General features: G+C 37.9%; 5 protein-coding genes across 5 annotated transcripts; 3 read left to right on the top strand and 2 right to left on the bottom strand.

Moving 5' to 3' along the window:
* Positions 1-366: 366 nt before the first annotated feature.
* Positions 367-2,845, bottom strand: LOC106424403. Its single transcript, XM_048748994.1, has 9 exons — positions 2,410-2,845; positions 2,060-2,325; positions 1,825-1,919; positions 1,629-1,753; positions 1,410-1,491; positions 1,203-1,314; positions 960-1,123; positions 771-891; positions 367-651 (listed from the first exon to the last, which is right to left on the bottom strand). Exons 1-9 carry the CDS (start codon positions 2,843-2,845, stop codon positions 367-369), a joined length of 1,686 nt encoding a protein of 561 aa, XP_048604951.1.
* Positions 2,846-40,035: 37,190 nt separating this feature from the next.
* Positions 40,036-40,665, top strand: LOC125582342 (histone chaperone RTT106-like). Its single transcript, XM_048748995.1, has 2 exons — positions 40,036-40,393; positions 40,541-40,665. Exons 1-2 carry the CDS (start codon positions 40,036-40,038, stop codon positions 40,663-40,665), a joined length of 483 nt encoding a protein of 160 aa, XP_048604952.1.
* A 1,206-nt stretch (positions 40,666-41,871) lies between these two features.
* LOC106378304 lies at positions 41,872-43,256 on the top strand. Its single transcript, XM_048748997.1, has 3 exons — positions 41,872-42,188; positions 42,240-42,987; positions 43,164-43,256. The coding sequence occupies exons 1-3, from the start codon at positions 41,872-41,874 to the stop codon at positions 43,254-43,256; spliced, it is 1,158 nt and encodes a 385-aa protein (XP_048604954.1).
* Positions 43,257-47,429: 4,173 nt separating this feature from the next.
* LOC106378305 (dentin sialophosphoprotein-like) lies at positions 47,430-48,287 on the bottom strand. Its single transcript, XM_013818456.2, has one exon. The coding sequence runs from the start codon at positions 48,285-48,287 to the stop codon at positions 47,430-47,432; it is 858 nt and encodes a 285-aa protein (XP_013673910.2).
* Positions 48,288-49,367: 1,080 nt separating this feature from the next.
* On the top strand, positions 49,368-50,580 carry LOC125582071. The gene is made up of 2 exons (XM_048748555.1): positions 49,368-49,950; positions 50,016-50,580. Exons 1-2 carry the CDS (start codon positions 49,768-49,770, stop codon positions 50,232-50,234), a joined length of 402 nt encoding a protein of 133 aa, XP_048604512.1. The 5' UTR covers positions 49,368-49,767; the 3' UTR covers positions 50,235-50,580.
* The last annotated feature ends 16,769 nt before the right edge of the window (positions 50,581-67,349 follow it).

A 67,349-nucleotide genomic window follows, 5' to 3' on the forward strand; every position in this document is an offset into this window, starting at 1 on the left:
GTTTAATTTTTTTTTAAAATATGTAAAAAGTACTTCAATTTCTTTAGAAGCTTATGCTCCTAATCCTATTACTAATCCTGATTCAACATCTGAAGCCACTGATGTGCTTAATGTAATAAGAAGACAATTTAGCACCTAAAAACTAAGCTAATACCTGCTAACTATTAAAAAGTTCATAATAGGATAAGTAAATTGGCTTAAGGGATCCTAAAAACCATAAATTGAAAATTGTATCCAAGGAACTTAAACATAAAAGACAAAAGTCTGAAAGTTGAAATGAAAAAACGCAGTCATTCAGAAAGCATAAAACAGAACTCGAACGGCAGCAAAAACAATTACTGCGTAGGAGGAGAGCTTGAAGCTATATCAGCCACTCTTGCACCGCTTGGCCTCACCTGACTCAAGAATCTCAGCTGCTTTTCTAGCCCTATCACCTGCAGAGTTTCCCAAACCACTGGAAGCACCAGATTCCTCGGATGTTGCTGGAAAAGTAGTTGCTAGTGGGAGAATCTTGGTGACAGTTATGGTCTGAGTCTTGCCTGACAAATTGTGATCCGAGACTTTGACGATGAATTTGCGAGTCTGACCTATCGTGTCAAGTAAAGCTTGCGGGATCGGCACACAATGTTCAGCTCCAGCTCCTTCATTAGACTAATAACCAAGCAATATGTACGTTAGATCAACTACTACTTCCTCTCGGAATACATGAATAGGTGATGGTTAGCAGTAACACAAACATGCATACGATGTATAATCAGGTAGGAAATTACCTCATAATAAGTAGCAACCAATTCTGCATCATGTTTTCCACTCAATTCTTTGCCAGCATCGCCAAGAATGACAAAAGCTGCTTGCTCACTCTTATCATAAACTGATATCTTTGTGAGGTACCTACCAGAAATCAAGATTAGCTACCAGCGCTGATAAAACATATATCAAACTATGATCAGAACACTTACTGAGGAACGCCTGTGACCTCACTCTTCCCACACTTCTTATTGTTGCAAATCAGAGAGGTAGGACCTTTAAAAGCCTTGCTGTTACATCCACCGCAAGAAATGTAATACCAAGGAGAACCACTGACAACATCATCTATAGTTGCAGTGCATTCAAACCAAGCGACCTTCATCGTGGAAATTAAAATAAACCTCGTTAGTTCCCAAACATATGCAAACGAATGTAAAAAAATAAAAATATTGTACCTTTGAAGTTTCTTGCTTGATGTAGGTGAATAGCTCCTCAAGAGTCACTGCCTCAGGCTTAGTGACAACCTCAGCAGCAACCCTATTAGCAATTTCTGCGTTAGAACTCAACCTGATACAAATAAGCCATAAGTATGTTAGATAGTAAGCTGCACGGAAAGTGACATCAACAGATGAATGATAATAACTGCATACACAAATCCATACCATTCGAGATAGTCCTTGCTAGGCTGCACGTCGGAATCCATGAACACTCGAGATGAAGACATAGAAGTGATAGCAAGAGTTCCTGTTAATAACATATGAGTGAATGTGATTAACCATAATATACTACGTGACTGCTCACCTAAAAGTTTACTTAAGTAGTTTTATAGAATTTCTCTAAGTTCTGAATAGGAACATGATGTTATAAAGTGAAATGCTAACCTCCAAGATGCTTAGGGTTCACTGTGGTGACCAGAAGAACGCTTGGAGTCCCTCCATACGATTTGAATTTCTGGCAGAAGTCGGATGCAGCCTGGTCCCATAGATAGAGCTTCATCACTGGTCCGCTACATAAGACGAAATCATGTGTGTTAATAATAATATAAAACGAAAGAGGCTAAGAACTGGAGAAACATACTCCAGTGACTGAACATGAACACACAGATGCCGCTTCTCTGTTATATCAGCTTCGTCAAGAACAATGTGGTCAGTGATAGTTTGCCCATTCACCAGCTTCATATGGCCAACAAAGTCTGAGATAACAAAATAATAAACCGTATACATCAAACTTATACTATAGTTATATAACAAACCCGTATATAATTATACTCTCATAACTTAACAAACGTATCTATAAGTTCAACATGTCTTACCATAAAGATCACCCTTAGAGTCACAGTTGGCCCTAAACTCTCGTAGCTGTGGAACCTGAACCGATCTACTGGAAAGAGAACCGGAGGATTCTCAAGAACCGACAAAGAAGAATTCCAAGAGAATGAGACGGTGGCGCTATGATCAGCAACCCGATACTGAAATTTGCTTCTGGAACCGAAAAAGTTGGTCAACTTATAGACGGAACCAGATGAGAGATCAAATGTTCCTACACGACCAGCCGGGACAAACCCTGAATAACAGTTCCCTGTCGATAAATCCAAATCATCAATTATTTTAAACACTATATCAGTCGTGCTAAAGCAAAGAAAGAAATTTTAAAACCATAAACAAACCTCTTCGTCGATAAGGAGCATCTCTTGACCAATAAGAATTTTGGTATTTGGATTTCGAGCCTCCCAGAGGTGAATCAGTCGGAACCTCATCTCGGCTTCGTGTGGGCCCAGTGAAACATCCCTGAACAACATCACTTGGTCGCCATGAGCGGATGAGAGACCCGTGGAAGCTACACGGTTCATCGGGTTGGCGGTTACAACAGACGCATGCGCGCTAGGTTTCATCGCCATCGCAGAGGAAGCAATAGACTTTCCGTTTGGCTTAGCAGACACAGAGGAGACGACGATCTTCTCGCTTGACGCGGGTTCGGTGGAGGACGGAGAGTTATGGATCGCGGACTTTCCGATTGGCTCAGCGGACGCAGAGAAGACGACGGTCTTCTCGCTGGACGGGCGTTCGGTGGAGGACAAAGAGTCACGGGTAGGCTCCATCGGGATGAGTATTTGAGAGAATTTTGATAACGTTAATGGATGCATGAGATCGGAGAAGAGATTTATAAATAGCCAAACAGAGAAGAAGACGAAAAGAATCCATTAAATGAGTTAAAGCAAGGCTTGGTTAGAGAAGTTAATGGTGAAGAGGTTTGATTAGAAAAGCTAGTGGCCAAGCTACTCGTGGAAACGGTTTTGGAGAGGTGAGAAACGGCAAAGATGGAAGACGAAAGGAAGGCGACGACGCTGCTAGGGCTACGACATATAAGGCGTAACTCATCACGGGCTAAAGAGAGCCCATACGAAAATAAGAAACAGATAAGCCGGGCCGAATTAAAAAAAAAAGTAAGCCGGGCCGAAAAAAAAAAGAAAAGAGAACCCAATAGCCCCTGTAACCTCGTGCATGACATGGCAGGTTGGTGGAATATGAGTGGTGGAATTTACCATTCCACGTGGACACCTCCATAGCCCCTGTTATCTTGCTTTTAGTATAGTTTGATAATCACTTTTCTTATAATTAAATGTATATAAATAAATGTTATGCTAATCAATATATCTATGGGGAATTGCCAAAAATACTACATTCATAATACCACTTTTCATGTTTACACTAGCTATTTTTACAATCATTTTTAAAAAGAGAAAAAAGTCATTTGTAATCATAGGGTTAACTAATATAGAATTAGGGTTAAGAGTTTAAAGATGGTGTAAAGTTTTTGGAATGTGAAATTTAGAATTTTAATAAATAAATACTTTAAAAATATATAAAAAATAAAAATAGTTTCAAAAAGAATATATGATTTTCAAAAAGATAATTTGAAAAAAAATTAAAAGAAAAATTATAATTCTAAAACATTTTATTTATTTTTAATTTTATTTTTAATTTTTTATTTATTTAAATAATTATTTATTATATATATATAATAAGGTATAAGAGTCTTTTTCTCTTAATGAAAAATGTATTTTTGAAAATATCTCTTTATTAGTGGTAAACACGAATAATGATATCAACAAAGCGGCAGTAGTAAACATGAAAATTCTTCATGTTTTATAAACCAATCCAAAAACATAAAACACAAAACATGGTTATTTGGATAAAGTTTGGTTATGAAACGTCAAAGTCATAGTTACTGTGTAAAAGTCTTGGTAAGTCAAGCCATGAAAAATAAATGTTATGCTAACAAATTAAAGTGTAGTTATTATTCGATAAGGATTGGAATATCTAGCTGTGGAAGGAATTGTCTAACCGATTTTAAACATGCATACAATACCGGTTTGTAATCATTTACTATATGACTTTTTTAGTTTTCGTATGATGTCCGGTTTTGTATTGTTTCAGTTGACCAACTAAACCGGTTTAATTTAAGGGGAATTGGGTTGCATATCCATAAGAAATACATAAATTAAGTGTCTACCCATTACCCATCTTAGGCTACAATATACTACATAATATAAAGGAAAGAGACGAAAATAGCCTTCATGCGCGTGAAAAGTGGTGCTTTGCTCATTTCAGTTTAAGAGACAGCCAAAATAGCTAGTTTTATTAAGGGCCACAAACACACAAATGGAACTTTGTAAACGGAGTCGGTGATACACGTAGATTTGCGATGAAGGTGAAAGAAGAACTTAAGGTGAATTAATTGATGGGATAAAAGGAAAGGAAACTTCGGCGGGGTAAGACAGTGTGCGAATGTAAACAATCCGACATCGTTGGTAAAGTAAGAAATTGAATCTAATCTTTAAGAAGATAAAGAATCAGACGATGGATTGAGTTGGAGAAGATGAACAGTATTTTGTATAATATGTTATATTCTATTTTATAGTTACAGTATAGTATGTTACAAATTCTAATTCTCTTCTTCGCCAAATTGTATCTACTTCGCCAAATTGTATCTACTTCGCCTTATGATTATTATTTTCACTACTCCATCAGCTCCCCCGTCTTTTCTTTCAGAACCGTTGCAACTCATCACCATCCCAAAATCAGATGTTGGATTGCACTGGAGAAGAACAATTAATGCTCTATGTTAGTATGTTTTATTCTATGGTGTTGTAACAAATAAAATAAAATGCAGATTCATGAAAAAATTAAAAGTTGTATGCCACTGAAATGAACCGGCTGCGAACAATACATTTCAGTGAAGAATATACACAAATTCTAGCAAAATTTATTGTAACTATTATAGTATACTATTATTTATTGTCAAAGTATAGTATAATACAATATTTCTTCTTCTCTTTTGTTTCTTATTTTTCATCATCATCTTTACTCTTTTCTTCTCTCAGCTACTTCTTTTTCGTGTCACTATCAGTTACTACAAAAGATCAAAGAAGATTAACAATATATGTTTGTGTGTTCTCTTCTAGTATGTAAACCAATGTATTATTTTGTTACTGTCTCACCTGAAGAATCACCACCATCACCACCACCACGAGCACTCATTTCAGCACTGCCACCATATTTTCCTCCGCTAGTATTGCAACCCGTCGTCTCCCCACTTACTCCCACCATAATTTTCTCCTCCTCTACTTCTTATGGTGGCTTCTCCTCTTGCATTAACCTTTCCAACGTCTCTCCCACCTCCTCTGCAAATTTTTATTTTTCTAGTAAGCTTCATGTGTTATGTTTTGTTGGTGTATCATTTTTATGAACCAATTGGTTTATATTTATTGATCAAGACTGAGAAATTACGAGCAACAACATATCAATACTATATTTTTATAATCGACAAAGACCAAGAAGGTAGTAAATATTGTGAACAGAGTGCACCATTTGGATAAAGAATGTAGTATAGTATAGTGTATGATATTAAGTTTTAAATTAGAAAAGATGGACAACGATAGTGCCACATGCTCCTCTGTAAATCATATGTCCTCCTACTATATATGATTTTTATCTTTTACCTTTGGAAAAAATAACAGTTCAAATTGAAATGTAGTATTTTCTTTTGTAATATTCGTTTGAGAACAATGAATATAAATGAATCTTTAGAATCTTTTTCTCCTCCTTCTCCCCTCCTCCTCCTCCTCCTCATCCTCCCCTTCCCCTTCCCATCCCCCTCACCCCTCCCCGCCCCGCCTCCTCCTCATCCTCTGTCTCCTCCTCTTCCTCCTCCCCTTCTTTGTGAACAAACTGGTACATACATAACTTTCTATTTGGTCAACAGAAATAGAATACTTGAAATAAGTCAGCTATTAGGTTTGTTCACGAACATGGTTTTACATTTTCAGGGTTATCTTGTGATGCAATGGTTGTGTCTTCAAACTAAACTTCACACGTAACTTGAATCAGTGAGCCACCCTGGTAGAAGAGTCCCTCGTAATAGTTTAGTGTGTATATGTCTCGTCTATAATTGTCTCAACAATTTTGTGGAATTTAAGTTCATTATTTTTTATCATGTGTTTCTTTTTTCATAGTACTATACATCTTCACAACTGTTATACCCCATATGTAATACTTTTTGAGGAAAAACATTTGCAATGTAGGAAGAGATAAGTATAGTTGTCTTTTCAGACTATATTACATTTTTATAGTATAGTATAGTATGTGCATTGGAGTCATCCGCACGCACACGCGCTTAGGGGGCTATTACGGGCAATTTTGGGTGAACTTGTCACAGCAATGGACTTATACTGCATAATGGGTATATTATTCATTTTAGTGCTCCTTATGAATATTCAGCAAATTGTCCCTTAATTTAATAATGTCGTATGATGCTTCACTTTAGATTTATGTTAGGTTGAACGTTAACTAATTATTTTAGATTATGATTAGTTAGAGGATAATAAGAGCAGTTCCAGGGTTAGTCAAATGACTAAAATGCATTTAATGAAATTTTTTAATTTTAGTTTAAAAAGAGTGGAATTTGTTGTAATATACCACATGAAATTAAGGTTAAATTCTAAGTGTACTTCTCTTTTAATAGAGAAGATAACAACGTATGATGCTTCACTTTAAATTTCTGTTAGGTTGAATGTTAATTAATTATTTTAGATTATGATTATTTAGAGGATAAGAAGAGTAGTTGTAGGGGTTAGTCAAATGACCAAAATGCTTTTAATGAAGATTTTAATTTTTAATTTAAAAGGAATAACAATTGTTGTAATATACCATATGAAAGTAAGGTTAAATTCCAATTTGCTTCTTTCTAATAGAGAATATATTAGTGACAAACGTTAAAATAATGGTTAACTAGATTTTGACTCGCATTTTTAAAACGCGGATAATTTTTCCTTTTCTCATATAAATGTGTCAAATATTTTTAAGTTCATGTTTATATATATATATATCATTGAAATTCCATGTTACATAAGTACAATAAGTTAAATCGTAATTCTATTCATAACAATGACGACTAGAATACTTATCATAATATTTTTTTACATTTTAAACTTACAAATATTTATCGTAGTTTACATTACAAAAGATGACATATTAAATAACATGATTAAAAGAAATGAGAAGTACAAAAGAAAATGAAGAATGATCAAATCATATGTGGCTTTAAATGAAAAATCATTATGATAGTTGAAATAGATCCTAATCAGTTTATGATTAAGGTAGACAAACATAGTAAATTAAATAAGAGCAGAAATGAACAAGGTAGTTGTTCAGTTGATTGATTGATTAGTTGAGGTTGTAAACAATTATGAGAAAATAGCTAGATTTAGAGTTTCAGGTAATCATGATTTTAGTGATGTATATGTTAAGGTTTTCAATCACAGAACTCGAATTCTAATGAGAAAATATTTCAGTTTCCGCACGCGAATAAATCCTTTCGACTAAGTCCAATATCTCAGTTGTCGCTTGTTGATATGGATCGAAAGTCGATCGATGCTATGAGATTAGCATCGATCGATATTTTCTTAGGCAAAATTTAGCGAGCTGATCGATAGGTTCACTAGTATTAACTAAATCATACATCGATCGATACTATGAGATTATTTATTTTATATGATATAATTAAATTTCAATGATACTGACATAGATATATAGTATATTTTAATATAAATATTTATTATTGAGACTTTCTACTCATATGATTTTATTAATATTTGTATATGTGCTGTAACAAAAAAATTAAACCATTAATCACAAATTTTTAATGTAAGATTTTCAATGCACTCAATAATTTTTTAATTCAAATTTCAAAATTAACATATTTATGAATTTTTATATGGTATATAGTTTAATTTAAACTATATAAATATTTTTATACATATGAATATCTCTTAAATGAAATTTCATATCCATACAATTTTATGATCATTTATATCTTGTTATAACAAAAATAGTTAAACCACTGATCACAAAATTTTCAAAGTGAGAATTTTAACATTTTTAGTAAATTATGGTCGTTTTAAGAAATATAAAATTATAAATATAAGAAATTTTTTTTTTACTATATGATTAATGTTATCGTTTAATTTATTCCAATAATATAAAATTAAACAAAAAAGAGGGCGGATACAAGAATTCTTATCAAATATTTATTATTCATAGTAATTACTTGTCATATATATGTTAATCATATTATGTAATTCTGTAATTTTTATTTAAGAAAAGAATGAATAGTATTTTTTGTACACTACTAATCAATTTGATAGTTAATTTAATAAAATAAATATAATATATATTTAGATGGACCAACCTATTTTTCTAAGAATTTTAAGAATCATCCTAGTGATAACACATGACTACCAAAAAATGTTGTAATGCTTCTCAATATAATATATAAAAATGTTTTGTTTATTACTTTGCAATAAAATGGAACATATGAGTACATTTAATTTTTAATTTTTATTATCTAAAGCCCATTAAACGTTTTTTATACCAAAGAAATAATGTGTCAAAACATTTTTCTTTAAGAGTGTGATTGATAAACAAAGTAGAGTAAATGAGAGTACAATAAATAGAGTAAACATGAGTAAATATTTTATTAGTTAAGTGGTTTGTTTTTCTCTGAGCTAAAAACTTACTTCCCTATAAAAGAGGTGAAAAACATTACGCTGAAAATGGATATACACCATAAATTTCTTTTACATTACGCTGAAAAGAAATCTTTCAAAAATGTCACCAAAATGGTGAATCACCGTAATGTGTTGATTTTAAATATGTTATCCGTCGTTCTGGTTCTACCACCATTTGTCATTATCTTGAAATTGTTAAAATCATACCAATGATTTTGGAAATCCAGTATATAGGTATCGTTAGATTGTGGTGCACTGTATTTTATTTTATTGTGATTGGTATGGCAACACTATTAATCACTGATGTATTTAGTGTTACATCGGTGTATTCACGAAAGAGACTAAAATATTAGATCCTTTCATTTTTTTCACTTATATACCTAAATAAACACATCACGGTGGTGATGATCTATTGGGGGAGGACCTAATGGATATGAAGGATAAGGGGCAATCTTCTGCAATGGCTGAATCTTCTCGAACTAAGGTGAATACCAAGGAGTTGAAACGATCGAAGAGTGGTACGAGATTGAGTGCTCCTTTGGGCATTCAGACAAAGAAAACAGAGTTCCTTCGTCGGGGCTCTCCACGTATGAGATCAACTAAGTCTAGACACACTCCGGCAGGCGAGAAAGAAAGAGAAAGGCGCTTAAGACGAGACTCAAAGCGTATACGAGTGGGTACAATAAGTGATGGTTTGATGGATTCCAAAAATCCATCCAAAAAACATCTATGAAGACACTTAGTTGGAACTGTCGAGGGATTAGGAACGACCTCACAGTTTGACGCTTTACAGAGATGTGTCAGAAGCATCGCCCAGGAGTTGTGTTTCTTTTTGAGACGAAGAATAGGAGGCTGCTGTAGCAAAACATTCAGGACGACTTAGGATTTGATCATTTGTTTACCGTTAAACCACTTGGTCTCAGCGGAGGTTTAGCTCTTTTTACTATGGACGAATTTCAAGTTAATGTTTTATTTTCGAATAATAGAATGATTGACATTGAGGCAGTCATTGATGGAATAAAAGTCTTTATGACGTTTGTTTATGGGGATCCTGTACTAGAACGTGGAGATCAGGTTTGAGAACGTCTTACGAGTTTCTCAACAACACGAAATGGACCATGGTTCATGATAGGTGATTTTAATGAAATAACTGATCATAGCGAGAAAGAGGGAGGCAGAAGGAGATCTGATAGTTCTTTCTTGCCTTTCAAGCAGATGCTAAGTGATTGCGACATGTTGAAATTTCCATTTACTGGAAATATGCTTTCTTGGGTTGGGAAAAGGTCAGGTGGAACAACTGTTAGATGCCGTTTAGATAGAGCGGTGGGGAATGAGGATTGGAGAAGTTTCCACATACAGCTAGTAAGTATCTCAGGCTTTGGGGTTCGGATCATCGTCCGATCCTGGCAGATATTCTCGCAAAACCAGTGAGGAAGAAAAAAAAATTCAAATTTGATAAACGCTGGTTGGATAATGAGGAGCTCAGGCAAGCCATTCTCGATGGATGTAAATCAGAGGACCTGCCTCCTGAAGCGAATATAATGGAACATATTGCCAGTTGTCGAAAAGCTTTGAGTCAATGGAGAAGACAAAACAATGTGAATTCAGAAAAGCTAGTGGAAGAGCTTAAGGAAAAGGTAGAGGAGTTATATTCGAATGATGATGCTACTTCCGAGAAAATAGTAGATGTTCTAAAAGAACTATCTAATGCTCTTAAGGCAAAAGAGATGTTTTGGATACAGAAAAGTAGGGTTCTCTGGTTAAGGGAAGGTGACAGAAATTCAAAATATTTCCATGCGTTAGTGAAACAAAGAAGGGCAAGAAATAGGATCACACAGCTTCTAGATGAAAATGGAAATGTGGTGGAGGATGAAGATGGACTAGTAGCCATTGCTACTAGCTATTTTAGACAAATTATTGAGTCTTCAAATCCGGAGGATATAGTTGATGCATTAGAAAATGTCTCGACAACGATTACTGGGGCAATAAATGAGGATCTCACAGCCCCAGTAACTGAATGGGAGGTTAAATTAGCGTTGTTCGCCATGAACCCAGAGAAAGCCCCAGGACCCGATGGGATGACAGCCCTATTCTATCAGAAGTTTTAGGATATTGTCAAAGAGGATTTAACTCGTATGGTTAATCAGTTTCTATTTGAAGGAACAATGGCTCAGGGGCTAAATGATACCAATATCTGCCTAATCCCTAAAACGACTAAGCCAAACGAGATGACAAAGTTTAGACCTATCAGCCTATGCAACGTGAGCTATAAAATAATATCTAAGGTCTTATGCCAAAGATTAAAGAAGGTTCTTCCACAACAGATATCTGAAACCCAGTCAGCCTTTGTTGCTGGTAGGCAGATTACAGATAATATCATGATAGCTCAGGAGATGTTCCACGCACTGAGAACTAAGCCAGGTGGAAGAGTTAAGAGAATAGCCATTAAAACAGATATGAGTAAAGCATATGATAGAATGGAATGGTCATTCATTGAGGCGGTCATGCGGAAGATGGGTTTCTCAGAGATTTGGATTGACTGGATTATGAGATGCATCACCTCGGTTAAGTAAAAAGTTCTAATGAATGGAGAACCAAGGGGAAATATTGTCCCAGGAAGAGGTTTACGTCAAGGAGATCCTTTGTCTCCTTTCATATTTATTCTATGCACGGAAGCGCTTGTTAGCCTTCTCAATCATGCAGAGAACCAAGGAAAGATAACGGGGATGCGTGTTGCACGCGCTAGCCCCTCGGTATCACACATTCTCTTTGCTGATGATAGTCTTTTCTTCTGTAAGGCGGAGCCCCGTGAATGTGAAGGAGTTATAAAAGTAGTCAGAAAGTATGGGAAAGCATCAGGTCAATGTATCAACTTTGATAAATCTTCATTACTCTTTGGTAAGAGGATTGCAGCGAATGATAGACAGCAAATTAAGGATACACTTGGAATCCAGAATGAAGGGGGAATGGGCACATACTTAAGAATACCAGAGGATATAAGCGGGTCTAAGTGTAAGCTTTTCGCTTTCTTAAAAGAAAAGCTACTACATAGAGTGAATGGTTGGACAGGTAGATGGCTATCGAAAGGAGGAAAGGAAGTCTTGATTAAATATATTCTGCTAGCTTTGCCTACATATGTCATGTCCAGCTTTTTGCTTCCTCTGGATACTTGTGAGAACCTTGCAAGTGCCATCGCACAATTCTGGTGGAGCTCAAATCCACCAAAACGAGGGATTCACTGGGCTAAATGGGAAAAGATGTGTGCTCCCAGAGAGAAGGGTGGAATTGGTTTCCGTATGATCCATGAATTTAACTTAGCCCTCCTAGCGAAGCAGCTCTGGCGTCTAGTTCAATATCCAGATTCATTAGTGGCGAGAGTTCTTCGAAGAAAATATTACCGACTCAGTTCGCCCTTGCGAATTGGAGCGGTGGATAACCCATCTTATGTGTGGACGAGTATTTCAGCGGCAAGGAAGCTATTACTTTTGGGTATCAGGAGGAAAGTGCATTAAGGATATGAAATTAATGTCTGGCAGGATCCATGGATTCCTTCAACGACAGCTAGGCCGGCCCGTCCCAGGGCCCCAGTAGTGAACCCGAAGATATTTGTAAGTAGCCTTATTAATTTTGAATCAAAGGAGTGGGACGCTCGACTACTGGCACAGTATGTTGACCAAGAGGACATACCGATGATTATGAGTTTGGCCATAAGCTCTACTCATCGATGGGATTCCTTCTGCTGGAGCTACACCAAAAATGGCCAATACACTGTTAAGTCTAGATACTGGGTTGCTACAAATATAATGCCAGCGGAGGAGGAAAAAGAAGTTCTACAGCCTAGCATAACTGAACTCCAAGCCTTTGCTTGGAAACTGAATGCACCACAAAAAAATTTGTTATCTTCTATGGCAATTAATTTCAGGGCAGGTAGAGGTAACAAGGAATTTAATATGTCACAATATGCGATGTGATAATTACTCCCCAAGATGTGGAGAGCCAGATGAAAATGTTACTCAAGCGATGGGAATTATCATCAACGCCGTCAAGTTCTCAAATATTCCATATATCAAGTATGTATGCCAATATGGATTATTTATTTTGGAGCAAGAATTATATTAGGAATCCGGAAGATGATAGAGACTCTTACCCCTAGATAATCTGGTATATTTGGAAGGCAAGGAATGATAAGCTATTCTGAGGTATTGATAGGGACCCATTGGAACTAGTCAGATATGCAGACAGTGAGTGCCAGACTTGGTACAACGCTAAGGATTCTATACTTATTCCTCTACAGGTATCAATTGCTGAAGAAACACAAGCCTTAAGCTTGGATAATATTTGTATGGTGGATGGCTCATGGACCTCCACAGACCAATTCAGCGGCATTTGATGGGTTTGGAAGGATAACACGGGAAAGATCCAACTTATGGGGACACGGAACTTAAGAAGGCGTGAGACAGCATTACACTCGGAACTGGAAGCGCTGAAATGGGCAATGGAGAGCATGCTTCAGCATTCAACCTGTCAAAGATTTGGAACAGATTGCAAGGTCCTGATTGCAATGATAAAGGAACCCCAGGCATGGCCAAATTTCTCAACGGAGCTGGAGGTCATTCAAATTATCCAGATCTGCTACCCGGATTTCAAGATCAGCTACGTGCCAAGAACGCAAAATGAAATTGCTGATAGATTGTATAATGACGAAAGGAGATTAGGTTTACTTCTTTCGATTTGTTTACTATTGACTCTTCATAAGTGATTTCATCTTCGACCTCTATAAAATTATGCTTTCGTTCTCGTCTTTAATTCATTGATATGAGTTAAGTTTCTTTTTTTAACTTCTACTATGAATTCGGTGAATTACATAAGTGTCAATTTAAAAAATAGACATCTGTAAAAATTAGTTTCACTCCAGATACATATCTAAGAATCAAAATTTTGAAAAAAAAATCACCGGCAAACTATTTCAATAGATTAGTATTCAAATCTAATATATCAAGCAATTATAGAATATAAATGCAAACTCGAAATATAAATGCATGTCTAGTATATATTCACCAACTCGGTCTAAAAATCATCTAATTCAAGAACAACAAAACAAATTACTTATTTACCAGTTCAGGTAACATCTAAATCCGATCGGATAATATTCAAACCAGAATGGATATCCGAAGATAGCCAAACATAAGTATACTTAACCCTATATTTCTAGTTTATTTCTCTCATTTTATTCAAAATATTTATATTAATGATGCTTATTGCTCAAAATTAGATAATATACATATAATTATGGACAAAATCATTTGCTACTCACTTAAAATACATATCAAGCTCTTGTTTCTTGCATTAACAAAAGTTGCATCTAAAATTTCAAAACAACAACTAAATTAGTGTCTTTCTAACCTATTAATTTAGTCTAAAAATTAGAAAACCAGTTAAGTTAAAATATATTTTAAATACAAAAACTTAAAAAATGAATAATTTATTTATTTTTTCTTCAAAATTTAAATATATGAACCCAACCCAAAATATCCAAACCTGACTCGAAATGTAGAAATACCCGAATGAGTTCTATACGTTTATACTGAAATACCCGATACGAACCCGAACGTGTATCTGAACGCCCACCTCTACGATATATGATCATTTGTATTTTGCTTGAACAAAAAAAAAAGTTAAAATCATTGATCACAAAATTTTCAATGTGGGACTTTTACTATTTTTAGTAATTTATAGTCGTTTTAAAAAATTCAAAATATAACATATAGGAAAAATCTGATTTTTTATATGCTTAATGTGAATTTTAATATATTTTAATAGTATAAAATTAAATAAAAAAGAGAGAGGTAAGAAAAATTGTTATCAAATATGTATTATTCATAACCATTAATTGTCATATATATGTTAACCATATTAGGTAATTATGTAACTTTTATTTAAGGAAAGAAAAATATTTTTTTGTACACTACTAACTAATTTGATAGTTAGTTTAATAAAAAAAACATAGTATATGTTTATATGGACCAACTTATTTTTCTAACAATTCTAAAAATCATTCTCGTGATGACACGTGGCTACGAAAATATGTTGTAATGCTCCAGGATTAATATATAGGGGATAATAATTACATATATAATCAGAGTACAAGGTGGAATATGGTAAGCTAATATACAGCACTAAAGAGAGAGCCGTTAGTGCATAATGAGAGGGTAGCTTATATATACTTTCTATATCTCTTACACACCCCCACAAGACGGACGGCCGGTAGAGAGTCCGATCTTGAGCATGAATGATTCAAATTCAGGGTGTGGTAAAGGCTTAGTAAGGAAGTCGGCGAGCTGGTCATGAGTGGAAACATGGGAGACTCGGAGGAGACCAGCTTGTATGTATTGTCTGACGAAGTGATAATCAAGTGCCAAGTGCTTCATTCTGGAGTGGAATACCGGATTTGCCGCTAAGTAAGTTGCACCAATATTATCACAATAGATGGTAGGTGTGGTAGGCAATTTGATTCCAAGTTCAGTGAGTAGTGATGTTACCCAACAAACTCCGGCAGTGGTTGAGGCGAGAGATCTATATTCGGCTTCGGTCGAGGAGCGTGAAACTCCACTCTGTTTCTTGGAGGACCAAGCTATCATATTGCTGCCAAGGTAGACTATGTACGCTCCAGGTGATGTATAATCATCCTTGTTGCCAGCCCAATCCGCGTCTGTGAATGCATGAAGGGAAGGAGTGTTGTTGGCGTGAAATGCAAGTCCTTTGGTCATAGTACCAGCAAGATATCTGAGAATTCTTTTGACTGCGTTCCAGTGTTCGTCGGTTGGTTTGTGCATGTAATGAGACAGCTTATTCACTGGAAAGGAAATGTCAGGCCTGGTGAGCGATAGATATTGGAGACTACCAACAACTGCCCGATACTCTGTGGGATCAGCAAGAGGTGTTCTGGACAGCAGAGTGAGTGGTGTCGTGGAGCACATTGGTTTTGCGATGGATCTGCAATTCTCCATTTGTGTCCGATGAAGAAGATCTGCAATGTAGCGAGTTTCAGTTAGTAACATGCCTTTAGAGGATCTCGTTACTTCAATACCAAAAAAGAATGAGAGATCTTCTAAGTCTTTTAGTTAGAAACGTTTTGAAAGCGATGTGATAAACTGAGACATATGAGATGGACTGTTCCCTGTGACTATAAGATCATCTACATAAACAAGCATATAAATAAAGACTCCCTGTTTTCGGTATATGAATAATGAGGCATCAGCCAAGGAGTTGAAGAATCCTTCTTGAAGAAGAAAATGCTTGAGCTCATTATACCAAGCTCGGGGAGCTTGTTTGAGCCCGTAGATGGCTTTTCGAAGTCTGCAAGCGGCATTGGGATTGTCTTTGTTGACGAACCCCGGTTGCTGCACCATATAAACTTCATCTTTCAGTGTGCCTTGTAGAAATGCATTGTTTACATCAAGTTGTCGGATGGGCCAGTTGGAGGAGACTGCAGTGCTTAAGACAGTCTGAATGGTGGCGGGTTTGACAATTGGGCTAAAAGTGTCATGATATTCTATTCCCGGTTTTTGAGTGAAGCCTTTCGCAACTAGTCGAGCTTTGTATCTCGCAATCGTGCCATCTGGGTTCCTCTTTATGGTGAATATCCATTTGCAACCTACAACATTAAAACGAGAATCATCAGTCAGGTTCTCAAGATCGCAAGTATGATTACCAATCTGAGCAGTATATTCAGCTTCCATGGCTTTGCACCAGTGAGGGCTCTTTAGAGCTTAAGCAACAGATGTAGGTGGTATTTCTGTTGTTTGAACAACTTTCGTGTGGAGATTCAACTTCTGTACTGGTTTGCGTTGGCGAGTGCTATGTCTGATCGGAACAGGAGGACGATCTTGTTGAGGCTGGTGCGGCGGTGAAGGTGAAGAAGTCTCTGCAATTTCAGGTGTTAATGAAGTTGTAACGTGTGGACTGATGTTGCATGTGTCAGGTATCACTGACGATTGTTCAGTAGAGACCGGTGTCGTACGTACGACTTGGTCTTGCGGTGAAGGAACTGAACCTGCAGGGTTAGTATTAATAGACACAAGCTTGACAGGAGTGTAATATGTAGCGTCCATATCTGCAGTATTATCAGACTCAATGTGCACAGGTAATGAAAAAGGGAAAACATGCTCATGGAAAACTACATGTCTAGAAGTATAAATTCGAGATGTAGATCGATCTAAGAAAAAATATGCACACTGCATAATAGAGTAGCCAAGAAATACACAAGGGATTGATTTTGCATCCAATTTATGAGAAGCATAAGGTCGAATCCAAGGAAAACATAAACATCCAAACACTCTTAGTTTTTCAAAATTTGGACTATGTCCATGAAGAGTTTGAAATGGATTTTTAAAGTCTAAAACCGAGGTTGGCATTCTATTAATCAAATAGACAGCCGTTGCAAACGTATATGTCCAAAAGGACTATGGCATCGACGCATGAGACAGTAGAGCAAGTCCTGTTTCACCAATATGTCGATGGTGACGTTCTGTGATGCCATTATGTTCAGGAGTATGCGGTGGACTTGTCATATGAGAAATACCATGTTGTGCTAAAAAATCTCGCAGACCAATATATTCACCCCCATTGTCTGTGTATAAGGTTCTTAGCTTGGTTTGAAATCGATTTTCAACCAAAGCTTTAAACCGAGTTAGCACATCAAAAACTTTCGATTTTTGTTTTAAAGGATACAGCCAAGTGTATCTTGTGTAGTGATCTACAAAAATAACGTAATATTTGAAACCATCGACTGAAATAATAGGAGATGTCCAGACATCTGAAAACACTACATCTAGAGTTTGAGAAGATCGAAGAGTAAAGTTTTGAAATGGTAACTTATGCATTTTATTAATCGAGCAACCATTGTGTGGCTGAGCCATTAAAGCGTTTGAAACAAGAGGTAACTGAAACTGAGAAACTACTTTTTGAAGAATTGAAAAAGCTGGATGTCCCAAACGGGAATGCCAATCCGACAAGAATGTCTTCACGGCAGATGCAAATGCAAGAGACGGTTTCAATGTTGAAGAATGTGGCCACTGGTACGTGCCATCTCTAGGTTTCCCTTCGAGGTGAAGCGTCCCTGTTTCCAGGTCTCTCACCTGAAAATACATTGGCGTAAAGGTAACGGCAACTCCATTAGAAGTACATAATTGAAAAACCGAGATAAGATTTTTTCAAGAGCAGGAACACATAAGACTTTGTTTAAGAAAAATGGTCTAGTATAAGAGGGAAGAGAAAGGGAACCAGAGTGAGAGATGTTGAGGCCTGAACCATCTCCGAGGAGAACACCGTCACCACCACTGTACGGGTTGTGCATCGAGAGGTTGGCTAAGTCTGAGGTCATATGATGAGACGCCCCTGAGTCGAGTAACCATGTGGAGGAGTCAGACATCATTGCTGGATTAGCAGTAGGTGGCCACTGTTGAAATGGTGAAACATTGTTCCAAGGGCCGGGATTCCTCTGTTGTGTATGCGCATGTTGGTTTTGTGTAGCACCAAGAACAAGACGGAACGCAGGACAGTACCTATTACTGTGACCTTGTGTGTTACAAGCTTGACATCGGCCTAGATAAGGCTTTGAGAAGCGTTGTTGATTGTTGTTGTGATGTTGGCGAGCTTGGTTGTTGTGATTGTTTTTGTTGCGCCTCCATTGCTGATTGTTGTTTTGAGTTTGGCGAGTGTCTGTGGCGTGAGCAACAATCGGTGTGGCTGGAGCCGATTCAGTGGACATGATGATGGCTTCACGATTGAGCAAGCGCTCATGGAGTTCAGCGTAGGAGATGGTGGTATCTCTGCCATGGATAGCATCAACCTCCGGTTTGTAGTCTTCACCAAGACCTGCATGTATCCTTTCAATGAGATCCTCATGATCCATTGGTTTGCCCAAGAGAGCAAAGTTAGCAGATTTTGACTTGATGAGACGGAGGTACTCGCTGATCGTGTTGGTGCCCTTGACACAGCGTTCGATCTGAAGTTTGAGTTGCCTTATATGTCCACGAGAGGCATTGCCAAACGTTGTCGCAAGAGTAGTCCAGACTTCTTTGGTTGTGTTAGCACTGGAAACAACCGACTGCACCGCCAACTAGATGGAGCCAATCATGGAGCTGTAGAGGAGGCGATCTTGTCGGCGCCATGGAGCGTACGCTGGATTCGGAGAGGCGGCACCGTTGAGCATGATTGTGGGCATAGGAGCAGTGTTTGTGTCGTCAGTGAAGTGTTATAGTTCATGCCCTTCTAGCAATGCTCGGACCTGGCGACTCCACATAACATAATTGAGATTGGTGAGCTTGGTAACACTGGACATGTTAACTGAGAGGAGAGTGCTTTGTGGATCTTGTGTGTTGAACACAAAGGTTCTTTCAGCAGTAGATTCAGACATAGTTTTGAGACAGAGAAGAAGAGAAACAGAGAGATAGATTGACGAGAAATAGAGAAGAAAAAAGACGACGGCAGAAAAAAAGGAGCTTATAGCTCTGATACCATATTAGGTTTTGTAATTGCTTGAGTATTATTAACACATAATAGTTACATATATAATCAGAGTACAAGGTGGAATATGGTAAGCTAAAATATAACACTAAAAAGAGAGACGTTAGTGCATAATGAGAGGGTAGCTAATATATACTTTCTATATCTCTTACACCCTTCAAATCATCAATATATTATCAAAGAATATTTTCAGTCTATTTTCTCATGTTTCAAAACCCCGAACATGAATTCCTCAAAAATTGCAGACGAATTTCTGACGAAAATTGTTTTTGACTAATTTGGCCAATGAAAAAACATGCAGAAAATATATCGTATTGGTCAGAAATTTCCGACAAATTTTGACGAATATGGCATAAAATAGACCAATTTGACCATAATTAAACCTTATTTTTGACGAACAGGGTAAATTCATCGGAAAATAAAAACTTTACCAGGAAAATAAACGGTCTTATTTTTTTGTGAACAGCCAAATATTAAACTTTCTAATGAATTCACTACGAATTTATTTTGTTGGAATTTTTTTACAAAAAATGAGAGTTTCTTTTAGAGTGAATTAGTTGTGAGAGAGAGAGAGAGAGAGAGAGAGAGAGAGAGAGGGAGGGAGAGGAGAGAGAGAGGAGAGAGAGAGAGAGAGAGAGAGAGAGAGAGAGAGAGAGAGAGAGAGAGAGAGAGAGAGAGAGAGAGAGAGAGAGAGAGAGAGAGAGAGAGAGAGAGAGAGAGAGAGAGAGAGAGAGAGAGAGAGAGAGAGAGAGAGAGAGAGAGAGAGAGAGAGAGAGAGAGAGAGAGAGAGAGAGAGAGTATTTTGCACTCTCTACCAATACATTTCTTCATAACCGCTAGTATAAAATTATTTGTAAGAAATGTTTTAACCGTAGTTATTTGATTTCCATATAATAATAATCTAGTGATTTGACAATTTTATAGTATTTGACTAACATATGTGTTTTTTACGCAATGGATTTAGTTAAATAATTTTTTCTTTCTTTATTTTAAAATTAAAGCTTGGGTCAGGTCACATGTCTAATCACTACGGCAACCGAAATTCGCATTGTCGATTCCCGTTAATTTAGGAAGGCTAAGAAAACCTAACTTTTCCAGAGGTCCCGGATATCTGCTAAACCACAAGCCAAACAATCAAACACAATAGTAAACAAACAAAATAGAAATACGAAATACGATTTATGAATGAGTAAAGAGCAAGAGGAGATCTTATTTCGACTTTGTGTTTGAATGATTACAAACGGCAAGAGTCTCGGCCACAAGAGTTGCTGGCGAGTTCTCTAGTTCAAGTAACCTAAGACTACTAAAGCTAATCGAATCGAAGCTCAATGAGAAAAAGGAAATATTGCCTAATGCTCTAATTGCTAAGTTTGCTCTGGGTAGAAATTTTGCGTCCCCCTGCATCTTCAAGCTCGACGTCCTTACATACTCCTCCTAGTGGCGGTTTTCTCTTTCCCTTTCTGCCCTCGGTCGAGTTTATCGCTTCGCGGAAATATTCTATTTTCCTTCGATCTTCGTGTTTATCTTTGGAAACTTCACATTTATCCTCCGAACTTGACATTTATCTTCTTGATATCACTCAAATTACACTAAAGAGTGAATTACTCTCTCAAATAAGAGGTTCAGATGTAGTACTTAGGCATCGAATCCACAGAGACTCTAGGATTACACAGTAGATTTTTAGTCTTCGAATTAAAGCTAGATTTAGAGATTTTTAAAGCAGTAAATGAATTGGCGAGCAAAGTTATTGCTCGATTGATTTGTTTTGAGGTTGTTAACAGTTGGGAGAATGGTTAGATTCAGGTATAATCTCAGGTATGATAAGTAAATAACTTAATTTGGGTTTTTAGGAGTTTATTGATATTAAGTGTTCTCGAACTCAAACTTAGATATCATCAATCAGATTATCTAATCTGGATCTCGGATTTCAACTATTGTATGCTAATCGCAAGAAAGTGTCGACCGATGATTCATAAAGAATATCGGTCGATACACCTTTCAAAGTATCGATCGACAGAACTATCGTTGCGTCGATCGACGCTTCTTCCAGAAAGCTTTACGAACAGGTTCGATTTGTGTTCTCTAATCTTCTAGACCAACTCTCGTCTGTATCTGATTAATTAGATCATACTAGTTTATTTTCAGGTATTGAGTCAATCAATGGCTTGATCCCAATTAATCCTAGGATCTAAGTTTAAAGAGTGATCAATCCTAAACTTAGCTTTAAGAACAACTAGATGAAGAACTATGTTTTTAAACACCCTAGGAACAGTTTAAGTTAGTATTACATGTATCAACCTATTGAGAAACCTAAACCTAACAGCAAGGACTACTCAGACATATTCATGAAACACATAGTTCTGATGGTCTGAATACTACTTAATTAAAGTGAAAAACAAGAGTAAGCAATAAAGTAAATGAAAGCAAGGGAGTACAAGATCTTCTCTGTTTTGTAGTTCAGAACTATCTCTCATATCCTAAGCTCTCTCTCCAATGGTGGTTTGTTGCTTCTCTCCAAAACTAGGTCACTAAAAGTTCTCTAGGCAAGTATGCCTCTAAAATAATATAAAACCCTAATAATATAGCCTAACAGGCGGCCAGAGACTTAGAATGTAATTATTGCCGATGAGAAGAGCTTTCCATCAATCGATATTTCTTGGTAACCGTCAGTCGATATTCTGAATAAATAATCTACCATCTTTTATTTCCAGCAAAGCTCAAAAGATCTCCAAATAGCTCCAAATACGTCATTTTCCTCTAGTAAGTACCTAAACCTATAATTGCTCTAAAAAGACTCTATATAGTAGTAAATATAACTTAAAACACTTATATACCATGGGTAATAATGGGTAGAATCCATGGTCTATCACTTCTCCTGCAGAATAAAAGATAAACCGTCATAACGTTGGGCTTGATTTCGTAAAAAATTGTGAGTGAGCTTTTAGCCGCGTTCTGGACCCTTTCGGGCCGTTTTCCGACTTTAGCATTTTTACGATTTATAGAAAGAGCGCTCCTGAAACGACGTCGATTCAGAAGAAAGTTTGAATTTATCGTATAGTGGAGGCAGTTCAAGGTGTTTAGTTAACTGTTTCCGTTTTGTACAATCAATTCGAAATTCATAGGAGAAAACGAGTTCTTGCAGTTTTTAAATCGTAAATTTCCAATGGTGAATCCGATCGAGATGAAACAAGAGCAAGTTTGATATGATCTCGAAGGAGGGAGCTACAAGGACAGGACGAGGATAGATTAGTTGATCCAACTCGCCTGGCGAGTTGGACTGCTTGTTCGGTCCAACTCGCCGAAGGGGCGAGTTGGCTGATAGAGCCTTATCGTTGTTTTGGATCCGTTTGTCTGAGGCCTAGAGTAACCTTTCTCGAGGACTTATTGTATGAATCCTTTTCAGAATTGATACAAAAATCCAACTCGCCAGGCGAGTTGGCTGATAGAGCCTTATCGTTGTTTTGGATCCGTTTGTCTGAGGCCTAGAGTAACCTTTCTCGAGGACTTATTGTATGAATCCTTTTCAGAATTGATACAAAACTCGATTTAGGTTTTCCCGCTTTTCTTCTCTTTTAAATTTTCTCTCTTTTTCAAAGAGGACATTTCACGAGAAATTTCTGACGTTGATTCCGTCGTAACCGATTTTGACCCCAACAGTCATGATGTTCTTGTGAGCAGTGTAGGCATGTCGGGTAAGTTAGGCGGAATCCAATGTCTGAAAATCCGAAGGTGAATAGTGAGTTATCTTGATCAAATTCTTTACTTTCTCATTTCCATAAACTTTTTTTCAAGATAGAAAGATCATTTTCTCTCTTCTCTCTCCTTGGTAAGAATTTTTTTTTTTTCGATCATGTCTTCAAGGAGAAAAGCTTCCACCAAGTCTCGTCACGATCATTCCGTTCCTGACAGCTCTAGCTCGCAACATAATGATGTTGCGCCAAAGGTGGAGTTTGCGGCACACTCGGTTGATCCTGAGGAAGTCGATGCGTACTGGGCGGCCATAGGAGAGGTAAAGCCCCCTAGGCCTGGGACGTGGGCTCCTCCTCCGTTTCGTGCTAACCATGTGGATGGTTGTCCGAGCAAGAGCTGTCCCAATGGGCTCGCTGCCATTCGAAGTTTCTGCAGAGTTCCAGGGTTAGTAGAGTTTCGTCTCCCAGAAGCTGGGGAAGTTGTGGGTCTCCGCCTGAAGGCTATTTCACATGCTATGAGGCGTACATGATGCAGTGGCACCTATGGTTTCCCATCCCAGAAGTCATCGTGCAGCTTTTCGACCGATTCAAGTTGTCGATCGGCTAGATCAACCCGTGCGGTTTGCAGCACATCGTCGGGATTTTGGTGTTGAGTTACGAACTGGGTATGAACCTTGACGTCAACCATCTTGAAGCCATGCTGAAGTGATGGTCCTTTGGGTAGCGCACCGGGAAAAATAGACATGCATGGCTTGATCATGAGAAGCAGTAAAGATATATGTTATGTTTGAGTCATATCTTCCAAACCACAAGGATTCTACGAATGAAATCACTTGGAGAACGTTCTCAGCTCAATTACGGAGCTCCTCGAAGAAGAATCAAACAGAGTTCATATGTGACAGTTATGCCATTTACAAATCAGGAGATCTTCAGTTCTCGCGAATTCAGCCCACCCGAGAAGCTGGAAATGGCTAACCTTCTTTCTGATGAACCAACGACCAATTCAATCATGCCAAAGATGATTATTCATGTTCTAAATGTCCAAGAAAGTCTTGGGCTTGATGGTTTTCAAAAACAGACTTGTTTGGGCCAAATGGAGAAACCGATAAAATATTGGCTAAGGGAAAAGATGGATTTCGACCAGGCCTCAAATGGACATGTCTTGGCCCATATCAGGAGCATATTCTTAACTTTTTAAAGTCATGGTCGTGGCTATATCAAGAGGCAGTCCAAGTTTCAATCAAAGACTTTATTTAGTCAAGTCTTTGTTTCTATTTTCAATGTCTTGTTTTTAGCACATTATTCTTTGGATTTCTACAACTTGTAATCCTATAAATAAGGCCTAAGAGCCACGGAATAAATCATTGAATTTCCCTTTTTATTTGAGTTTATCTCCTTTGTTTTTTGTAGAACAATTCTTGTTTCTTGGTGTGGTTAGCTCCAAGTAAACTTCTCTATTTCGTTGGACTTGTGCGTCATATCAAGCAACAACTGAAGTTTGGTAGTATCAAGAGATTTTCCGCCCCTCTTGTGTCACCGTTCAATCCATCAGTTCTCCCTTTTGGCGAATTTATATCCCTTAAGTACGATTGAGTGATCCTTATCTATTTTAGGGCGTATCAAGTGGTATCAGAGCCACTCAACCGGTACTATCTATCCATCTTTCTCATCTTCCATTTCTAAACACTTCTTTTCTTCTTTCTATCTCAAATCTTGGTCACTACCTTACCTATCGTCATTCTTATATAAAAAAAAACAGAAAAGAAAAGAAAAGAAAAAAAATCGAAAAAAAAAGAAAAAAAAAATCGAAAAGTTTTGATTTATTTGGCTAGGTGGTGGAAGAGAAATCTTGCTGGCTGAGGAGAAATCCAGCCGTGGAGTGGTTAATACGGATTTCAAAATCAATTATCTTATCTTTCTATCTTGTGTTCTTCCCTTGTTTATTAGGAGAAGCCATTGGGTTACATGATTTGTTCTCTTAGAACTTTGAGAGGAGACTTTTGTGTGACCAATAAACTTCCGAGAGAAACACTTGTGTGGGAGAGATTACCACTTAAGAGTGTGAGAACTATTTTTATCTGTTAACCTTTTGTGTTGAGAACTTTCAGGTTAAGATGTTTGAAGCTGATCAAAGAAGGCTTTTCAGTCAGTTTGAAGTCCGGGAGTTTTGTGAAAACCTTGTGGAGGGTGTGGTGAAAGCCCTTAAGGACGTCAGTAAGATCCAAAAGAAGAGCACAACCACACGTGCCCCTGTAGCTAAGCCATCCTTATTCATCAATGAAAAACCCAAAGGTAAATCTGAAAACAACCTTGAAGATCTAAAAGACTTTTCAGATTTTTTACCCATTTTTGATGAATATGGTGAAGAGCTGATGGAGATTTTGATCATTTGTGAGGATAATTGTGATCTTCCTTTTCCAGAACCTGATTTTATGTTTGATAAAGAACATACTATTGCAGAACTAACTTTTTTGCAACCGGAGCATCCGAGTAGTCTTGTTTTATTTTCACAGGATTTTGAGGAAAAGCCATTCGACTACCCACATCAAGGACTGCTTCTTGGCACCAGGAGAACCATGGACGTTGATCTATATCCCATCTTTGATGAGGAAGATGATAACTTGGATGAACTTACTCCGATCGTTGATGAGGAAGCACCAAACATAACGTCCATCAACATGGAGAATCATATTTGCTTTGATCCCGACACAACTTTTACGCCTTTGTCTACAGACATTCAAGAGCACTGTGAGAAACTTGATTTGATTAATTCTCTGCCTAAAATGTTTGTTAAGATCAATTCTCAAGATGTGAAAAGTTTTGGTTTTGACAAAGTAAAAGAATTTTGTGTTTCAAGCTCAATTTTTGAAAACATGATTAACTCTTTTAAATTGTTTAAACCTGATAAACTCTCTGATAAAAAATGTTTTCAATACGGCAATGACATCCCTTCTGGTCTTTTTTTGAGTTTTCATCAGTTTGTGAAACATTACAAAGGTCTTGATCATCTTAAAAAGTCGTTTGAGCTTGATTTGCAACAACTAGTTTTATGCTCTAGAAAATCGTTTGATTCATTTGTCTTCAAAGAAAATAGCTTTAGTCTGAGTTCTTATGGACATGAACTGATCACTGGAATTTTGTTTGCATCCTCATATGCTTTGGATGATTTTATGGTTACCACATTGCTGGAACATAATTCACATAAAGCTGAAACCGATTTTTGTGGTGATTCTGTTTTAAACCTGTCCATTCTTATTCTGAATCTGATCTTGAACTAAAACTTTCATGTTCTGAATCTGATCAAGTTAGGCACGTTTTGGAAATGTTCTATGGTAGTTCATGCCTTTAAAACATTCTGATTTACAACGCCTTCTTTGATAAACATGCTGAGCCTTGGATAAGAAATTCTCAGTTTGAACTTAATCTTTTGTGTTCAAAATCTGAGAAACTTGTGCATGTTTTGAGATTGTTCTTTAGGAACTATACAATCACGTACCTTGAAACCCTTCTGGTCATTAATTTTTATTTTGATGTGAATTTTGAAAGGCTGAAAAATGTGCTACTTGTCCTTCGGAAAGAGATTTTGATTTCTGATTTGAACAAGTACATGTCTTGCACATATGATCCTAGTATTTTAATGTTTGATTTAAGTGTCCAGGGTAAACAGGTTCAGCCTCAGAAAAGTGAAAGCATTGACCGTGCTCATCAGCCTGAGATTTGGAGATGCATGTACTCAAGGAAAATGTCATCAAAACTCCAAGGAAGTTTCTTTCCAAAATTTTCATGCACTAAATTTTACATGTTCTTTAGATTCATTTTGCATGATTCATTTCCTTTTGATACAGGTAAAATGGATTTGGGGTCAAATCTTTTTCAAGAGGGAGGGAATGATGTGCCCTTGGGTAGCGCACCGGGAAAAACAGACATGCATGGCTTGATCATGGGAAGCAGTAAAGATATATGTTCATTATTTGAGTCATATCTTCGAAACCAGGAGGCTTCTACGCATGAAATCACTTGGAGAACGTTCTCAAATTACAGAGCTCCTCGAAGAAGAATCAGTTCAAACAGAGTTCATATGTGACAGTTATGCCATTTACAAATCAAGAGATCTTCAGTTCTCGCGAATTCAGACCACCCGAGAAGCTAGAAATGGCTAACCTTCTTTCTGATGAACCAACGACCAATTCAATCATGCCAAAGGTGATTATTCATGTTCTAAATGTCTAAGAAAGTCTTGGGCTTGATGGTTTTCAAAAAGATTCAAAAACAGACTTGTTTGGGCCAAATGGAGAAACCGATAAAATATTGGCTAAGGGAAAAGATGGATTTCGACCAGGCTTCAAAGGGACATGTCTTGGCCCATATCAGGAGCATATTTATCACTTTTCAAAGTCATGGTCTTCGCTATATCAAGAGGCAGTCCAAGTTTCAGTCAAGGACTTTATTTAGTCAAGTCTTTGTTTTTATTTTCAATGTCTTGTTTTTAGCACATTCTTCTTTGGATTTCTACAACTTGTAATCCTATAAATAAGGCATAAGAACCATGAAATAAATCAATGAATTTCCCCTTTTATTTGAGTTTATCTCCTTTGTTCTTTGTAAAACATTTCTTGTTTCTTGGTGTGGTTAGCTCCAAGTAAACTTCTCTATTTCGTTGGACTTGTGCGTCATATCAAGCAACGTATAAAACCCCTTCTTTTGTTGGATTTGTGCGTCATATCAAGCAACAACTGAAGTTGGTAGTATCAAGAGACTTTCTGCCCCTCTTGTTTCACCGTTCAATCCATCAGTTCTCCTTTTTGGCGAGTTCATATCCCCTAAGTCCGATTGAGTGATCCCTCCCTTTTATTGAAGTCTTTATTGAAAAAGTTTCAAAAAATATTGAGTACAAGGAAAATATTTTAGAATGCGGGAATATACGAGTATTCGTATATGCACCCACTCCCCCCCCCCCCCTTTTGGAGAGGGGGCATAGCTGAACTCGTCCTTCTACGAGCTGCCAACATACTCCTTTCGAGGATCAAGTCATCTCGTAATTCTGTTGTTTGTGCAACAGGCAATTTGATTGATCCGAGAGTTATTGACGTCGTGCCCGAGAAGTCAGTTAGTGGCTTGGGAGATGGTACGACTTCTCCTAACTCGACGTTCATCCACTTGAGAATATCGTGGAAAATGACGTTGACCATGTTGCCCGTATCGATGAGAACCTTGGCGACCTCGAGATCTCTTATCATGAGATCGATCACGAGTGGATCGCAGTGGGACTGGTCAATCCCGCCAGCCTCTTCTTCATCGAAAGTGATCGCTCCTTTCGGGATGTCACTGGGCAAGGACCAGGTCAGCGAATTCGCGTTCGTCTCGGACTTGCGCTGATAAGCTTTGATGGCTGAGATGGTATCACTGCAGTATTACGATCCTGTAATGATCGCGTTCACTCTGCGGTGACTATTGTCGTTGCCCTTCTCGTCCTGCCTTCTTCCGTGCTTTTCTCCCGATTGGTTCCCTTAGGAAGAGTTCTCCGTTTGAGGAGCCTTATCATTTTTCGGGGGGTGGTCTGAATCGCGGACGAGGTCTTTTACGCTGGACACTTCGGCAAGATCTCCCGCAAGCAGCTTTGCAGCCAACCTTGCGCCGCAAACTTTGCAGTTAACGGTTGAGTGGCCGCGGGCCTGGTGAAAGTCGCAGAAGACATTCTCATCGTAATTTGGATTTCGGGTCCATGTGTTACCCGTCGTCAGGCCTTGCTCCGATCTGGAGTTGATGGCATAGTTTATGCTCCCTGTGTCTCTTCTTCCCCGCGATGGACGTTTTTGTCGTTTCTAGGGTTTTTCTTTTTCGACTTCTGATCCGACCCAGGATCCATTGACGACGTCTTCGTCTGCTTTTGCATCAAGACCTGCGTCTCCTACTCGATGATTATGTAGTCCGTGGCTTTGTGGAACGCATCCTGGATCGTACGCGGCTTCTCCAACGTTATCCACTTCCTGAACGTCGACTTGTACCAGATCGTCTTTTTGAGCGCGTCTATGGCCACTTTGTCGCTTATTCCGTTAACTCTAGCCATAATAGTCTTGAAACGTTTTATGAAGTCGCGGAGAGACGTGTCCTCTCCCTAGGATAGGCTCCAGAGGTCTACGTCGGAGGTTTCTCGATCTATGAACATAGAGTACTGCTTGAGAAACTCTGAAGCGAGTTGGCGGAAACTCCGATGGAATTTTGCCTCAGGCGGGAGAACCACTCGAGTGCTGCTCCTCGGAGGTTCTCGGCGAAGAGGCGGCATTCGCCGGCATCTCTTTCGCTTTTTCTAATCTTGGTTCTCCCCATTGCGATCTGGAAAGCCTGCAAGTTTGCCGTAGGATTGATTGTACCATCGTAAGGTGTAACTTTCACCTTTCCAAGATCTGAAACCCTAGTTTCGGTGATGCGAGTAGTGAAGGGCGTTTATCGAGCCTCCTCGAGCAGTAGATCGATCTCAGGTGCGGTGTTAGTAGCGTGATGGATCTGAGATCGCGAATCTCGGAGTTCTCGCTAGCAGATTTCCGACCTTGTCGGCGTTTGCAGCGAGTGTTCCGAGTTTGCTCCTCGGCCAGTTCTTCATGTTTGTCCCAGAAGACGGCTTCTTCTTCTTCGGTCATAGGGTTGTCGAACTGGGAATCGTCCGGAGCCGAACGGCTCCTTGTGCGACGTGGATGCACGTCTGCGTCTTCGTCCGTAGGCTCGAACTGACTGCTGGAATCCACATCGACGCGTTCGATTTCTCCTTCTTCTTTATCTTCCTCGATAGGGGGAAGATCTCCTGGTTTTTTCGTGTTGGCGCGGGAGTGATTTCGTTGGGATTTTGTCCAGACGGTTTCCCATGTGCGTTGCCGAACCGGTCCAAAGGAGTCGCGAAATCGAGTCTTCTTCCGCGGATTCAGGTTGTTCCACACGGAAGAACGGCCATGGTTCTTGTTGTTAGTGTTTCGACCTGTTTAGAAAGAGAACTCATGACCTTGTCCTGTTCTGCTGACTTCTTTTCGAAAGTCGAGAACATCTTCTTTACCTCCTCGAACACTGCGGTGTTTGCGTTAGCGTTAACTGCGGTAACGTTCATTGCTGGAGTATTTTCAATGTTGTCGGTGGTGGCGTTGCCGTCCCGAGTTTGTTGGCTGTGGAGGTTGTCGGTTGACATGTTTGATCGAGCGTTGGTGGCTGAGAGTTAGATTAATCTGTACCTCCCCTCCTCCTTCTAGCGCTAAACTGTGGGAACCGAAATTCGCCCTTTCGATTTCCGTTGATTTAGGAAGGCTAAAAAAACCTAACTTTCCCAGAGGTCCTAAATATCTGCTAAACCACACGCCAAGCAATCAAACACGATAGTAAACAGACGAAATACAAATACGAAATACGAAATATGAATGAGTAAAGAGCAAGAGGAGATCTTATTTCGACTTTGTGTTTGAACGATTACAGACGGCAAGAGTCTCGGCCACAAGAACTGTTGGCGTGTTCTCTTGTTCAAGTAACCTAAGACTGCTAAACCTAATCGAATCGAAGCTCGATGACAAAAAGGAAATATTGCCTAATGATCTAATTGCTAAGTTTGCTCAGGGTAGGTGTGTCCCTCTGCAAATTCAATCTCAACATCCTTATATACTCCTCTTAGAGGCGGTTTGCTTTGTCCCTTTCTGCCCTCGGTCGAGTTTATCGTTTCGTGGAAATATTCCATTTTCCTTCGATCTTCGTGTTAATCTTTCGAAACATCACATTTATCCTCCGAACTTGACATTTATCTTCTCATGCTGAATAAAAGATACACCGTCATAACGATTGGACTTGATTTCGTATAAAATCGTGAATGGCTTTTAGCCGCGTTCAGGACCCTTTCGGACCGTTTTCCGACTTAAGCGTTTTTACGATTTATCGAAAGAGCGTTTTTGAAACGACGTCGATTCCGAAGAAAGTTTGAATTTCTCGTATAGTGGAGGCAGTTCACGGTGCTTAGTTAATTGTTTCCTTTTTATACGATCAATTCGAATTTCATACGAGAAAACGAGTTCTTGCAGTTTTTAAATCGGAAAGTTCCAATAGTGACTCCGATCGAGATGAAACAAGAGCAAGTTCGATCCGATCTCGAAGGAGGGAGCTACGAGGACGGGAGGAGGATAGATTGGTTGATCCAACTCGCCGAACGGGCAAGTTGGACTGTTTGTTCGGTCCAACTCTCCCGTTCGGCGAGTTGGACGACTTGTTCGCTCCAACTCGCCCGTTTGGCGAGTTGGAAGGGTCTGAAGGCCTTCCACTACAGGAAATGTAGATATTAATAGCATCAGATTATAACGTTTATGACAGTTCTGCTATTGTAGACAACACTGGCTTTTTTAATAGCGTTTACAAATTTAAAATGCTATGTTTGGTATCGCGGGAAAATAAAAAAATTTAGCCGCATTAATTTACTAAGTATATGCGCCTTACCATTACAGATACAAAATTAAACGCTATGGTAAATGTTAAATATCTCAAATTTTAATCAAAAATATTTTAATTAACCTTTAACCAGGCTTGATACACAAACAGAAAAAAAAAATCAATTCTCTCTTCTGTCACATTACGAGAAATCGAACGACCAGCTTCTCTGTCTTTTAACGAATCCTCCACCTCCTTTCGATGTCACGCTCGCCGTCCCACCACCACACCACGTTTCGATCCTCTCTCTCTTTGTTGTTGGGTTTCGAATCTTATCTCATCTCGATCTGTCGAATATCATTCTCAGCCAAATCTCCTTTATCCACACAGGAGTTTCCAGCTTATATAGATATGTTCGTGTTGTTCTTGGAGTTTGGCTATTTTCGGGGAATTGTAGAGGACACAGAGAGAAATGTCTCTTATGTATGGGCTCGAGGTCTCCTTGAAGATCTTGAGATTGTAATTGGTTCCGATAAGCAATAATATAGTACTTGGTTGCTTATCAATTGGTGTGGTGAGCCGTTCGATCGCTGAGACGGTGACGGTGAGCTCGATCAGACGGATCGTAACAATGAGTTCTGAGAAGTTTCTGGTCTTCAATGGCGTTGCTGATGAATTGCGGCCATGGATTTTATCAATTGAGGTTGGAACGATCAAACGCAACGGTGAGACGTTCGGAGCTTTGCGAAGAACTTCAATGGAGGTTTACAGCCATATGCAAAGGTGATGCATATTGCACACCAACTGTTTGCTAAAATGATTCTGAGAAATAGAGTGATCATGGGAGGGCAAAGGGTACATCACAGGAACAAGATGGGTTTAGCTCCTAAGTCTTGGATGTTTAAATTCAAAGGGCACCTAGAGAAGAAACGAAGATTGGATGTTCAGTATGCATATCACGATGTGAAAGAAATTGTTTTAACAAGAACAGAGATCAATATGTTGGTACCAAGCTTCGCATGTGTCGACGACAGACACGTTTTCCATGTAGTTGACACAAACATCAATGGGTAACACGATCATGCCTTTTGCACGCCAACTATTTACTCTCATGGCTCTACGCATACAGAGAAAGATGAAGTACCCTAAGTCTTGGAAATTTAAGTTCAAAAAGAGTTCATGGAGAAGAGTGTGGATCGCAATGCAATACGTTGGTACAGGAGAAGAAGGCTGCTGCGGGACTGTCTTGGTTTGTGCATCCTGCAACCAGGCTATCTCTTTTGTTTGTTCTGGTCCTTGATCTAGAAAGTCAAATACAGTATGCTTATTGGATGGTGGTGCAAGATTCAGTGATTCCAAGAACACTGCAGAAGAGTAGAACAAAAGAGGATGGGGCAGTGATTCCCCATGTGTTCTTGAGACTACTTCGGTGCGTGAGTCTGATGTACCGAGATGGTTTGAACCTTTCGAGGAAGCAGTTTCTGTTTCTGAAAAACACTGATCAGATATTTCAACTTGGAGCCACGAAGAGGCAAAATGAACTTCAAGACCTGAGAAAATCGAACCAAGCTCAATATCAAAGTTCTTATATTTCAATATGCATTTTCATGTATTGACTTTGTGTGTTTTAAATTTTTAATAGAAAACTATAGAAAACTATATCACATCCAAATTATATTTATTAATGATTTATTTGTGTTTTATTAGAGTGAATTATATTTATTAATGATTTTAAAAGCAATAATTAATAAATAAAATTTGAGTAAGCTCTAAATTTTTAATATCTCATCATAAAATCTAAAGATAACACAATAAGTAAAATGATAAAAAGAAAATCGAACAGTAATAATAAATTAGAAAAACAAAAAGAACATTTTTTACCTTAAGTTCTAAACATGCCCTAAACCCTAATGTATCTCAAACTCTATATCTTAAATTCCATTTTATACATAAATCTTCAACTTTAGGTATTTTAATCCAAACACTCAGATTATATATCATACAGAAATATTCAACTTTAAACATTATAATACAAACCCTACATATACCCCTAGCCCTACTTATAACTCCAAACCCTATATCATATTCCAAACTTTATACAAAAAGTATTAAATCATAACATTTTAAATCTATAACACTTATTTATACAAGATTATAAAATTATAGAAACTATAAAACCTAAATAAAGTCAGTATATTCATAATATAACTTCAATCCCTAAACTCCAAACCACACACCACATATTAACCTATATCACATAAAACATTAAATCTTAATTTTTAATCAATCACACAATTTGAAAATTTATTTTAAATTTTTTTGAAAGTATTTATTAATATATTTATTAGAATCCTAAATTTCACATTCCAAAAAACCCTACCCCACCCCTCAACTCTAAACTTTAAGTCTATATTAGTTAACCCTAGGGATATAAATGTCTTTTATCCTTCATTAAAATTGAGGATAAAAGTGGTTAGTGTAAACATGAAAAGTGGTACTATGAAAGTGGTATTTGTGGCAATTCCCCTTAAAAAAATCATATGAGTAGAAAGCATTATTTAATAGATATTAATATTAAAAATAAATATGTTGATCTGATTTAAATTTAATTATATACCATATAAAATAGGAAAAAATTGTTTGGATTAATAAAATTTATTTATATGTTCACACTAATTTAATTATATACGTAATAATTACTGATTTTTAATTATTCAATATATATTTATTATTGTATGATATGAAAAAAAAATATAATACATATAATGTTCATTTCGCGCAAGGTGCGGTTGTTAACCTAGCATGTTATAAGGAAAATTGCCACAAATACCACGTTCATAGTACCAATTTTCATGTGTACATTAATCACTTTTACTCTCAGTTTTAATGAATGGTAAAAAAAACACTTATACCCATAAGGTTAACTAATCGAGACTTAGGGTTTAGAGTTGAGGGTTAGGGTAAGGTTTTTGGAATATAAAATTTAGGATTCTAATAAATATATAAATAAATACTTAAATATTTTAAAAAAATTAAAAAAAAAAGTTTCAAACATAATTTTTGATTTTCAAAAAGAAATTTTGAAAACAAATAAAACAAATAAAACAAATTCGAAAAAATAAAATTCAGAAAAAATATTATAAAAAGTTTGAATTTGAAAAAGTATAATTCGAAAACATAGTTTTTTTTAATATTTTTTTAAATAATGATTTATTATATATATAGAGAACAAGAGTATAAAAGTCTTTCGCTCGCCGTCAAACCCTAAAGAGAAGAACTTTTCCGTTTGCTCAGATACTGCTCCGGCGGTCGGTGCTTCTCACCGCCGCCGGGAGTGGTCCCGTATCATCATAGGCTTTAATTCTACGGTTTTAATTTCGGAAAAGGTCATCCTTTTTGTTAGTGGTTTCAGATCTGGGCTGAAGAAGAGAATCAATGTTCTGGTTTCTGTTCTGGTTTGCTTTGGCCCGGTGGGAGATTCGCTAGGTGGTGGGTTCGTCGGCTTCTGTGCGATAGTGGTGAGATGTTCAAGCCGGTTCCAGAGCCATTGAAGGTTAGCGGTCAAGCTCGAGCCTATGTCTTCCCTGTTTGTGACCACTCCAAAGATGACTTGTGGCTTATGTCTCTTAAGTCTCTGTCCGTTGTAAGAGTCTTTGTAGAAAAGACAATTGTGGTGGTAGCTGGAGCTTAGTCGATTTGAATCCATCTGCTCTCTTTTGTGTCTTCTGCTAGTCTGGGTCTCTTTGTTGAGGAGTGTCTCCAGCTCTCTGCTTAGTTTCAGGTGAGGTTTTGGTTTGGAGAGTTGGGTTCGGAATCGAGTCTGGCGCCATATGTCAGGTCGGGGACCTGTTGACGGTGCGGTATAGCTGCTGGGGCATTGAGGTGCTTTCGCTGACGTCGTTTCTGGGCTTTCTTCAACTCTAGCTCCTTTGTTGCTCATCGTTGCTTCAGAGGTTCAATTCTCGGTTGGGTCGTTGTTTCGACTTGGGTGTATGCGTGGGAATGTTCAAGTGCTTCTATTCCGAGTTTGGATTCTCTCCTCCATTGTTGAATTCTCAGGTAGTGCTTTCAAGGTTATGGCTTTCTCTTCGTGGTTCTGGCTTTGCTTGGAGATGTTTGTGGCTATGGCTTTTTTCTTCAACGGTGAAGCGTCCCGAGGTCCCGTGTGACGCTTTCGACTTCTCCTCGGTGAAAAGGTTTGGGTTTGAGGCGTGTTTCCTCGCTATGCTGTGATATTTAGCGGCTGGACCTTTTCTGTCTCTCGGGTTGGTTGTCCTACAGTCCTTGTGGTGTTGGTCTTTCCTGATCGGAGGCCTGTCCTTGTTTCGTTTGGCTGTCCCTTTGAAGCCTCCGGTAGTCTAAGGTCCTTGGTCTTTTTCATCTTCTTCTTTGTCTTAGAACATTCAGTTTCTTAGGTCATTAAGTGTAGTATTTCAATGGTTTTTTAGTTGCCCGGGTGTGGGTTCTAGCTTCCTTTCTTTGGGATTTAGCTGCTGATGATATTTCCTTGTTCATTCAGCTTATGTATCAGTCTTTGTATTCCAAACCTTTGAATGAACTTCAATCCATTGTGAAAAAAAAAAGTATAAAAGTCTTTTGCCACTTAATAAAAAATGTATTTTTGAAAATGTCTCTTAAGTGGTGAAAAGTGGTACCATGAAATTGATAAACATGAAATTTCCCCAAACATTATTTACCAAGTGATTTGTACATGTGCCATGATTACGATCGTTGTAAGAAAAAAAGGATGACATGTCACACTAAAGAAAGACATAGATCATTTTTAATTATGACATGGCTTTCAGTTATGGAAGCAAAAAAGGTAATAAATATCCGAGAAATTGCCACAAATACCATATTCATAGTACCACTTTTCATGTTTACACTAATCACTTTTTACCTCATTTTTAATGAAGGGTAAATGACACTTGTACCCCTAGGGTTAACTAATCTACACTTAGGGTTTATAGTTGAGCGGTGGGGTAGGATTTTTGGAATGTGAAATTTTTTATTCTAATAAATATATAAATAAATACTTAACAAATATATAAAAATGTTTAAAAAATAGTTTCAAATATAATTTTCAATTTTCAAAAAGAATTTTGAAAAAAAAAAAATTCGAAAAAAAAATTTATAAAAAATTTCGAATTTGAAAAAGTATAATTCGAAAACATATAAAAAAGTTATTTTTATTTATTTAAATAATGATTTATTATATATATAGATAACAATGATATATGAGTCTTTTGTCACTTAATGAAGAATATATTTTTGAAAATGTCTTTTTTAGTGGTGGTAAAGATGAAAAATTGTATCATGAAAGTAGGGGTGTCAAAATGAGTAAAAATTAATTAGTCAACCCAAACCAATCCAAACCATGGATCTTAATGGATAGAATAATTGAGTACTAAATGGGTTAATGGACTTAGTAACTTGGGTTAAAATGGTTTGGATTGTAATAAATAATGAGTTATCCATAACCAAACCAATAAAGTTTTATAACAAACAAAAACTCAAATCAAATATATAAACAAAAAATAACCAAACCAATTTTCTAAACCAATTTTACTACACCAAATTTTATTTATTTTTTGATATATATAACTAAATTTTAATAAACTAAATCTAACCCAATTATTCACATACACACACACACACACACACACACACATATATATATAAATCTCTTAACACCCAATTTTTCATATATATCTAAAACTATTATATGTTGACTTTATAAAAAGCCAAATTTAATCACAAATTTTGCCAAAATCATAAAATCAAGTTTTCCACCAAAACCGTAAATTGGATTTATTTTCATCAAAACGCTAAATCTCATTTTCCCACAAAAACGACAAAATCATGTTTTCATGCCTAAACCGCAAAGTCTTGTTTCTCGTCAAAACCATAAAATCGTATTTTCCGCCAAAAACGAAAAGTCGTGTTTCCCGCTAAAATCATAAAATTGTGTTTTCCCGAAAAAATCGTAAAATTGAGTTTTCCCGCCAAAACCGCAAAGTCATGTTTTCCCGCCAAAACCTTAAAATCAAGTTTTCCCGCCAAAACCGTAAAATTGAGTTTTCCCGCCAAAACTGCAAAATCGTATTTTCCCGCTAAAACCACAATATTGTATTTTCCGGCCAAAACCGTGAAATCAAGTTTGCCCGCCAAAACCGTAAAATCGAGTTTTTCCTCTAAAACCGTAAAAGAGTTTCCCGCCAAAACCATAAAATCAAGTTTCTCGCTAAAACCGCAAAATTGAGTTTTTCTGCCAAAATAGAAAAATTGAGTTTTTCCGCCAAAACTGAAAAAATGAGTTTTCATGATGAAAGTGGTAAACATAAAATGTCCCCTAAGTATATAGTCATTACCATAGCTATAAAAACACAACTAAAAGAATCTAAATATTAATTGTGATTTATTATAAACTTTCAATCTTAAAAAAGAATAAAAACAAAAGAAAAAATAAAATATTCATATGTTTATTGGAATTTTATACATTTTCAGTGTTTTTAATTAGAATTGCAAATTGTACAAATATATTTCTTTATTATATTTAAGTTTTACGAATAAATTGTTTTGTATACTTCTCATGTTTATGATTTTATTAAATATAATATAAACATATGGTATTATAATCAACGTTTAAGATATAAAATAGTAAAAAATATATAAACATATTAAAGTATTTTTATAATCATTTTTTTATAAAAATAAAACTTTTATGCAAACTACATATGTTTTATATCTCCAAGGTTTTAACTAATTCTACAAAAAATATTTTTAAAATATATACTATTGATTTTAAATAGTTATGTCATTAATTTTTAAAATTCACATATACATTATTTACCATCTGATTGTGTAAGTCTATCATCACTATAAAAGAAAACTAGATTTTGACCCGCACATTCGTACGTGTATTTGTTTTAACTTTTAAGAACATACCATATATGTTTACTGTTCTTACATATTGTGATATTAGCATGGGATTATTAGTTGTTTTGAATGTTATTTTATTTTTCTACTATATACTAATTATATATACTATTGAATGTTGTTTTGTATCTTCGGACTTTTAGTTCATTTAAAATTATTAGTAATACAATAAGTAATTAATTATTTTAATTTTTTATTTATTTTATGCCAATTTTATATTATTTATGTACATTAATATTTTTTTTTTTGAAAATAGTTATTATATATAATATAAACGGGCTACTTATTTTTGGGTAGAAAACATTGATATGTTTTAATATTTACGAAATGGTAAAATGATTTTATATCATATTATTTGTATTAAATTATATATGTAATCAATTACGGATACAATTAATTGTTTACTTTAAAATTTTTGTTAAGATATATTGTCATTTGAAACAGTCATTAATGTTGATCATAAAAAAAAAATGATTGTATTTTTTAAAAGGGAAAATTTCATGTTTACCACTTTCATGGTACCACTTTTCATGTTTACCACCACTAAAGGGACATTTTCAAAAATACATTTTTCACTAAGTAACAAAAGACTCTTATACCCTTGTTCTCTATATTGGTCCGTTATATATGAGGGTCGCGTATAGTTTTTAATTATGAGAATGGGTCGGTCCAAGTTTTTATTGGACATTTGCTTACCTATAGTAGAGATAAATAATTTATGACCTTTATAGACTTTCGGCCCAATAACTTATACTTTGCAACCCATATAACTTAACCCACACCGACATCTCCACGCGATCCAAAGACTTTCCCGCACGTGCGAAACTCGGCGGTCCGACTCAGTGGTTAAATTTTTTTTTTTTTTTCATCCCGTCGGCGAAGGTGAAATGCTTTTTTACCTAGGTAAATCTGGGTATTTTTACCGCTATTTTTTCGTGCCATTTAACTAGCCGTACAATCCTTGGTGATAAAATTAATAAAATAATTAGTGGATAAGGTTAATTGATAATGGTGAGACATAATATGGTCTGGTGAATAATACAAAGAAACCCTAGTAGAAGAGCTGAGATGTATTCTATCTGAGTTATGTTCGGCGAAATGCATCCACCAGATCTGAAAATGTTGGAAACTAATAGCGGTGTGCGTGGCTCCGGTGGAAGTTTTCGTGGTAAATCTCAGGCGAGCAGTAGCAACACCACCGAAGGTACACTATCTCCCTTCGACATTGCCGAATCTTTGCGTTTTTGTTCCTATAATTTTATTTGTAATTGTTCGTGGGGGTGTAGGAAACTCACGGTCACACGTTGTTGTTATGGCTGGTCGGTGGATAATGTATGATAATGGTGGTTGGGATTTCAAGATAGATAATGAGAGAATGGGTAGAGCAGTCGACTTCTCGCAAATCAAGGGCGTTAACGGTTTGAAAGATAGTATTCTTGCTTCTTATGGTTTGTTGGGAAGAGACTTAGAGGTCGAAATGCGTTATTGGCTAATTGATGGAGAGAGTGAAATGGTTGGTAAAGGGGCCGCACCAGTGGAGATAGCAACCGACACTGATTATAAAATATTCAAGGCTCTTCCTAGGACAGACAAGTCTTGTAATGTTTTCGTGACATTTAGAGAGATTGTTGGGAAAAATTGATATTTTTAAGGTCCGAAAGAGATATCTTGTCGCAAATGGATGCATCACTCGGAATGGATGATGATGAGTTTTTAATTAGGCAAGTAGAAGCAGTTGAAGCATCTTTTGGATTGAACTCACAGACGGCTGAAGGGGTGCAAGGTTCGAAGGATAAAGATAGTGGAGCGGCTGTAGATGGGGTTAATCCGGCTTCAGGTAATATGCTACAACAAGAGAAGCAAAAGAGCTGTGCACTAGGAACAGTAGTAGAGAATGGAAGTAAAAAGAGAGCTCACGTTGAAGCAGCTGAAGATGCCGTTTGTGGGGTTAATCTGGATAATATGCATCAACAAAACTGTACGCTACAAGAGAAGGAAAAGAGCTGTAGAGAAGGAACAGTTGTGGAGAATGGAAGTAAAAAAGCGGGCTAACGTTGAAGCAGTGTCGGAAGAAAACAAAACAGATCACCTTGCAAAAGAAAATGAAGATGAAGATGAAGATGAAGATGAAGATGGAGATGAAGATGACGAGGCTATGATGATAATGAAGATGAATATGAAGATGAAGATGATGATGATGATGATGATGCTGAAGATGGAGATGAAAATGAAGGTGACGGTGGAAATGAAGATAAAGATGACGTTGGAAATGAAGATGAAGATGAAGATGACGAGGACTATGATTAGAATGGCTGGCATGAATTTGTTGGAAATGATTGTGAGAGAGACGAAGATGATGATTTTGATGGATGTCCACCAAAAGGAGGTCATGGTGGACGGTCTGGTCGTAACGGTTATGAGCGTTCTGTGGTCACCAGAGTTAGAGGTCAAGGGTCTAGAAGAGGCCAACGGTCAAGGGCTACAGGTGGATCTTTGTCAGGCAAACAGTGTTGCAATATGAGAAATTACGAAGACAACACAGACAACCTAAGGGATTTCGTATGTACCTCACAGATCGTTGACTTTTCGTACACCGAAGATTCGGATATCTGCGGAAGCGTCGATGTTGTTAATGTAACTCAACCAAAAGATAGAAAACAACAAAACCACGACGATGATTTTGTTGATCGTCGTTTCACCAAATCGTCCTCTGAAACTGTAAGGTGTGCACTGACCTTTGCAACCGGGAACGCTAATGTTGGCAATGTTGTTTTGGTTACACCACCACAACGAAACGAGAAACGCAGCCACGTGATCGAAGATGATGATGAGTATTTTGATCCTACTCTTGGTCAGGCTAATCCACCAGAAAAGCACAACACACACAGCCGTGTGATCGAAGATGAGGACCCTTTTGTGGATCCTCCTGTAAGAATAAGTTCACAAGTTCAGGGTGGAGAGGCTTTCATGAAAGGGATACAAGTTTCCGAAATGTATGGATATAATGATGTAGTTCATGTGTTTAATTATATGGAAGGAAACGGGTTCCAGCCGCAGGAAATCGACTTCAGCAAGGAGGACTCGAATATATTTGTTGGAAGGCAGTTTAAGGACAAAGCGCAGTTTAAGTTGACGATGTCGATCTATGCACTCGCAGAGGTGTGCAGGTTCAAGTTTAGGCATTGCAAACGCTACGTCACGGCTAAATGCGTTGATAAACAGTGTACTTGGAGGGTATGTGCTAAGCAAGTGGGTGATTCTCCTACGTATTTTGTGAAGAAGGCAAGTTTGGGACATCAATGCACATCTGATGTGCGAGGACAGTACAAAAAACATGGAACATCTAGAGTTCTTGCTGCTCTTCTGCGCTCGAAATACGAAAGACTTCACTATGGACCTCGTGCTATGGAACTGCTGGAAGTACTGAGAACGAAATTCAACTATACATGCACGTACTGGAAAGCTTGAAAAGCTAAGGAACTAGCAATTGAGTCTGCCCAAGGAACAGAGGAAATGTCTTACAAGATGTTACCACAGTACTTGCACGTACTGAAATTAGCAAATCCTGGAACAATCATGGATATTAAAACCGAACTTGATAAAGAAGGAAAATCGAGGATCCTGTATGCATTCATGTCACTGAAGGCTTGTATCGATGGGTGGCAGCATTTGCGTAAGGTCCTTGTGGTGGATGGCACCCACATGTTTGGGAAATTCAAAGGGGTATTGCTTAGTGCTAGCGGGCAAGACGCAGACTGCCGCGTATTCCCTATTGCTTTCGCAGTAGTGGATAGCGAGAACTCAGATTCTTGGAAGTGGTTCTTCGAAAGGTTGTCAACAATTCTAGAAGATAGTTGTGAATTAACAATAATTTCCGACAGATGTGCCGCTATATTTGCAGCTAAAGATAAATGGTATTCATCTGCACACCATGGTATTTGTCTTGAACACCTTAAGCGTAACGTGGGCGATAAGTACAAAGGACTGGATCAGAAGCATATGGTGGCCAGGGCAGCAAAAGCTTTCAAAGTTTCTGAATTTCAAAAGATCTATGACCTTATAAAGCTCACGGATTGGAGATGTTGGGGTTACTTGGAGAAAATCGACAAAAAGTTATGGACACGTTCACATTTCGAAGGAACTAGGTTTAACTTGATGACTTCAAATATAGCTGAATCGTTGAATAAGGTGCTGCTGCCAGCGCGTGATAGCCCTATAATGGCACTGCTGGAGTTTATAAGACGGATGTTGACTAGATGGTTCGAGTGCAGGCGCTACGATATTAGTAAAATGCAGGGAAATATTCCAAAGATAATTGATGAAATAGTGGTCGAACAGTTAGTGTTGTCAACTGGCCTTCTTGTTTTGCCATGTTCTACTTGGCAGTTTGAAGTTACACACAAGCCAACCAAATACGGCTTTGTTGTTAAATTAGAGAAACAAACTTGCTCCTGCCTTGAATTCCAGATGCTGAGGTTGCCATGCCGACACGCTATTGCCGCTGCTTCTTTTCGGAACATCGAGTACGCCTTGTTTGTTTCACAATACCATGTCAAAGATACTTGGTCTGAAACAGTTAAGGGTATCATACTACCGGTTCCAAATCCAGAGGATATCAATATTCCTGCAGTATACTTAAGGTCGACCTTTATCCATCAAAGATGAAAAGAACGAAGGGAAGGCCAGGCATTAAAAGAAAACTTGGAGCCTCCGATTATGCGGTAAAACCTTTGTTTATACCTTGCCTTAATACTTATTGAAATCCATTGAACGCTTTCATTTCTAACTACTTTTTTCGTTTATAGGAGACCCCGAGGAAAAAGAAGAAGCCGAACAAGTGTTTCAGGTGTTTTAAGGAAGGTCACAAGAAGACTACATGCAAGGAACCGGTGCCTTGATCAATCTAACGAGGAACACGATTCCATGGAACTCGGAGGAACCCTTTTATGAAATTATGATATGATTGTGTTTTGGGAATTGGTCAAACCCATTATTTTGGATATCATCGTATTTTGGGTATGTGGTTTATGGTTTCAATGAGGTTTATATAGTTCTATATCCCTAATTACCAAATTTTTACAGATCAAATGACTTGTATGGGTTTACAACCAAAGGTGTATTAATAAAACTTCCATGTTTCTTTTACTTTTGAATAAATTAATCAAACTTTTTGGTTGCCTTCTTGGGAAACTAAATCTCTTCAAGTGTACTGTTGGTTTAGTGGTTATGTCGACCCTATAGGATGCCATTAACTTTCAAGTATAATAGTACACTATATTAGATATTAAGTTCAAACAGTTATAATTCTCTGATTACTGATTCTTGCAGGTCAACCGACAAGATACGGTAGAGGTGTACGACCATAAACGGTGTACACCTTATACTTGTACATATATAATCAAGACGATAAAATTGTAGCTTAAATAATATTAAACAACAGTTCAACAAAACACAGAAGCATATAATTACCAGTAAATTAAAAAAGATCAGTTATTGCCGAGGTAGTACTTCAAACATCATAATCTAGATTTTGTGATAAACAGGGTTCATGTAAACTGCATGTCCTACTTCGTCCGCCATACTATGTTGTGAGGAAGGAGTAAAGGTGCTTGCCAGTGAGGTTGATAATTGAAACCGTGTGATTTTAATTATGAAGTAAATGTTCCACCAATACTTTTAACCTAACAACCTTGTACAGATATTTTAAATCTCGCGCTGTGAAAAAGGTTTCAAAGGTTGGTGGAACATTAACTTTAACATTTAACTCATTACCTTCTTAGTGGAATTCCTCTATTTAATAGTATCAGTCTTATATCAACTCAATACACCAAAAAAACATTCCCATTCTCTATAATAGTATGGCAGGTGAATTACTCCCAAATCTTCCCGACGAAATTATCATCAAAATCCTACAGTTGATTGGAGAGCAATCATTTTACTACCAGGGTGATTTCTTGCGGGCTGGGAAACGGGGTTACGCACTTGTTCATGAACCCTCCATCCTAAACATTTACGATGTTACAGAAATGGTCAGCTTTTGTAGCAGTCAAATCAGCAATCGTGGTAGGTTTCGAGTGTTCTTCCGCAAGTGCCTCAATGAGGGCAACACAAGGGCTATTTGCTATGATGGTCTACAAGCAGCAACAATATTGGGACTTGAGGAGAGTATTAAAATTTTGGAACCAAATGTGCCTAAGCATCCATTATCTACCTTCGCTCAAGCCATTTTCAAAGTATGTCTTGCCAGAGACAAGGAAGCCAGCCAAGTGTTTCAGTTGTTCGCAGCCCATCACGCTGACCTTCGGTCGGAAGAGGTTTTAGATTTGGGACGCTCGATGCAGTACCTAATGCCCCACTTCTATGCGCCGTGGCTTAACACATACGGTGAAACTTTCTTATTTCCGGATGATGATGTAATCATGAAAACAGAATGCCTTGATGGCGACAACTGCAGGATCTATTATGTCGGGTTGGACCGTTGCTGCCAAAACTGCAAGCTGTATTGGATTTGTTTAACCGTTTGTAGTATGCTGTAATAGATGCCTTTGTTGTTCATTTGCCCTGTAATGGTGAACGTTTAAGGTAATTGGGTACTATCCTTAAATTAACTTTCATTTGTTTTCTAAAAGCTGAATACCTCATATTGCTTTGTTTTAAAACTCTCAAAAAGCTGAATTTAATGTTGTAACGTTTGTTTTAGTAATGGCCCATTTTTAGAAATGGACTTTTTAAAATATACCGGCCCAATCTCTTATCTTTAATGAATATTAAGCGGTTGTTTGCGAAAGTTGATTGCATCTACTGGGGGAAGACGTGACGGTTGAGACGTGACGGTTGAGATGGTTGATACCAAATTTTTTCCTTCTCACCACTCCGTCATCTTTTAGATCCAAAATTGTTCTCCATAATCTTATCTACCAAACTCTCATTCCCTAATCAAAGGATGAGCTCTGAATCATTTGGATCCAACCGTCGCCGGAACCGTGAATTTTGCAGCGGTAGTCCTCATCGCCTCGAACCATGTCCTTATATGACTTTTGACTCTTGCCTCGAAACAACACGGTTGTTCTTCGTCTCAAACGCACCAGTACCAAATTCATGGTCTCTTCGTCATGTAAGTGAAGGTAGCTTTAGTAAGTACTCGGAACTATGCATACGGGGTTTTTTAGTGCAAGGAATGTTACAGTTAGATGATCCCGCTGTTTGTGAAACTCGTCGAATATTAGAGGATATTGGGTGGATTTACACTGTTTTGCATGTTCGACCTTTCTGTCCAAAAGTAGTCAGGAAATGCATTTCGAACCTATACAGTGCTGATGACGGAGTCTATATTAGGGGTTTCCGGTTTGATTTCGACCCCGTCGTGATAAATCAACTGTTTATGACTCCAAATGTCGAACACTCTCACGTTTGGGAGACTGATTATCTGTCGGAGGCAATTATACGCTTGACCGATGGGCGCTATCGTCACTGGGAAACATTCTCTTTAACTTATCTCCTCCCACAGTATGACTATCTCTACAAACTGTGTTTGCTTAACTGGTTGCCTGGTTTTGATGATGATTCAATGATCAAAAGGCGTCTTCGATTTCTCTTCGCAATCGTCAGAAAGAAGCCTATTGACTTCAGTCGTTTGGTTTACGACCAAGTCCTCGAAATGTCTCGTTCTTGTGATGTTGACACCAAAATTACTCTCCCTAAACTTATCTACCAAACTCTCATTCTTCAGAGGGACACTACTGCTCTTCCGGGTGATGAACCCCTAATTGGCTCTCCACTGTGGATTAATGGAGACGAAGTGGACACTGACATTCGAAGGGGTCGAAGAGGTCGTGCCCGTCTCGGATAGAAATGGCTGTTAACATGAAACCTTGTTATCACAACATCTAGCTTATTATGTTTTTCAGTAGTACCTAGGCAAGAACTGATTATATGCATCTGCATTTTGTTGAATTGCTGTGTAATATTATGTTACCTACAACTTTATCGTCTTGTTTAATTACTTTTCTATCCCGTATTACTAATTATCCGTCTTAAACTTAGTTCATTCAGTTCTATATCACATTTTATTAATTAAATGAGTGAAAATGACAAGATATGAGTGGGTGTATGACCGAGAGATCATCACCCTCCGGAGTATAAATTGTGCACTATATCTTAAAGTAAGTGCAACAAGTTTTTTATTCCATAATAATAATTAGTAGAAGGCAAACGATACGATTTAAAAGCGGTGTACGATCTTATACTGTGTACACCGTACAATTGTACACTTTACCTTAAATTAAGTTCAACCAGTTTTCTATCCCGTATTACTAATTCGTATAGTGAACATAACAAGATATAAAACGGTGTACGACGGTATACGGTGTACATCGTATACTCCGGAGTACAACTGTACACTTTATCTTAAATTAAGTTCAACCAGTTAACATGACAAGATATAAAAGGGTGTACGACGGTATACAGTGTACATCGTATATTCCGGAGTATAACTGTACACTATATCATAAATTATGTTCATCCAGTTACTGTACAGTATAACTGTACACTATATCATTATTTTTATAGTTCTATATCACATTTTATTAATTAAAAGAGTGAAAATGACAAGATATGAGTGGGTGTATGACTGAGAGATCATCAACAAGTTTTATATTCCATAATAATAATTAGTAGAAGGCAAACAATACGATTTAAAAGCGGTGTACGATCTTATACTGTGTACACCGTATATTCCTGGATATAGTTGTACACTCTCTCTTAAACTTAGTTCATTTAGTTGTATATCCCATTTTACTAATTCGCAGAGTGAAAATGACAACATATCAATGGGTGTATGACCGAGAGATCATCACCCTCCGGAGTATAAGCGTACACTATATCTTAAATTAAGTTCAACCAGTTCTATATCCCATATGAATAATTAGTAGAGGGCACACGATAAGATACAAAAGCGGTGTACGATCTTAGTTGGAAAATGATAACAATCCCCTTACAGAAAATAAGATTCCCAAAAACCTACATTCACATCATACTTGCAAACGACTTAAACTGAAGCAAACATATTAAAACTAGAGATTGGAGACGACTGAGGTTGCTGAGCATTTACCGGCGCCAGAGAATGCGACGGAGTTTGAGATGCGGCTGGATCCAGCGGCGGAGGGGCTCGATTCAGTGACGTTGCCAGAGACGGAGCCCACTCCGGTTGAATTGGAGCCATAAATGGAACCTAATCCGGCCGCACTGTTGTCTGCGACGCTGTCAGCGACAGAGACGCTAGAGTCAGTGACGGAGCCACCACCGGCAGCGCTGTTCTCGGCGACGATGTTCGCGAAGGAGACGCTAGAGTCAGCGAGTGAGTCACCATCGGCAGTGCTGTTCGTGGCTGTTAAAGATTCCGATTCGTCGGTTACGGTACCTGAGGCGACGGAGACAGAATCGGACTTGTGGTGTTCCTCTATGTATTCCTGATAGTCTTCAAGATCAACCTTACTGTCGGACTCGTCATAACTCCCTTCTACCGGATTTGGAGAAGACCACTCACTTTCGTACTCAGCATCAGTCTTTGTTTCTTGTTCACCATCATGGTCTTGGTCGTCTATGTCGTCGTTAGGATCCTTTTCCGTTCTAGCCTTCTTCTTGGGGCGTTTTGTCGAATCATCAGATACGTAGTCATCTGAAACCGAGTCGTCTGATTCTGTGGAAGAGCAATTTGTGTCAGATGGCGTATCACTTTCATCAATTTCCAAAGCTGCCTGCATGATTTCTTCTAGTGTCGAGAAGACTGTTGTTCCAATCTCCGACCGTATGTTTTCTCGTAAGCCTTCTCGATACATCTTTACCAATGTAGGTTCGTCGTGTTTGTCTACCAGACCTCCTGCTAGAAACATTGTATTGTATTCTCTCACAGAAGATTCTCCTTGCTTCATTTCGCCTAAGACAGGACAGAATTTTTAAAAAAGATGAGGATGTTGCATTCTCCGACGGTGTATTTAAACGAGCCGGTTGATAGGATAAGCAACCATTGGGAACACTATAGGCGTAATTAGGAGGCGTTTCGTAAAAGTGTACAAGAGTGAGAGCCAACAAAATGCGACCATTTAATAGAACATTATAAAATACAACGTTAGTAATTAAAAAGAACAACATTAATTGAAAACAATAACATTAATAATCATTTAGATGCATTTAGAGTTAGTTAATTAAACAATACTAGTTAGAGTTATTTAAGTAATTCAACATCCACACAATTCCTTAAGCAGTTTAATATCTTCTAGCATTTTCTTCAACTCATCTTCCATCTTCTTTCGGATCTTGGCCTCTTCAGCAACTTCCTCCTTTACCTCTTGCAGTCTTTCTTTTATAGCATCAAAACAACGATGCCGATTGTGAAACCCATCATTATGAAGGATATAAGATAGTGAACTTCATATATAAACTGAAAAATTCGAATTTATATACGATTATAAACATCATTTCTCACCTCATCCCCCTCCATACATAATTCCTTAAGTAGTTTGATATCTTCACGCATTTTCTTCATCTCATCAACCATCTTCTTTCGGCTCTTGGCCTCCTCAGCAACTTTCTCGTTTAACTCTTCCAACTCTTCTTCGAAGGCATTAAAACAGCCATGACGAATGTGGAACCCATCATCCTGAAAGATATAAGAGAATAAACTTAATATCTAAACTCAAAATATTTAATTCATATATACAATTTATTTACTCACCTCAAACTCTGTGCATTCGAAGTAGCTCTTTCCTTTCTCGTCGGTGGACAATCTTATAGGAGCACCACACGCACAGGTTTTGGGTATGCAATGGTGAGCATAGAGAACCAACTCACGCCTATCGGAATCCCTTTTCCACTGCTTGATATCTGCATAGTAAGGATCCGTCATTATGAAATCCGCCTCAAAATATAGTATCAATGTTATTTGAAGAAAGAAGCTCTCTTTGGTGACAATACTAAACATCTCAGTTCAATCTTCTTTTTTTTTTTTTTTTTTTTTTGAACAAAGTTCAATCTTCTTATATAGGGAAATTTTCCCTATAACGGCTCTTTTTTACCTTTAACGGGTATTTTTTTCCAAGAAACTACATTTATTTTGAATTAAAGTTCAAAATATGTGGTTTCTCTCCAAATGGCTATATTTTCTTTGAATCAAAACAAACGGCCCAATTTTAGTTTAAGATCTGTAAGGACACAAAATATTTAAATAATATTTTCGCAACAGACTCTAAGATTTAAAGAGGTTTGGTGGTGAAATAAATGAAGGATGTTTGGTTGGTGACGAATCAATGTTTCTGGGTTGGAATGTCAGATTGAACATTAAAACTTACATCCACAATACTTTCCTATTTAAAACCGCTCCTTCATTGTAAATCTTCATCACAAATTTTTACAATGACAGATCCCAGCTACGAAGACGATAAAAAACATAAGAGGTATAATAACAAGCTGTTCTTCGTTGCCGACTCTGACAATGGAATTCCGCTACGTTGTCCATGCGGTGGCCAGATTGTCATACATGTCTGTAAGGCAGGAACAGACATTGGAAAGAAGTACTTCTTTTGCAAACACTTTGAGGTAACAAACTTATAACATATTCCTTTTCATTCTTTGAATTTTTAATATCAACATGTGGTTTCAAGAATGATGGCTTGCACAGAAAGAAAGAATGGGATGAGGCTATTGAAGAGGAAACGAAAAAGCTAACGCGGAAGGTTGATCACCACGAACTCAAAATTCGAAGCTTATATTCCATTGAAGATAGTCTTAGTCGTTTAGAAGAAGACGAGAAGAAAAACGCTGAAGAGATCGAAGACCTGAAGTACTTTCTTAAGAACCGTTACCCCAATGAGTTCTACTAGCTTTTAAAGCATGGTGTACGATTTAATTGTTTAAGTGTACGGTGTTAAGAATTTTCTTGTTTAACTGTATGCTTATCTATTAAATAAACATTTGAACCGATATAACGCTGTATATATAGCACTGAAAATGTTCCGTTTTGGTTGCGAGTAAAAGGTTCAAATAATTTATATGGTATGCAGGATATTTATTTAAGTGTACGCATAATGGTATGCAGTATATTAATTTCAATTCGGATAAATACGAGATAGTTAATATTGTTTTGTGTTCAAATAAGTAAAATAGATTCACAATGATAAAATCTTGCACACTTTTAACAAAAACGCAGATAGGAAGTTCATACAAATATATAGAAAGACAAGTTTCATTGAAAACAGATAGTTAAGATAAAGTGGATGCTACTTCATTCCTGCCTCGTTCGCCACCTGAAAATCGCCAACAAATTCCTCGTAGCAATCCATTGCATACTGCTCACGAAATTTATCCACAACTTTGTCAGTTATTTTACTCATCTCTTCCTTCCCATCACCATTAGAATGCATCTCCATGAACTTAGCAGCGCACGGCCCACAGTCCCCACCCCTATTGTTGTGATAGATGCCTTAAAACCGATTCCACACGTAAGTTCGCTCTCCTTCTTTGATTAGATAGTCTGTGAACCCGACATACTGTTCAAGTATATACACTACAAAAAAACATAATCTTAACGAGGGCGGTTTTCCTCGTTATTTCGTCGTAAAAGAGGCTTTACGACGAATTAGCGAGGAAACGCGTTTGCTCGTTACACGTCTGTCGTAACACATATTTCCTCGCTAATTCGTCGTAACTTAGCGAGGAATATATTTCGTCGTAAAGACGAAGTAGGGCGATTCGTCGTAAAGACCACGTCAATATTCCACGTAAGGACGTCGCTATAATTCCTCGTAAATACCTCGAAAATAGTTCCTCGTAATCTACACGTAAATACTTTGAAAGAGTTTCCTCGCAAAATACACGTAACAACCACGAAATGATTTCCTCGTAAAATGGTCGTAAACTTTTCCTCGTTATTTCCTCGTAAATGGTTCCTCGTAAAATACTCGTTAAATGTTTCTCGTCATTTCCTCGTAAGGTTTCCACGTAAAGAGGTCGTACATTGGCTACGAATTTACTTTGTTTTTATTATTTTACAGAATTTAAAAATATAATTAAAAAATAATTAAAATTATTTAATTTAATAATAAATTAAAATTCAAAATAAAAATAAATCAATATGAAAATATTTTATATATAAATAAGTTTTGAATTTATATAATACAACAACCAAAAAAAAAAACTAAGGGTCGTTCATCGCCCGGTAGAATTCATCACTCCTCCTCGTAACATCCGCCTCGTTATGTACGTCGGATGACTCGCCTTGAATGGGATGTTGTTGTCGCATGTTCCTCAACATGGACTCCCATTCCGGATTTGTGGCCGCAATAACGTCCAAGAAGCCCTCGACTCCACCCATACGAGATTTTGTCGCGGTCAACTCGTTACACAGCTGAGCGGACTCTCTACGCAGCTCCGTGACTTCATCATCCCGGCGCTGACCATAAGACGATGTCGCTCTCGGAACATCGTTGACAGAACCAATACCCAACGTCCGTCCCTTTTTTTTAGGGACAACCTTAAAAACAAAAAATAAATATTGTAAGTAAAAATTTAAAGTTAAATTAAATGAATAATTAAAAATTAATTTTTTTGAAAATTTACCTCCTCGTAAATCTTATCCACTTCAAGTGTGGATAAGGTGACGGGTAATCCGTCGGTAGACTGCTGGGTCAGCTGAGTCTGGCGGTCTTCAACCCGAGCAACTACGTAGTTGTAGATTTGCTCGGACTTGCCATCTACAAATACGCCCGCCTTGTTCTTGTAGGTCCTCTCGTAAAGTTCCATAAGAGACGGGAGATGTCCCGTCTCTTTGGCCTAAAAACCAGTTAAGAAAGTTAGAATAAATTAATATATGTATTAAAAAAATTATTTAATAAAATATTTAATTACCATTTCCAAACGGACACCGGCGTGGGGTTTTTGGCCCGTAGTGTGAAGCATCGGCCCGTTCCCGTGCTCATCGACCGTGTTACGGGAGTTAGAGCAAGCCTGGGCGATTCTAATGGAATCAGGAAGGCGCCAATAACGGATGAGGCCATCCCACACATCCGTGGTGAGCTCAGCGGGTTTGCCACGCTCATACCCCTTCACGATCCAGTCACCCTTCCAGTTGGAGACCGTGTCCAACAAGCGAACTTTCGCTTTCGCGTTAAACTTCTTCTTCACCCTCTCAGTGATCCCCAAGGCCCAATTAAATTTTTGCTGTTGGAAAAAATAAATTAACAATTAGTTTTTTAGAAAGTATATATATAAATCATGAAAAAATTAAAATATATATAATTAATTAATAGAAACTTACAGCGTAAATTTTGAACCACGTCTTTCTGACGTAGTAAGGCGTCTTACTCCAGTTTGGATGTGCCATGGAGAAGTAACCCTTGATCGTGTCGGTTACGTCCGATGCAAGACATCCGTCAACCCCCCACCTGAAAAATACAAATTTAAAATATAAATTATTTTTTAATGTTATAAAAGAAATTTAAACGAATTAAAAAAAAATTAATGCAACATACCACAACGTTCCGTCCGGTCGGTCTGGGTCGATGACTGGTAAACCTTCTCTGCCTGGCAGACTGAGAATGTCCTCTACAGTGTACTGCGAGTAAGGAGCACTCGGAGGCACCATCAGATCAGGATGAATATCGGCGGCCATCGGAGGTGCCATCGGAGGAGGCACAGGAGGAGGCATCGGAGGAGGCACATGAGGAGCCGATGGTGCACTAGAAGAAGTAGACCCAGAGACTCTCTGAGTGTACTGAGTCTCGGGGACAGTCTCCAGGCCCGAAGAACTGGGAGCGGAAGAAGAGGCTGGGTCTAAACGACTACCCGGCTCACCGAAGATCTCTCTGTAATGGGCAGTAAGTCTTCCTTTTCGAACCTGGGAAAAAAATGAAATTTTTAAAATTAACATCAACAATATATTTCCCAACATTATCCACCTAATCAACACTAAATAACATAAAATCCGCAAACCTATCTAAATTCCCTATACTAACCACCTAATCTATCCTAAACTAACCAAATTAGAGAGGAATCAGAGAGGCTTACCATTGCTACGAAATGGAGAGGAAGTAGAGAGGAAAGAAAGAGTGAGCGCTCGGGTGTATATATAAGATTACATATCGTCGCAAATTCGTCGTAAGTTTACGACGAAATAGCGAGCAGTTACAAAGGCCCGTGTTTTTTTTTACGAGGAAATTGCGAGGAATCACAAAGGCCCGTGTTTTTGTTTACGAGGTATTAACGACGATTTTGCCTACGTGGAATTAACGAGGCTTGCTTTCCTATAAATATATTCACAACTCTCATTCTCAAACCACACATAAACTCCCAAATCACACACCTATCTGAAATCACATTCCTCAGCAAAATCATATTCAAATTATAAATATTTGAAAAAAATAGGAAAAGGATAAGATATTAGAATTCATGTGGGCGAGACTTACGTATTATAATTGTTGGAAGTCTTGCCACATGTTATTCTGGTATTTTGATCCTTTTCCCTTTTTTCTAGTTTTTACACTACGAGGTATTTACGACGATTTATGCTTACGTGGAATTAACGTGTTTTATGTTTAAATCTTTTTACGTGGTCTTTACGACGATTTCTGCTTACGTGGTCTTTACGACGATTTCTGGTTACGTGGTCTTTACGACGATTTATGCTTACGTGGTATTTACGACGATTTCATCCTACGTGGAATTAACGAGTGTTATGTTTAAATCCCTAGAATCCGAAAACCGAAACCCGAAACCCCATACCCGAAACCCCAAACCCCAACTCCCAAACCCGAAACCCGAAAGCCCAAACCCGAAACCCGAAACCCAAACCCCCATCTTTAATTTTCTACTTCATATATTCCAAACCCCATATTTAATTTTAAGTTTCGTCGTTATTCCTAAACCCCAACCCCCAAACCCGAAACCCGAAAGCCCAAACCCGAAACCCGAAACCCGAAACCCCAACCCCGAAACCCGAAACCCGAAACCTCATACCCGAAACCCCAAACCCCAACCCCCAAACCCGAAACCCGAAAGTCCAAACCCGAAACCCGAAACCCCAACCCCCAAACCCGAAACCCGAAACCCAAACCCCCATCTTTAATTTTCTACTTCATATATTCCAAACCCCATATTTAATTTTAAGTTTCGTCGTCATTTTTAACGAGTGTTATGGTTAAATCCCTAGAACCCCAAACCCGAAACCCGAAACCCGAAATCCAAAACCCGAAACCCCAAACCCCGAACCCCTAAACCCGAAACCCCAAACTCGAAACCCCAAACCCGAAACCCGAAACCCGAAATCCAAAACCCAAAACCCCAAACCCAAAATCCAAAACCCGAAACCCCAAACCCCCAACCCCGAACCCCTAAACCCGAAAGCCCAAACTCCGAACCCCTAAACCCCGAACCCCAAACCCCAAACCCCGAACCCCTAAACCCGAAACCCGAAACCAAAAACCCGAAACCCAAACCCGAAACTCGAAACCCGAAACCCCAAACCCCATATTCCTTATTTTCTACTTCATATATTCCAAACCCCATCTTTATTTTTAGGTTTCGTCGTTATTTCCTCGTTGTCTTACGTTGTATTTACGACGATTTCATCCTACGTGGTTTTTACGACGAATTCATCCTACGTGGTATTTACGACGATTTTGTCCTACGTGGAATTAACGAGTCCCGCGTTCTTTATTTTTATATTTCGTCATTGTTTCCTCGTTGACCTACGAGTCCTTTACGACGATTTTTTGTTACGTGGAATTAACGAGTGTTATGTTTAAATCCCTTGAATCCGAAACCCCAAACCCCATATTCCTTATTTTCTACTTCATATACTCCAAACCCCATCTTTATTTCCATTCCAAACCACAATTCCCACATTTGCTTATTCATAAAACAAACTCCCGGCATTACCTTATTCATAAAACAAACCCCACATTATCTTATTCATAAAACAAACTCCCTCATCTTATTCATAAACCAAATACATCAATCGGATACATCGACATTCTAGTCATCACTATAAACATCATCATTTTCATTAAACTCGTCTTCAACAGCTTCGTCTGTGGCATCATCGGTAAGATCTTTGTACTCGTGATTATGCGGATCAATGAGAAGGATGTCATCAATTTCTTGTTCAGGTTCCTCAACTTCATTTTTCTGTTCTTCTTGCAATGGTGGTTCTTCTTCACTGATGATTCGTCCTCGAGGTGTAACTTTGATCACTGCTAACCAATTTATACCTGAATCTCTCATCCGAGGGTATGGAAGGAAGCTAACTTGGTCTGCTTGTGAAGCTAAGATGAAAGGCTCGAATTTGTTGTACCTTCGTCCACCGTTGACATCAACTACACCGAATTTGTTAGACCGAACACCTCTGTTGACGACGGGGTCGAACCATTCACATTTGAAGAGGACGCATTTCAGCTTCAGTATCCCTGGAAATTCGACTTCAATAATCTCCGTCAAGATCCCGTAGAAATCTGTTTCCCCTTTCACACATATTCCATAGTTACTGGTCGCCCGCTGTCTACCATAGTCATATGTATGAAAAGTATAGCCTCGTGTGAAATATCCGGCAAGTCCAACCTCGATTTTATGTTGTCTTTTGTCTTCCCTGGGACATTCAATATTGTATTCATGATGTTCTCAAAGAAATTCTTCTCTATATGCATCACATCGAGGTTGTGGCGCAGAAAAAGATCCTTCCAATATGGCAACTCCCAAAATATACTCTTCTTGTGCCAGTTGTGATGAACACCGTAAGAATCTGGCATATTACGAGGGACATGCCAATTACCACCCCAACGAACTGTTTCGTTAGCTCCGTAGTAGTCGATTTGCACTTCAATTTGTTCTCTAGTTAGATATGGAGGAGGAGTGTCTCTCACAACCCTTTTGTGCCTAAACAAATTCTTGTTTCTTCGGTAAGGATGGCCAATGGGAAGAAATCGACGGTGACAATCAAACCAACTTGTCTTCCTACCATTCTTCAGTTGAAACGCATCTGTCGTTCCATTACAATATGGACAAGCTAATCTCCTATGTGTAGTCCATCCAGACAACATCCCATAGGCAGGGAAATCACTTATGGTCCACAAAAGCATCGCTCGCATCGTAAAATTCGTCTTCGTTGAACAGTCATACGTCCTCACCCCTGTTGACCACAAATCCTTCAACTCTTTTATTAGTGGTTGTAGGAAAACATCCAGGGACCTTTTTGGATGGTTCGGACCAGGTATTAATATGGTCAAGAATAGTAACTCCCGTTGCATGCACATCTCCGGTGGCAGGTTGTATGGAGTAAGAAAGACTGGCCACAATGAATATTGTCTCCCTGACATTCCGAACGGACTAAATCCATATGTTCATAATCCGAGATACACATTCCGGATATTGTTAGCGAAATCTGGATGTACTTTGTTGAAATGTTTCCAGGCTCTTGCATCTGATGGATGAGTCATCTCACCATCCGTCTGAGTATGCTCGGCATGCCATCTCATCTTTCCAGCAGTCTGCTCTGATTGATACAATCTTTTCAATCTGTCTGTAATTGGTAGGTACCACATCCTTTGGAACGGTACCCTATTACGTCCCCGTCCTTGCGGCTTGAATCGTGGCTTCTTGCAGAATCGACATTCTTCTAGCTTCTCATCATCTTCCCAATAGATCATGCAGTTGTCGATGCAAACATCTATCATCTCCGAAGGCAACCCAAGACTATAAACCAGTTTCTGAATCTCATAATAAGAATAAGCAGACACATTGTCTTCCGGCAAATACTCTTTAAACAAGTCCGCCCATTCGTTCATGCAACTTTCAGGTAGATTGTGATCAGTTTTAATATTCATCATTCTAGCAGCTAACGACAATTTAGAGAGACCTTCTCTACAACCACTGTAAAGTGGTTGATTCGCCGCGTTTAACATTTCGTAAAACTTTTTTGCATCTATATTAGGTTCTTCATCTTCATCATGAGCTACGAATGCATCAGCTACCATATCATGAACCCTATCATAATCTACCATCTCCTCCTGATGGTAACTATGTTCATTATGCAAATGATGATCAACCGGTTCTTTTTCCTGAAAATTGCTATTACTACTACTAGCTTCATTCTGATCATAATTAAAACCTTCTCCATGTTGAAACCAGATATAGTAATTTTCCGTGAAACCTCTATTTATTAAATGCTTCCAAACATTTTCACGATTTGCCAGTTTCGAATTGTTGCATTTCCGACAAGGACATAACATCTTACCACTTTCTTGGGCGAGCGGTGTTGAATCTGCTTGATGCATAAATGTCTCCAGACCCGCAAGGTATTCTTTCGTCACTCTCCCGTTAGCATCTCTATGCATATACATCCACTTCCGCAACTCGTAAATAGTCCCGGATCCAGCCATTTTTTTTCTTTCACGTTTTTTGTTGTTGGTGTGTTTAAAATGATGTTCAAACATCCATATTTATAGGAAAATTCGAATCTGGTAGTTGTAATTTTGCTATGAATTTATGACGAAAATTAATTAGGTGGGCAAAAAAAACGTGTAACACCTATAAAGTTGGTGGATTCAAAACTTTCCTCGCTAAATACACGTAAACTATTCCCTCGTATATACCACGCAAAGTTTACGTCGTATTTACGAGGAAATAGTTTTTCCTCGTAAAATTACATCTACTTTACGACGAAACAGTTTTGTCGTTACGTTACGAGGAAATAACGATGACTTTAGTTTTTCACGTAAATTCGTCGTAAACTCGACGCAAATTTACGAGGATTGTTTTTCCTCGTTAATTTTCGTCGTTAAGCATGTGTTTTCTTGTAGTGATATGGTAAGGACTTCAGAATAGGAGTCATGTGTGCGTCGACATGTTTTTCAGTCGGATTCGCAGTGATGAAAGAATCGAAGATGGTGACGTTAGAAGTCTGCAAGTTAATAGAAAGACCAACCCAATGCTTATCCTGCCAGAACATTGGAGCGTACACCACGTCGATATCGCGACCAAGTTGCAACTTAAGGTTTTTGCCCCTACACATTCCGGTGACATAAGATGCTATGTTTGTGCCCTAATCAAAATGTAAGTTATCCTTGGCTTCACTGAAAGCAGACCACTTTGAGGTAATGATCTTTGTAAAGTACGGATCACACATTACCCTCCGGTCATTCTGCAGAACACTTCCACGACGCCTCCACAACATTTGCATTATGACATGTATGTGCTGTTTTAAGATTTTACAAAAATAAATTAAAGTTGACAATCTTTTAATTGTGGGAGGTGAAAAAAAATATAGTACCTCGTCAGACAACCAGTTCCCGGGTGTAGCTATGTCAAGGAAAAAAGAATTTGTGACAATGTGATTGGTTTTGATTGCAAACTGCCTGCAAATTTAAACAAGGAGAACGACATTTTCAATCAGCGGAAACAAGATGTCTATATGTATATAACAGTAAATGACATCCCACACTTACTGCTCAACGTTTTCACTGAGAATATCGCTGAATTTCTTAAAAATAGCACATTTTGTCTTCGGTAGGGGCCTATACTCAACTTTCTTCTCGCTCATGAACAACCCTTTCAGCCTTGCATCTACGGTGTACACTCCGCGAATCTTCTGGGATTTTTTGGGCACACGTTTACCACCACTCTCCACATAATTGTCGTCCTCATCCGTCTCAGAACCATGCATATCTTCTACAGCTCGAGGGCGTTTCCCTTGCAACTGGGAATCAAATGAGATGTTTTCTTTGCAGCATTCATAATTCTCGTCCTCCTCAACCGGGGATGTCGGATTTTGAACGGCCATCGAATCAGGTACACCGCCCTCTATAACGGGTGCTTGCGTTTTTGACCACTCAGGTTTGTGGAAACAGGTCCAACATTATCTTCACTTCTGGTGGATGCAAAATCTGGGGCAGATTCCTGATTCGGATCTGATGATGGACGCTCACCCGCAGGTACTTCTTTCACTGAGCTGTATGCATGAGGATTTGCTTCATCCCACTTGACATCCACAGCTTTTTCACCAATGTAGGTGTCATCTTTCTGCAAGCAGTGTGAACAACCCAATATAAAAATCGAGAAATTTCTACGCTGCTATGTTACCAAAGAAAAGACTAATTCACATCACGTTGACTCACCTTGGCTGGTGACACATAGGACTGTGACCGAGCAAAAAAAAGACCCCTATAAATAGTCAGCGTTGTGAGGGGGTTTGGTGTCTGCGATTCATCTGGTACAACGTTTGGTGTACGTGGCTCCTGTATGAAAACCGTACACCTTCTTTAAAAATGGTACACTAAGTTTAAAACAAGGTTCTGAAAAATAAATTATAAATCACTTAACCTGATAGGTTGCGTTCTGATCGAATTGTCCCAGTTTGAAAACGTACACCTCCATTAACATTGATACAATAAATTTAAAACCACGTTGTCACAAACAAAACCTATAAAACTTGATCGGTTGCGTTCTGATCGAATTGTGGAGTAAGAAGAGTTGAATTCTCGTTGTTCTCGCGAGTCTCCCTCCTGAAGCTAGGTTGCGTGTTTCCTATGGTTCCCTAAATTTTGGGTAACACACAAATGTTGATATTTCCTAGTTGAGATACAAATAATATAATCTAGCATAATGTCAAATTGTCAATGCGACATGAAGGTATATAATGTATAAACACAAAGTCTTAAAATCCATGTTATTATAACTCAAGATAAGAAAAAAATAACTAACTTACAAAACTGGCTTCTAAATTACATATACATTACCTGAAAACATCAGAATATGTTAAATTTCAAACTTGTTTAATTGGGTGTACCTCTAAGCTGTCTGTAGAGCGAAGTGGATACGAATGCATTTCCTGTCCAGGCTTAGGAACCGTTGAATTTATTTTTCTTGACTTCCGATTTAGCCGCTGCTTTTTATACTGGTTCTCGACACTTTTCGGAGAAACGGAGTATCCATGATCATCTTCTCCCACCTTCCTCTTGCCTTTGTTGTGGATGTTAGATAGGGGCACACCGAAGTGATCGCATAATGTTTTCTCAAACTGGTCTAAGCACTCGTATATCCCATTCTTAAAGTTTTGAAACTGCTCTAGAATCCACGATTTCAAATCTTCGTTTGGAGACCTTCCTGATTCAGGCGAAACGTTGGGTTCGTTGTGTCTTCAATAACAACAGCAGCACGTTTACGTGGCCGTAGAGTACGCTATATAAGGGGTACACCTTGAGGTTTGCCTTCCGGAATTGCATTGTCTTTACCAAATGACCTGTCTCCACCTTCGAAATCTCCAGTTCTAAATGTATGGCCAGAACGGATGTGGTCGACTAAACGAGTTACTTTCGGGTCCTCAACCTCGTCCAACCAGAAGTGTCGCTCAGCTTCGGGGATGAGGCTGACATCTACAATAACCTACAAAGGCAGATAACCGGGGTCATTTAAAGAATGTTACAGAAATAAGCTCTTGTAAATAATATAGAAGAGAAGGAACTTACATCTGGCTCTCTTTCGACAGCGACAATGTCGTTTGTGTTGAGGATAACCACGATGTTTCCACAACACGAAGGGTTATCCAAAAAATCTTCTGTGTTATCCGCATCGGGAATTCTGGCCAACAGCTGAGGAACCGCTTCAAAAGCGAGCAACTGGAGAGCTAGTGGAAAGCCATAGCATGCGGTTGTCTTTTGAGATAACCGGATTCATAGTGCGTGCAGCGAGTCAGGGGTTTCAACACTAACCGGGGGGGCAAAAAACGAGATATGGTGTATAAAAACGAGGTCCTCCCCCATAGATAATTTATGAAAGACTCCAGGTTGCTGAGCATTTCGACATACTTAGGGGTGAGCTTGAGTGTTTTATTAGTACAACACAAAACCCCGTCCACCAACGCTATCAGAGCCAAAGGAACTCGTTTCCAATCCGCAATATATGGGTTCTCCAGCATCTTAAGCACCTGAACCACAGTTATTTCACCTACCGTTGTATCAAAGAGTTGCTTCCACATACTACATGGTTCATTAACCTCAGTTTCTGAGTCTTCAACATCGAATACGCCGCAGTTCAAGCCAGTTATTTCCTTAAATTCATCTAGGGAGAAACGAAGAGGATGATTTCCGAAAGTAAACCAAAGTTCATATTTTCGAATCGTAATAAGCTGCCGGCTGAGAAGGCTGCCAATGAGCTTGGTTGAGTTTGGGCATCGAGCAACAGGTAGCCGAAAGAGTTTGCTAAACTAAGAGCAGAGTAATCGGTCCATGGCCGAAGAACCTTTTAGAGCAGACGCTACAGAGGCAATGACATTGGCTTTGGAGTAAATGTTCAGCCGCAATTGCGTGGGGGAAAAATCCCGGAGCAAACAGCCTTCTAGGGAATTTTGTGGATGAGCCGACATCAATTGCATCCACCGGTGGAAATGTCGGTGCCGTGGAATCCATGGAGGAGGGTGTTGTATCGTCGTCGGAGTCGGAAACTACAAAACGAGATGATTACGTGTTTAGTAAAACGGAGTCGCAAACTAATGTTCAGAAAATGCAACTGTATTCCGGTGAAGACATGGAGAATTTAAGGCGAGGACAGAGTGAGTCGCAAACTAATGTCTGAATAGCATTTTAAAAGTAAACTGTAAAGTAAGAACATCAAAACGAACCTGGGTACCGCTTCATCTTCTTAGATCGGGAGACGGATTTTGCTTTCGGTGTGTTTGGTCAACGGCGACGACCGGAAGATCCTGCGGCGTTCGATTATGATACCATCGGAGCTGAAAGCAGCTAAGAACAGGGCCTGCTACACACAAATCGGAGCTGAAAAGCTGTTCTCACTCGTCACGAGAGCTAAGAACAAAAAAAACCTTTTCTTTTCTACTTTTAGGTCAAACGAATAATTTGATGGAGAGAGAAAGAGTGAGAGGAGAAGAAAGCTGTTTAATGACCGCGGTGGTTTGCAGAAGAGAATTAACTTGCGAGTCTGTCTTGGGGTTCGCGCTGGTCTTTCTCACGTGTAAAGAAGAGAGTGGCAATGTCGTTATTTATCAGCTAGAGGAGGGGTTGAGATGTCTTTGTAGCATAAATTGTATAGGGTCACAAAGTGTCGCGACCTAAATGCCCAATAAAAACTATCATGGACCCAAAGCCCAAATTAATAACTGCTTTGCGACCCACTTTTCTAATAAACCCTTCTCTATATATATAATAAATCTTTATTTAAATAAATAAAAAAGAAAATAATAAAAAATAATAAAAGAAAATAAAAATATATTTTTTTATGTTTTCGAAATATACCTTTCAAATTCGATTTTTTATAATTTTTTTTGAATTTTTTTTTCGAATTTGTTTTTTATTTTTTTCAGAATTTCTTTTTGAGAATCAAAAATTATGTTTGAATCTATTTTTTTAATTTTTTTATATTTTTAAGTATTTATTTATATATTGATTAGAATCCTAAATTTTATATTTCAAAAACCCTACCCCACTTCACAACTCTAAACTTAAGTCTAGATTAGTTAACTTTAGGGGTATAAGTGTTTTTTACCCTTCATTAAAAATGAGAGTAAAAGTGATTAGTGTAAACATGAAAAATGGTACTATTAATTTGGTATTTGTGGCAATTTCCTGTAATGTTTATAATATGTGGAAACCTTTACCTCCGAAAGAAATTTCTAAGAATAGATGCTCTACCCAAATCGTGAATAACTCTAGCACCAGATCTAATGAATCATAGTTGTCAAGAAAGAAGAAGCTATGGACAGAAAAAAAAATGAGGTAAGTAAATTATTCTCTAATATTTGAGAGTAGACTGTATTTTTTATGTTTATAACTGTGGAGAGGATTTTTTTTTTAACTTTTTTTTTGGTTTGGTGTTGGATCTTAAAATCCACTCAGACATAGGGCACATGTTTATGATGGCGAGTATTAGAAGCAATTTAAAAGAAGAAAGTTTGGACTACTATGAACTATGGAAAATGCATGTCTTATTAATAGGAAGGTCTAACTCGCCGATCAATACAGAGGGGGGTGTCTAAGAACAGCATAATATAAATAAATATATTGAGACTGTAGTTTACCTGTGGAGAGAATGAATGGCTCTCTCTCTTCTTGGCCTCTCCTCCTCTTTTTATAAGTCTTTGGAGGTGAACCATAACGAAACGGAACGTGAGTCTTTATGGTGATTTTTAATGCTTTTGATTCCACTACGTTCACGGGCGAATCCAAAAAATAAAAATAATTTAACATGGAACACAATATATGTTATCCTTAGTTATATTTTCTTTTTTTTTAAAACAAATTACTTTAAAATTTTATATTTATTTTTAAATGAGTTAAATAAAATAAGATAAACATTCTTTATAGTGCTAAATATTTTTAAGTAATATTACAAATTTGTATAATATACATAATTCTGGGACAAAATTGTATTCATTTTAGCTGTTATTTTCATTAAAGTGTTGAAAAATATTTATACTCGATAAAAAAATTGTTAAAGTAAAACTTAGATAAACACTACAAAAAAAACGTTTCCGTAACGACGAAACATTACGAGGAAAATCTTTCCTCGTAAACTTACAAGTAGTTTACGAGGATGTTACGATGAAACTGAAATTCGTCGTAACAACGATGTAAAATTACAATGAAAACGTTTCGTCGTAAATACCTTGTAAATTTACGACGAAAGTACGTGGCAAACAATATTCGTCGTAAATTTACTAAGATATTACGACGCCACATATTACCGTTATTTATTGGTGAAAACGTGTATTGAATGCGCTTTGAATTGCCTAATTTCGTTGTAAACTCGTTGTAAAACAGATGTAAGAGAGATGTAAAACCCTAGTAAAATATTCCTAGTAAAATCCTTGTTATACTTCACCTACCAAAATCGAAACTTTTTCTATATATATGTCATTTCTCACAACTCACAAACGAAAACAAAGAAAACAAATCCCAAAAAAATTTCCAAAACAATTCCCCAAAGAAATTCTAAAAAACAAATTCCCAACAAAAATTCCCAATTTTTTTAAAAAAAATGGCGGATGGCGGTAATATTTACGAGTTACGGAGTGTGATGTATTCCCATAAAGATTCGGAAGGGAGAGTGACGAATGCATTTCTGAGCGGGCTAGAGACATTCATGTACCAGACAGGCTCTACACCGCTCACGCAAAAAAAAGCGGTAAGATGTTCTGCCCTTGTCGGAAATGCAAGAATTCAAAATTTGCACGTAATGAAACTGTATGGAAGCATTTAGTAAACCGGGGATTTATACCACAATATTATATTTTGTATCAACACAGAGAGTGTTATGGTGGAAATGAAGCTAGTAGTAGTAATAATAATTTTGGGGATGCTGTTAATAATGAAGAACCGAATCATTTGCATAATGAATATAATTACCATCAAGAAGAGCAGATGGTAGATCATGATAGGGTTCAAGATATGATTATTGATTCATTTTTAGAAAAAACTACAACAATAGCTGATGGAACTGGAAATGTAGAAAAACTTTATTTGGATGCAAAAAGGTTTTATGAAATGCTAGATGCTGCAAATCAACCAATCTACACTGGTTGTAAAGAAGGTCCATCTAAATTGTCTCTAGCAGCTAGGATGATGAATATTAAAACGGATCATAATTTACCTGAAAATTGCATGGATGCATGGGCGGAGTTGTTTAAAGAGTATTTGCCAGAAGACAACGTGTCTGCTGAATCTTATTATGAAATTCAGAAATTGGTTTATAGTCTTGGGTTGCCTTCGGAGATGATAGATATTTGCATCGACAACTGCATGATCTACTAGAAAGATGATGAGAAGCTAGAAGAGTGTCGATTCTGCAAGAAACCACGATTCGAACCGCAAGGACGTGGGAGGAAAAATGGTACCGTACCAAAGGATGTAGTACCTACCAATTACAGACATGTTGAAAAGGTTATATCAATATGAGAGGACTGTTGCATCGATGAGGTGGCATGCCGAACATGTCCAGAGGGATGGCGAGGTCGCTCATCCATCAGATGCAAGAGCATGAAAATATTTCAACAAAGTACACCCAGACTTCAGTAGAAATATTCGGAATGTCTATCTTGGGTTATGCACCGATGGATTTAGTCCATTCGGAATGTCTGGAAGATAATATTCTTTGTGACCAGTCATTCTTACGCCGTACAATTTGCCGCCGGAAATGTGCATGGAACAAGAATATATATTCTTAACCATATTAATCCCTGGGCCGAAGCATCCAAAATGGTCGCTAGATGTTTTTTTTCAACCATTGATACAAGAGCTAAAGGAGTTGTGGTCAGACGGGGTGAGGGCATATGATTGTTCGTTGAAAAACAATTTTACGATGCGAGCAGTTCTGCTATAGACGATAAGTGACTTTTCTGCTTATGGGATGTTGTCTGGTTGGACAACACATGGAAGAGTATCTTGTCCATATTGTCTTGGATCGACGGATGCTTTTCAACTGAAGAATGGTAGGAAGAGTTGTTGGTTTGATTGTCATCGTCGCTTTCTCCCCATTTCTCATCCGTACAGAAGAAATAATATATTGTTTAGGTACAAAAGAGTTGTCAGAGACAGTCCTCCTCCATATCTCACCGGCCAACAGATCGACGCGGACATTGATTATTACGGAGCTCAGGAAACAGTTAAGTGTGGAGGAAACTGGCATGTTCCTGAAAATATGTCTGATGGGTATGGTGTGGCGCACAATTGGGATAAGAAGAGTATATTTTGGGAGCTGTCTTACTGGAAGGATCTTTTTTTACGTCACAACCTGGATGTGATACATATAGAGAATAACTTTTTTTGACAATATCATGAATACAATACTGAACGTCCATGGGAAGACAAAAGATAACAAGAAGTCAAGGATGGACTTACCGGATATTTTCTCAAGAAGTGAGTTACATATCAAGAGCAATGGCAACGTTCATGTTCCTATCTTTCGGTTGTCACCAGAAGCCAAAACAACTTTGTTTGATTGGGTTGCATCAGAAGCTAAGTTCCCTGATGGTTATGTTTCTAATATATCAAGATGTGTTGACCGAGGTCAAAAATTCTCAGGAATGAAGAGTCATGATTGTCATGTGTTTATGCAACGACTACTTCCAATTGCTTTTGTCGAGCTCCTTCCAACAAATGTACATGAAGCAATTGCAGGTAAATATTTATTTATAATATATGTACATATGTTATGAAATGTTATTAATTGGGTTACTTTTGCAATATACAGCGATCAGAGCATTCTTCAGAGATCTTAGCACACGTACGTTCAAGGAATAAGTCATCGAAGAACTTCATGAGAACATTCCGATCATATTGTGCAATCTGGAGAAGATATTTCCACCATCATTTTTTGACGTCATGAAGCATCTAGTTGTCCACTTCCCGTATGAAGCATTGCTTCGTGGACCTGTTCACAACTGATGGATGTATCCGTTTGAGCGTTCCATGAAACATTAGAAGGGAAAAACAAGAAATCTTGCAAAGGTCGAAGGTTCAATAGTTGCTGGGAGTTTGACAGCAGAAACATCTAACTTCACGTCATACTACTTTGCTGCAACTGTTCGTACGAGAAAAAGAGTTCCTAGAAGATATGATGATGGAGGAGTACTGACATCATATTTAGTTGATGGTGTTCCTGACATTTTCTGTCAAATTAGACGGTTTGGTGGTAAACTGAAAGAAGTATGGTGGTCATGTGAAGAAGATAAGCATAGTGCCCACACTTATATTTTGCTCAACTACGAGGATGCAATAATCCGTTCCTTTGAGAGGTAAATATTATCGTGAATGTTAATTATATGAAAAATGTTAATTATATAAGCTCTAATGCATTCATTTTATTTGCAGCATGTTTGTATCTCAAGTTGAAGAAGCAATTCCAGGAGTATCCTCAACTGAGGTTGACGCACAGAAATATAAGCACTTTGTCAAGTGGTTAAAATCACAGGTATATATATCTCATTTTAGCATTGATGCTAT

This window comes from Brassica napus, chromosome C2 (genome assembly GCF_020379485.1).
Source record: "Brassica napus cultivar Da-Ae chromosome C2, Da-Ae, whole genome shotgun sequence".
NCBI lineage: Eukaryota > Viridiplantae > Streptophyta > Magnoliopsida > Brassicales > Brassicaceae > Brassica > Brassica napus.

Coding starts and splice junctions, on each gene's coding strand:
- LOC125582071 (XM_048748555.1), top strand. CDS start 49,768: ATGACAGATCCCAGCTACGAAGACGATAAAAAACATAAGAGGTATAAT. Junction 49,951..50,015: donor TCTTTTGCAAACACTTTGAG/GTAACAAACTTA, acceptor TGTGGTTTCAAG/AATGATGGCTTGCACAGAAA.
- LOC125582342 (XM_048748995.1), top strand. CDS start 40,036: ATGGATGCATCACTCGGAATGGATGATGATGAGTTTTTAATTAGGCAA. Junction 40,394..40,540: donor AACAGTTGTGGAGAATGGAA/GTAAAAAAGCGG, acceptor ATGAATATGAAG/ATGAAGATGATGATGATGAT.
- LOC106378304 (XM_048748997.1), top strand. CDS start 41,872: ATGTCTTACAAGATGTTACCACAGTACTTGCACGTACTGAAATTAGCA. Junction 42,189..42,239: donor TGGAAGTGGTTCTTCGAAAG/GTTGTCAACAAT, acceptor AATTTCCGACAG/ATGTGCCGCTATATTTGCAG. Junction 42,988..43,163: donor AGGATATCAATATTCCTGCA/GTATACTTAAGG, acceptor TTTCGTTTATAG/GAGACCCCGAGGAAAAAGAA.
- LOC106378305 (XM_013818456.2), bottom strand. CDS start 48,287: ATGAAGCAAGGAGAATCTTCTGTGAGAGAATACAATACAATGTTTCTA.
- LOC106424403 (XM_048748994.1), bottom strand. CDS start 2,845: ATGGAGCCTACCCGTGACTCTTTGTCCTCCACCGAACGCCCGTCCAGC. Junction 1,492..1,628: donor GAACCCTAAGCATCTTGGAG/GTTAGCATTTCA, acceptor TGTTATTAACAG/GAACTCTTGCTATCACTTCT. Junction 652..770: donor TGGTTGCTACTTATTATGAG/GTAATTTCCTAC, acceptor CTTGGTTATTAG/TCTAATGAAGGAGCTGGAGC.